Source organism: Spermophilus citellus (genome assembly GCF_964194105.1).
Source record: "Spermophilus citellus genome assembly, chromosome: 16".
Lineage (NCBI taxonomy): Eukaryota > Metazoa > Chordata > Mammalia > Rodentia > Sciuridae > Spermophilus > Spermophilus citellus.
The window spans coordinates 43,166,748-43,238,836 of record NC_138196.1 but is presented as its reverse complement, the minus strand read 5'-3'; positions in this window follow the sequence as shown (position 1 = coordinate 43,238,836).

Genomic DNA, 72,089 nt, shown 5'->3' with positions numbered 1-72,089 from the left:
AGGTAAGCCAAACAAATATTATATTAATTACACTGATTCAGACAATCCCACTTTTTTCCACTATACTTTTCAAAAAATTCCATGATTTTATCAGATTTTATTAATATTTCCAGACATATTTGTTCTATTTATGACAGAACTCTAACGTGTCACCACAATGCCTAATGGCTCTATTCACTAATTGTTTCCACCTTCCATTCTCTGGCAAATGGCTCCAGAAGCAGAACAAATTCAGTTGTTCTCTCTCTACATCGTTTATTGTCACTGCTAAGAGTTACATACAAAAGAACAAAGGAAGCATTGCAGGTCCAAGGACATAAAGGCAGGAAAAGGAAGGAACTGCCTGACAGCTGTTGCCAAGGAGAACACCCTGCCCATTACTCTCTGCATAAACAGAAAATGCAGGAATCCTAGAGTGAGTAAAGTGGCATCCCAGGATTCTCCACCCCATATCTGCATCAAGTCTCACTCAAAGCCTCTGTCCCTCTCCTCTCCCCTCCTTTTTTGTTCCTTTGCCTATTTATTAGAAAACCTTGTAGTTTAATTCTGTTAATAAAATTTCAAATTCTGATTAGAATTTTAGCACAAACTACTACTAGGTACACTGCAATGATATAAGAAAGTAAAGACAACCACTCCTATGTAGGCTAAAGAGCCTAGATTTTTCCCTGGTTGTTACTGGCTGGAGACAGATCGAAGACAACTGTATTCACTGTATTCACTCTTTAGTTAACTGTAATCTGTATAATCTGAATGCACATAATCCTTTTTTTTAAATCAAGGGCACATCTGATATAGGTTCCAATGGTTAAGCATTAAAAAAACATAAAATAATTATATCATTATGAGAAAGTTCAAACACTATGGTGAACTTTGGAGGGGAGGGCTAAAGTGCTATATGTTTGTTTGGTTAAACACAAATTGAAATTTGACTAAAGAGGTATCTCCACATGAGGAACATCTTCACTTGATGTGTATTGGGAAAGGTTGGGAAAGCTTATAGAATTGGGAAATGCATGCAATGAAAGACAGTTCTTTTCCCCAAAATGATGACACTTTGCTTTATTTTGCAAAGGATACATTGTGACTGCACAGCTCTCTTCTTTGAAAAGCTGTGTGCCCAACCATCTCAGTGGTCTTGGTTTTTTTTAGATTTAAGAGTAATTTTAATTTTTTTCTCTTTCTAAATAAATATTTGCCCAACAATGTTTTTACCCAGCTCTTTAGAGAACCCAATTCCAAGAATAGAAAATGTAAATTGTACTGAACTAAAGGTGATGTTGTGGGAAGTGTTTTATTAGCCAATCATTCATGGCTCACCTTCTGCTAAGAAATACTTCCTAGCTTAGTGGCAGTCAGTCTTTTAAACCTTTCTGTGTTTTTGAAACTGAATTTTTCTTTCTATGCTTAGAGTCTGTCTTCTTCTTTCATAACAATTTAGAACACATTACCTCATAAGCCCTGTTTCCTTTTTTTGTTGTATAACTTCATATATTTAAACATATGACATACCCTGTATAAGTCCTAATTAGGCCTCTCCCCCATTCGAACATCTTTTTTTACCTGAAATGCGGAGGGTTAATCATGTCTGCATCTTACCTTTTTAAAAATACTGTATGATACTCTAAAACCTGATTTTCATTTATTTGTATTCTTCTTTCAGTATTCATGCTGGAAGGAATGAGAGGGAAGGAGAAGAATAATTCATGAACATAGACATATTCTCCTTTTATCCGCTTCACATCCCAGGAATTTTTCCTTGCTTGAGCCCATTAAAAGAGAATTCTCACCTCCTAAAGCTTCTCTCTCATAAGTTTCCCCTTTTGAATATTGGTTGCTTCCATCGTGTGTGTGTGTGTGTGTGTGTGTGTGTGTGTGTGTGTGTGTTTCAGAGAAAGAGGAGGGGGAGGGAGAGAAAAGGGAGAAACAGAGAGCAACAAGAGGAAGAAGAGTAAAAAAAAAATTGTCTATCAGTAAATTTGCTATGGGTTAAATGTAGCCCCAAAGGTGATCTGTCCCCTAAAGTTTAAGTGTTGGAAACAATCTCCTCTGGAACAGCAGGAAGAAATAAGACCTTTATGAAGTGATTAGGTGATAAGGGTTCTGTCCTCGTAAATGGATTATTGTTGCTTTTGTGGAGTGGCTTATGTGGAGTGAGTTTCCCAATAAAAGGATGAATTTAGCCGCCTTGCTTTCTCTCTCTCACTCACTTGCAACTGTTTTCTTGCTCCTCCACCTTTCTCCATGGGATGGACACAGTAAAAAAGACCCTCACTATATATGGACCCTTTGACCTTGAACTTTCAAGCCTCCAAAACTGTAAGTAACAAATCTCTGTTCTTTAGAAATTATCCAATCTCAAATGTTCTTTTATGGCAGCTTAAAATGGATTATACACCAACCAATCAGGAAGTTTTCCATTATCACCAATAGATGAAGCAAAACAACAAGAGGATAAGCTATAGGGAAGAATACCTTCATGTTTGGCCTGGTTCCTTGGAGTTTGGGGCCCAAAACACTGATTTTGTAACACATAATAGCAAGGAGAAATGTCCCCAGTGGTTGATTTCATGATGGGATTTGCACACCCCCTATTGTCAGAGAGGGATTATGACACCCCAAACAAGAAATGAGGATTTGCTAGTGAAGGATTTCATATCTTTTCTACCTGCAAACTTAATAATTTCTTGGTAGCCAAATTCCTGCTTCTTTAGAATCAAAAGGTACAGGAAGAACAAAAGCACATAAAAAAGTCTTTTTCCTTTCTCATCCATCATAGTTTCTAACAAGCTCCATTTGTAAACTAGTGGGCCATACCCTGGTAGAAGTCATGTGCATCTCCACAGCTCTTTTGTGGCTTTTTTGTTGCCCTAAAAGATGACTTAGGAGAAAATGAGTCATATTTCTTGCTGCACAATTTAAATTCTTGGTATTCAATTATATTAAGCTACAACACTGATTGACTGACTTCTGTTTTACCTCTATTATTTGTGACAGGAATTACACTAAATCTATAACAAAATATTTTGTTCTTTAAAAAGGTCACAATTATTTCCATCAGTCAGAAGGCAATGGATGCTAGTGAATGGACAGTTCTACAATCAGAAAGTTAAGTATTGCTGGGATGCAGAAATTTCCCTTTAAAAACCATTTGATTGGCTGATACTTTGTGCCACCAGCATATTTCAGAACTACTCAGATATGTGTGTATATGCATGCACACACATATTTCTGTATTTCTTTTTCTAATCTTTCTTTCTGTTTATTTAAATAAGAATGGGTCATGGTACTATTTTCTCTGCTTTTTCCTGTGACCTTTGGAATTATCCTTGGGAAGCTAACTAAGCCTTAACTAAGATGCCAGCAGAGGGAGGTGAACTTAGCTCTTGTGTGTCCTTCCTTTCTTCCGGCAGTCAAGTATAGTTCTTTCTGAAATTGCAGGAGCCTCTCAAGCATATAATTTGTGGCTTCCAATGAGTTTGAACTTCATGCTTGAAGTCACAAATAAGTGATTTAATTCATGCACCTGTATCTGGATTTTTTTTCCCCAGACATAATGAAATGGATAAGTACTTCAGAATTTCTCTAATATGTATTGCAGCAAGACATCAGAAAGGCACTGATTGGCGAATCTGAGCAGGAAAGGAACTGTGCACCACCAGGAGTGCCGTGGTGGACATCTGGATTCTGCCCTTGAGACAAAACTGAGCCTCTCTCAGCTTCCAAGGCCAAGCCCTTTGACTTCGATGATGTACAATTTTCTCATTACAAACACTATTGCCCCCAGAGGAATTCCTGTCAGCTTTCTAATTATTTTCTCCATTTGAAATAAGACCTTGTCTTTAATAGGAAAGAGATTCTGTCATGTGATTGTTTTCAGCATCAACACAACAGCACAGAGAGGATTGAGTGCACAGGGGAACAATCACAAGGACTCAAGAAAGGAGGAAGGTGTTTTTGAAAATACATGCAAATCATGCTCCCGAGTGATTATCAAAATATAAGTAATTGTGCTGCAGTCAAGTACTGTAGTATTTGGCTAGAAAGTTTTAAAAAGTAAAAGTAAAGCGAAATATTGATTTTTGTCTTCTGTCTTTGATTGATATTATGTTCATAATTACTATTGGTGAGACCACACAATCCCTAATTAAGATGCTTTCAGTTTATTGGGGTTTTGTTTTTGTTTGGTTGGTTGGATTTTTGGATTTTGTGTGCTGTTTTAATTTTTAATTTATTTTTAACTAATACATGAAAACATAAAATTTGCACCTCTATTAAGATAAAAATGCTTTGGGTTTTGAGACCATAGTCAAAGTATCCACATAACTCAGTTTCCATACAACATACAGTGTCTATATACTAAAGTCCCCATGGACACTGAGCAAAGGAATAACAGACAATTGCTCCATCTTTAAATGTTCTGCTCCCTAGAACTTTCTGAGCTAGCAGAAATATTTTATATGTGCACTGTCCATTATGATAGTTGCATGAGATATTAATGCCATTAAGCACTTAAAATGTAGCTAGTAAAGCTGAAGAACTAAATTTTTCTCTTTATTTAAATTTTTTTAAAAAATCAACATAAATAGCAACATGTGACTATACAGTTGCACAACATGTGCCACTAGTGGCTACATATTGGACAATAATGGCCAAATATGGCCGCAATATCAGATTTTAAGAGCTTGAAGGTAAAACAGGTCACCGTAGATAAGTTATTCATAAAGCTTGCCTCCAAGGTAGAAAAGTGGAAAACAGCAGAACCCGGAAGGGAGAATGAGGTTGATAAAGGGTTAAGTTAGATCAACTTTAGGATGTTCAGATGACAAGGATCCAGGGAGAGGAAGAAGTAGGAAGTACAGCATCATGGAGAAATTGAAGGGTTGATTTGAGATGACATGAGGGATCTCTCTTCTATAACACTCAATGGCAAAAGCAAAATCTGTGTGTGAATAAAAGTTAGCTTGTAGATTCCACAATAGAAAAGTTACTAATAGGGCATTATGTAAAATTGTGGATGTGTAACCGACATGATTCTGCAATCTGCATTTGGGGTAAAATTGGGAGTTCCTAACCCACTTGAATCTAATGTATGAAATATGATATGTCAAGAGCTTTGTAATATTGTGAACAACCAATTAAAAAAATATATACGCACACTGAAGACCGCAGGAGGTTTTGAAGGTGATGAATATTTTTAGAACCTTGGTTTTGATGATGGTATCATGAGTACATATATATCTGTACTTATCTAGATGGATATATTAAATGTGTACAGCTTTTAGGTATCAATTATAAATCAATAAACCTTTAAAAAATCAAAAAAAAAAAGAAAAGTTAGACTCTTTGAAGTCCTCTGTTTTCTCTTCATATTTGGAGGAAAGGTCACCTACAGAGAGTGGAAGGAAGTGAGAGGGCTGAGGGATTCTATTACTCATTTCCTGATAATGTTTTCTCTTCCTAACTTTTTCACCTGAGTTCCCCCAGGTTTGTTCACCCAATTGTTCCACAGGGATTTAACTTCCTGGTATAATGTGAGGAGCAGCGATAGACCCTTCTTCCTACAAAGATCTCCCTGAAGGAATTTCAACTTTCCTGTGTTTCCTTCCATTTGAGTCTATCCCTATGGTCCTTTTGGGAAAATGTAGATTTCAATCAGGACAAAGAAAACATGAAATAAAGGACAAGCATTTATTTGTCTCACGTTAAGACCAATCAGTTTATCTTATTAACCCTTTAAAAAATATTGTTAGAAATTCAATAAAGAAAGAAGGAACTTAAAGTCATAGGAAGAAATGAAGAAATCCAAAAATGGCAAAGAAGATTAATGTAATAAATTCTATAAATATATTTTTTTAAAAAAAGAAAGAAGGAAAACTTCTGGTCATGGAAGCTCCTGGAAGCCACTCAATCTTAGGCATCTGGGTAGCTAGGAATAGTCTTGTTCTTGAAAGGAGACAAGCACAATGCTAAAAAGGAGAGATAGGAAAAGCACTGAAGCTAAAAGTTGGCTCATCATTATTCTTAAAGATAATCTTAAACACTGTGTCACACATTCTTTATACCCCATGTTTAATCCTCATAAAGCACCTTCCCTGGTGAACAGTTGGTGTGGAACGAAATTCACAGAGAATAGATGTGGCAGTCATAAAAAGAAATGTATAGATCTTCCTAACATCGCTTGTAAGTGCTGCTAGGGAAGAATATCAAACCCATGCGATGAACTTCTAGTAAGGATAAATGCACAGGTTAAGACCATTTGCTGCAGTCAGAGGAGCATGACATTTGATATAACTCACAAAATCTTGATGAGAAAGCAAGGGCTTGAAGGTCCGATTCCGAAAACTTTGTAAATACAAGGAATAAGTGGAAATGTAACAAAGCAGGTGATCACAGAGCCCCAACAGGCTACTTACTACCCCATAATTCAAGTCAGTTCCAGCTGCCATTCTTTAGGACTCAATATAAACATGGCAGAATCCTCAGCTTCTTGAAGGATCTGTGGCAGCTAAGGACACCAAGTGAAAAGGAGAAGTCAATATCCACGCTATCAAGGGCAGAAAGCATGTGCTACTTTCCCTCGGAACTAAAAGAATCTTAACAATTGTAAATCTGAATGTGAACTTGACCCCAATCTCAAGAAACAAAATATAATGTTGTTAAAACATTAAATTCTGTTTAGTTAATATTTTGTGATTAGATAGAGTTCGGATTCTACCTGCAAGATTATCCTAGTTTACAAAAATACAGTGTAAAATTATGCAACCAAGTTAACCAAGATTTAGCTAAATTTAATTTATTTTACAGGTCTCAGGTCCTTAATTAAGGTTTTTCTCCCATAACTTTTTATATGATAAAAAGTTTTTAATCACAGTAATTAAAGACAATTATATCTCAAAGCTTTATTAAACCAACATATCACTAAAGATTAACAAATCTATTAAATATTCTAGAAGTTGAAAAGAAAAGAATATTTTTCTCTTATATTCACTGAGAAAAAAAAATTTGTGACCAAAACCAATAGCAGAAAAGAATGTTCTCAAGTACCCTACTATATGAGGAAGACATGAAACTACTACTACGCACTTTTAAGTTCTTGCCCATTTTTAATCAGAATACTGATGATGAATATGAGTACCTTAATAAAATCATTAGCCTGAAACAATATAGAAATAATTTTGTAAGCTGCAGTGTCATCATGGGTGTAATTTAATGGACTCAGCATGACTTCTATGAGTCACAATTCCATTGACCCCTGAAAAAATATTTTCTCTTCTCTATGACTTTGCTAAATATGACATCGTGAGTTCAGCCTGAAACTTGACCATAAGTACCACATTAATCCACCTCTTTCCTATACCAACTTCATATTCTGTCTGAAGCCTTCACTGGGAAAAAAATACCATGAGTGTTTAAGGAACCATGCCCACATGTAATTTTTCTTACCCATTATAAACTGATTATTACCATTTGTAAATGACTTTATAATTGCCACATCCACAGTGTCCATGTTCCATAATTTCTCAATGGGCTTATTTGGCCAGTTATCTCAAAGGCTTCCCATGAAAATCATTGCTTTATCAGGTCCTTGATATTTAATTTGCAAATATTTCTGTTTTATTTTTTGAGGGGAATCCCCCCCTTCCATAATAGTTTGCCTCTAAAATAAAATGACCTATAAATGTGCTAATAACTTACTTCTCAGATTGAAAGACCGGGGTGGGGGGGGGGATACTGCATAGAAACTACTTGAACTAAAATGTTGTTAATTATTAATCTGAAATTTAAGTTTAAATAGACATTCTGTGTTTTATCTGTCAAACCTAATAGTTCATGGACTTCCAACTTTTGAGCTCTTAGTGATTTCTAATCAAAGAATTGCCATATTATATACCTTGAGCCTTTAAATTCTTGGGGCCATGCCTACAAGAGTTATGCCAGAGAAATATCTCATGTAGAAACCAAAGTAGAAAGTTTTCTTCCCTCTTCAAAGTGGTCTGAGTCATGTTATCCTCTCTAACTTGCCTGATACAGAGAGTTTTCTTTCTCAAAAGAGATTTGGTTGGCTACTTTTCTCCCATCTTAACTACAGGGAATCCACATATTCCACATATTTCCCTCATTTGTGTCTATGAGGGTCCTTGAAGATTCCTTGTCAAACTCACTCTCACGTATCTCAAGGAAATCAGTTTTTATATAATTCTGTCACATATCCCTTTTTTTTGCAAACTTTTTTTTAGGTCATTTCTAATTCTCCCAAGGTAGGTGGATAAAAGGGAATTAACTATGAATGGCTTTATCACAAGAAGAAAAATAGAGAGAGAGGAAATGACATAAATTCTAATGACTTTTTAGAAGCACATTTGAAAATTCACTTACAAGAGAGCAAAAGAAAGGCATTGTAATAAGTGTGACTGACCAGCATGAATGTATTTAACTGTGCCTACGCAGTGAATCATACTGAACACACAGACACATATATAAATCTATGTAAAATAGAGATTATATAATTTATATATAAAACGTACCTGATATCATCTATATCCATAGCTATGTGTTTACATGGATGCACTTATATATCTGTGTGTGTTCACTAATTGTGCCTGAGGTTTATAAATGCTGCCTAAAATTAGCATATAAGAAGAAATTTATACACAGATCCACATATGCATACATACATAACTTCTGTAACATCCCTACAATTGTTATTTGCACCATAAAATTTAAAACTATTTATATATTATTTATACTTTTAAAATTGGTCAGTGTAGGTTGATTTGAATGCTGAATTCCTTAGTAGCTTGACATTATCATAGTCAATGGTAGTGATACCGCTGGTTAGTGGTGACGAGTTTTGCTTCCTCACATGTTGAAGTCTGAATGTTAGAGAAGAGTGCAAAGCAAGCATATAAAGTAGGGTTTATTTAAAGAAGGGGAGCAGAGCGGGAGTGATAGCTCAGGGGCAGAGCGCTTGCCTTGCATATGTGAGGCACTGGGTTCGATCCTCAGCATCACATAAAAATAAAGAAAATAAATAAAGGTATATAAATAAATAAATAAATAATAAAGATGGGTAACATAGACTTCTCCCAGGAAGGAGAAGGGGGCCATACCTGGTATCCTGGTATCCCAAGAAGCAGGGTGTTCTGCCTTTTTCTATGTCTTAGGCTTCCTTTGTTCTCTTGCCCTCTTCCTTTATCTTTCTCCTGCCTGCTTACATGACTAGACCCAAGAGATGCTTGGTGGGATCGCCAGGTAGGCTGGATGGAGCAGTCCAGAAGGCATTAATTAACAACTTTATACCTCTCTGTAGGGAACAGCAATTCCTGGGACAGGTTACCTTAGCAACAGGTTGGAGCAGGGAAAGGTTATCTTGATAGGGTGGAGGAAGGGCTCTTAAGGCATTTCAGTCCCTCAGGGGCCAGTCTCCAACTTCCTTGATCTGACCTGATTCAATTTGCCTATCTATACTGTCAGCCTGTCTAATTCTGGCTTCACTAGAATGAGACCATCAAGACTGTCAAGGTACGGATGCAAGCAACAAAATCAGGGCAAGCTAGAGACTTGGTAAAGTAAGAAAAACAATTTCATGTAGCAGGTTTTGAACTGGGTATTCAAGTTCTGTATACAGGAATAATGGAAAAAAATAGATGTCAAATACAAATAAAAGCAAAAAGCAAATTAAAAGTTCATGAACAAATGTAACATCAACAGAAGACAGAACTACAAAAGGAGAAGACAGAAACTAGTGTAAGAATGTAACTGATGGACACTGACTTCGTGAATGGTCCCTAGTTATCATGGAAAACTTGCAAGTTCTAGTGTCCTGCTTCTGGACACATTTCCATTAAACTCATTTCCACTAAAGACACTATGCAAAGCACTTTACTTCTGTAGGTTCCAGTGTACCCACACAAGGTCAGTGCATTAAGTAATATTGGCTCTAGATAGATTATGTTAATGTTTGGATTCTCACTACATGCTACATCTGTTTTTGTGATCTGCAATTTATATTGAAACAATAATTCACATGAAATAGTTTAATGTTGTAACCCTGGGCTTTGTCTTCAATTCAAAGTCTAGATGCAAAATAAAGAGGTATAAAAAAAATCATTTCAAGCTCAACAAATCAAATATCATATAAACCAAAATAATAATAAATTCCAAATAACATGTTTTCTAATCTATGTGGCTTCTATCTACATATTAACTTGAAAATTAATGATATCCATGGAAAAAAATATGTTAAGGGGTTCAATAAAAACATTTTCTCTGTTTTTCCTAGAGAAAATACAATATGCAATTGACTTGTTCATCTATTTCATAAACCTGAAGAAAAAAAAAATAGATAATATGCATGACTATTCAATAAAGCTCAAATAAACATTTATGTGATACTGCTCAACCTTGAATGCATTTCAGCTCATCAATAACATCCTTGCTGTTTCTAATTTGATTCTGGTTTTAATTATTTCATTTCAAAACATAAAATCGTGAAATTAGAAGAACTCCGAGGTACTAAGAATTGGTGACTTGACATCCACATGAAACCTGGCTTCACTTGGCAACAGTAAGCCATCAACTGCCCAATAAATGCTGATAGCTCTCATAAGTCCCGTTCAACGCTCTCCATTCTAAGAGGAAGCATCTGCTCACTTTAGCAGGCAGAAATGTGTTGGAGCTTTTCCATATGCCAATTTATATTTATTTAGGTATGATTGTAAATATGTTTGTATTCTCTAGTAGGGTAAGTTTGGTTCTATGAAGACAAAGTTTGGACTAATAATAAACGTCAAATTTCCCTTCTAGCTAAGAAACTTAGCACAGTTTAAAAGAGAAACAGGTTGAATAATTTTAGATTCCAATTGATAATGATCAAGTCACAACTTCATTTAACATTTAAAAACAGTTCTGTTGAATAACATTTTGGTAAAATCAGAGTTTAAGGTCTGCCTGGGAAGGGTACAACAAACACCAATCATTGGATGATTGATAAAAATAATGGTACCAAACAATGTGTAGGGTTCACCACATATCAGATATTGAGCTGGACGCTTTGTAGGGATGAATTTATTTAAGCCTCAAAACACCTCTGTGAAATGAGTATTAATACTTTCATTGTGAACACAGGAAGAGCAAGGTTAAGAGAAATGAACTGCTGCCAGGTGCCACAGTGCATGCCTGTAATCCCAGCAGCTCAGGAGGCTGAAGCAGGAGGATCATGACTTCAAAGCCAGACTCAGCAACAGCAAGACACTAAGCAACTCAGTGTGACCCTGTCTCTAAATAAAATACCAAATAGGGCTGGGGATGTGGCTCAGTGGTAGATGTGCCCCTCAGTTCAATTCCCAGTATCCCCAAAAATAAAAATAAAAATAAAATAAACAGGGATAGAGAGAATGGTGAGAGATATGAGCTGCTTTGATTTCCATCACATTCTGTGGAGCATCTCAAAGCACAGACCAAATCCAGGTCACAGACTCAGTAAACCCAGTTTTCTTGAACATCTAATGGTTGTCCAATTGTCATGTTGGCCACAGATCATGCTCATGCATTATTCCTTCATTTCGTTTTTCCTTTTGGCGTACCCAGTGTGCCCATCTACATAAGCCCACTAAAAGCTGTTTGAAGACTGAGTCATTTCACCCTCTGGATGAGCTGAGGAAGCTAGCAGGGCCCATTTGTCATTCATACAATTTTTCTGTGAAACCACTTGTGAGGCCGGGTAATAATCCCCAGATGGAAGTCATTAAAGTTTAATTTGTATGCATATGTGACATCTTGCTTTTCAAAATCTTTTTGACTTCACTCTTTCCATTACTGAAACTAATTGATATATATGAGAAATAACTAATTAAAATGAGTGTAAAGCAGTTTCATCAAATAAAAAAACATGCCATAAAATGCTAATAAAACTATAAAAATATATAGAAAAATCTGTCAATTACAAAATTAACTTCAGATGGGGAAGCAAATATCATTTATCCTTTACAATGCCAAAATAAGTGACTGGTTTGGCATCTAAATGCCTTTCTGCTTAATATTAATACCATCTCAAGAATAATAGTTGTCTTTGCTTCATAATGTTAATCACAATGAGATTCTGAACATGATCATCTAGTTATAAAGTAAATTAAAAAAAAACCACAACTCCAAATAGGTAGTTAAGTAGAAACACATCTTGGCTGTGGTTAAATAAGTCACTGCTTAGCAAATCATATAAGAATGGAGGTTTCTTATCCTCAAAAGTGACTGATGGCTGGGTGGTAGGGATGGGAGGAGGACTCAGGGAGAAGGAGAAAAACTTTTATAATGAATAATTCTAGGCAGGATGGAGGCTGTCAGATGGTCCTGGCCATAAAGAATCAGAGAGAGGCTCGGGGAGGTATGGTCACAACCAGGAAGGCTGGGAGGTAACATTTATGTACAGACACCAAAGAACAAAGAAATTAGTAGCTATGTTTCTGCACATCCCTTGAAAGGAAAGATTGGAAAAGGCACACCTCAGTTGTGAAAGCATACTTTAAATAGAATCCACCTGAACTCTTTGCTTGAACTCTCAGCTTTTTCATTTTTATTATGTTTTTCTTGATTTGAAATTCATCTAGGCATATTTACATTCATTACTCCTTCTATCCATTGCTCTAACGAATATCGATTGAATGTCTATTCCACATCAAATGATATTTTTACTATCTGTTAAAGATAAGCCTTCCTCTCTTGCACCTGCTCTCAGGGAGCTCGCTGTCAAATGCAGAATGTGGATATTTTACATTTAATTATTAAGTAATGATTTGAATATAATCTTGATGGGTTCTAAACTAGAAACCCTGATTCAGGCTTCCAATAACATTTCAGTAGCAGTAAATGCAAGACTCAGACGTCGGGAAGGTGTTTGCTTCCTGTATAATGGGGCACCCATGGGAGCGTCTGGATCACAGAAAATGTAATTTAGAAGAGATTTTCCAAGTGACCCTAAGGACACATGAGAATTAAGTGTGACAACAAGTTCTTCTAGCTTTGTTGTTCTGTAAGATTCCTAGCTGGAAGAAAATAAAATTTGATTACACAGGTTTAACTGTACTCTTTTATATTATCAAAACAGGATACACCTGACATGGTTGGTGAAAACAAATTGCTTGTATTATCTTAGGAAAAGTCCCTGACTTTTTTTTTCAAAAAGGGAACTGTATAGCTTAGCAACACAGTCTAAGCATATCACCACTTCTTTTTCTTTGACTGTTCAGTGTCCAAGTGTTTTTGTTCATTCCTTTTTTTGACACTTTTATGAGTTTATGTTAGTTATACATAATATTAGGGTTCATTTTGACATAATTATAAAACCCTGGAGTATGATTTGCTCTAATTCAGTGACCACTATTTCCCTTTTCCTTCTATTCCTCTCTCTCCCTGTTCCCTTTCACTCATTTGCTCTTTCTCCAATTTATTTACAGGTTTTCTTTTGAAAATTAGTGCACTGTGGATATACATAAAAGTGAGGTTTACTCTGATATATTAACATATGTACATAGGAAAGTTTGGTCAGATTTATTTCACAGTTCTTTTCTTTTTCTCATGTCTTCCTCTTTCCTCTCAACAATCTCTTTCCTCTATTCCACTGATATCTCTTCTATTTTCATGAAGTTCATCCCCAAACTTTTTGGAAGTTGTGCCTTATTCTGGTCAAACTTTTGTATATTAGAGAAAACATTTGACCCTTGGCTTTCTGAGACCAGTTTGTTTCACTTAGCATGATCATTTTCAGTCTCATCCATTAATGAACAAATGCCATAATATTTTTCTTCTTTATGGCTAAGTAATACTTCACTTTGTATATATACCACATTTTTCTTTATCCATTCACCTGTTGATAGGTATTTATGTTGGTTCCATAGCTTGGCAATTGTGAAATGTGTTTCTCTAAACATTAACAAACCTGCATCCCTATAGCATGATATGCTGATTTTAAATCTTTTGACTATATACTAAGGAGTGGGATAGCTGAGTCATATGGTGACTCCATTTCTGGTTTTGTGAGGAATTTCCATATTGCTTTCCAAAGAAGTTGTACTACTTTTAATTCCCATTAACAATGTGTGAGTGTACCTTTTTTTCTCCTGTCCTTGCCAACATTTATTATTATTTGTATTCTTGATAATTTCCATTCTGACTGGAGTGAGGTGGAATTTTAATGTAGAAAAACTTACTTCAGCTTTATAAAAGCCATATATGACAAATCAAAGGCCAAAAACACACTAAACATAAAACCTGAGATCATTTTCTCTAAAAATGGAAATAAAACATGGACATCCACTCTTGCCACTCCTGTTCAACATATCCATTTTGAAACTTGAAACAGAGCAATCAGGCAAGAGAAAGACATTAAAGGGATACAAATAGAAAAAAAATAAGTCAAATTTTCTGTTTGCTGATAACATGATCCTATATTTAAAATATCCAAAACTTCCCTTAAGACTTCTATAGTTAATAAATTAATTTAGTAAAGTAGCAGAATACAAGGCCAACATACATAAATCAATCACATACCTGTATTCCAGTAGTAAATCTGCTAAAAAAAAATAAGTTAAAATAACTATCCCATTCACAATAACCTCCAAAAAAATACTTAGGAATTAATCTAATAAAGGAGGTGAAAGAGCTCCATAATGGAGACTATAGAACACTAAAAGAAGATATTGAAGAAGACTTTAGAAGATGGAAAGACCTTCCATGTTCTTGGACAGGCAAAATTAACCTTGTCAAATGTCCACACTACCAAAAGCACTTTACAGATTCAGTGCACTCCCCATCCAAAATACCAATGACATTCTTCACAGAACTAGAAAAACCAGTTCTAAAATTCATTTGAAATGATAAGAGATGCAGAACAGCCAAAGCAATTCTGAACAGAAGAATACGGAAAGCATCACAATACCAGGTCTCAAATTATACTCCACAAAAACAGCATGTTATTGGCACCACGGAGACCAGCAGAATAGGATGGAAGACACATAGACAAATCCAGGTAGATACAGCCATCTGATACCCGACAAAGATGATAAGACAACTGCATATCCATATGTAATACCTGCACAAAAGTAAACTCAAAGTGGATCACAGTTCTGAGAATTAGACCAGAAACTCAGCAAGTGGTACAAGAAAATGTAAGCTCAACCCTGCAACATGTTGGCACAGGTATTGACTTCCTTGATGAAACCCCTAAAATGCAAGAAATAAAATCAAGAATCAATAAGTGGGGTGACATCTCATTTAAAAATCTTCTGCATGGCAAAGAACACAATTCATAGCATGAAGAGAGAGTATACAGAATGGGAGAACACCTCTGCCCCCCCTCCTCAAGTAAGGAATTAATTAATATCCAGAGTACGTAAAGAACTCAAAAATCAACACCCAAAAATAGACCCAATTAATAACTTGGCAAAAGAACTAAAGAGATACTTTTCAAAATGAGAAATACAAATTGCTAATAAATATATGAAAAACATTCAACGTTTCTAGAAATTAAGGAAATGTGTATCACCAGTTTAATGAATGTATTTTGGGGTTTGCTGATAGCAAAAGACAATGGAATAGAAAAGGACACAGGAAAAAAAAAAGTAGCACTTCTGAGTAGAATTTGATCAGAAATATTAGTGTCAGTAGGTCCCCTTCCTCACAGAGAGGGCTGGGAAGTCAGCAGAGAAGTGTAGCTGAATAGAAGCATCCTGTAGAAACTATCACAGAGTTTTAAAACACAGTGTCAACATCTGCAAGCTACCAGCACCTTCTCTCTTGAATGAATTCAAGTCAGTAGACAACTTTCTTAAAAAGATGAAAGGGTGTTTTGTATTGCTTCGTAAAATTATTATTAGACCCATTTATTTTCCAATTCCAGATGAAGTCTGGAATTAGACTGTAAATTCATCTCCTGAAGCTGCTTTACCAAAATGCCTGTTTTTCAATACTCTGGTTTCTCTTCAGATCATATCAATCTTTCACTTTTTATCAAAATGATTGTTTTCCTATTCTATTTTTAAATAGACATTATAAATTTAAGGTGAGTCCCAATAGTAATTGATAATTTTATCAAACTTTTTTGCATGAACCAAAATAACTCAGGATAGATGGAGGACCTGGGATGAAGGAATATATCATATACTTCAAAATAAAAGTTTAGTAACATCTAGCTCTCATTGTATTGTTTTAGCATAATGATTGTTATCATTTGATTTTGTCACTGTGTTAACACTATTCACTTCAGATTGACAATAAAGAAGAAACTTTCAATGAGTAGACCCCATTACAAGTCTGTTATAATTGAAGCTTAGTTTTTCATTAAATTTTAAGGTAATAAAAACAAAAAAAAGAAATTTTCAAGACAGAAGAAAATATTGAAAATATTTTTTTAAAATCCTATCAGTTTACTCATCAGTAGCATTAAAAGTCCACATTGTTTTTTCTGAGCTTCAGAAAAAAAAAAAAAAAAACAGAGAGGATGTTGCCAAGACTTTCTTAATTATTTATATATGAAGTAAATATTTTCCTCAAATACTGCACCAGTGTAACACTATCTTCTACTGCATGACCCTGCAGGTGGGCCTGCAGACCAAGAGCCCCTATGTCTCTTGTCTGCCCCCAACTATTTTCTGACCCATTGGACAGGGAGCTTTCAGGATTCAAAGGTACAAAAACTCCCTAGCTTCAAAGACTTCCATGATTACTTTACTCACATCCCATGGTTTCCATCTTAAAAAAAAAAGAAAATAAAAAAAGTTCCATGCCCTTCCTAGCTCTATAAGCTCTCCAAAACTGAATTCAGAATAATTGGTGAGATACTTTTTGTAAACTCAACTCCATTTCAGTTTCTTTTCTCCAAGAACAAAAATATATTCTGAAGGAAATTAAGCACTAAAAGGCTGACCTAGAATTAATGTCATATTGCCCTCCTTTTCTACATCAAATGGACTGCAAATTCTTATCATGAAGCAGAGATAAATAGGTACCCAGGCTTCTTTTTTAAGCATATAATCAAAAGTAGGGATTCATCCTCATCTCCATCTCTCTAGATAACATACAACATATGATGGTTATTTTGGGGTCAATCTTTCTGAGCTAAAGGATGCTGAGATAGTTGATAAAACATTATTTTGTGGTATGACTCTGAGGGTGTTAGCATGAGAATTAACAAAAGTGGGTCGAGATTCCTCTCAGGACTTAACACCACCAGCTTTCCTTCCAGGTGGCAGACAGTAATTTCTGAGTTTTTCTTTGTTTATTTGTTTTGTTTTTGTTTTTTACTTCTACAAATAGCATGAGGCATTTCCTACAATACACTTTGGGTCAAGGAAAATGGATTTTTGTAAACAAAACTTAACTCTGTTTTTACAGATTGCCATCATTGAAGGAAGTGTCATAAACAACAGCTCCTTCCTCAAATTCTCTTCAATAAAACAAATATTTGCTGTCCGTTTTATTTGTGAGAGGTTTGTACAAAGACAAAAGAATAATTACTAATAAACTATATATAATATGATAAAGATAGTAAACATATTTCTTGGCTGTCTGCCAATTAGAAGTCTACTTTTCTTTCCCTTTCTGAAAAGGGAGTCAGAAAAGTAAGGAGACATATCATATTTCAAAAAAAAATTAAAATGCTCTAACTCTTAAGTTGCATAATTAATTTTGTACACCAATAAGGGAGGGAAAGGACCACAATTAGACTATGAAATACCATTTATTATTTCAAACAGTCTAATTAAAAGTGTGGAAATTTTTGTTTTATAATTAATGAAACAAAGTAACTCGTTGAAGGTAAAATATGTAAGGGCACTAAAACTGTAGTAGTCTCAAAGAGAAGGTTATACAGTATGAAATGCCTCAAAGGCAGGTAGCTGGAGATGGTGGTCGGCCTTCCAAAAGAGGTCTCCAAGAAAGTCACCGATCTTCCACAATTTACCATAGTTCCAAGTCTACCACCTGCCTTAACAATTCTAAACTTTTATTTTATTGATGTCCCAGAGTTGATTGGCAAGGAAATGATAATTTGTGTACCCTAATCTCACAAGAGACTTTCTAGGTCAATTTGTTAATTTGTCATGAGAACTATATCTGCCAAGACTTTCTAACTGAGTGAGCCTGACTAATTTATTTTTCCTCATTAGGCAAATTTTCTGGAAGTTACTTGGTGAGCAAGTATTGTGGGCAGATTTGTCTCCCTTCAAAATTTGTATGTTGAAGTTTTAACCCCCAGTTCCTCAAAATGTGACTGTATATGAAAATAAAGCTTTTTTGTTGGTGGTCTTTTTAGTGACATATGACAATAGAATATATTTTGACATATCATACATACATGGAGTATAATTTCCCATGCTTGTGGTTATACATGATGTGGAGTTACACTGGTCATGTATTCATATATGAACATAAGTAAGTTATGTCCAATACATACTACTATATTTTTTCATTGCTGTCCCCCTTTCCTTCCTCCCATTTCCCCAGTCCAACCCAGTGAACCTCTATTACCCCCTCTCCACCATTGTGAGTCAGTATCCACATATCAGAAAGAATATTCAGCCTATAGGTTTTGGAGATTGGCTTAATTTGCTTAGCAAATAGTCTTTGTCTCCATTTAATAGCAAGTGCCATAATTTCATTCTTCTTTATGGCTGAGTAATATTCCATTCTGGATATGTACCATATTTTCTTTATCCATTAATCTGTTGAAGAGCTCATAGTTGGTTCCATAACTTCACTATTGTGCATTGAGCTGCTATAAACATTGGTGTGGATGCATTACTATAAGTATGTGGATTTTAGGTCCTTGGGGACTATGCCAAGGAGTCAGATAGCTGGGTGGTTCCATTGCAAGTTTTCTGAGGAATCTCCATACTGCTTTCCAGAGTGGTTGCACCAATTTTCAGTCCCACCAGCAATATACAAGTCTACCTTCTTCCCCAAATCCTCACCAACATTTATTGTTACTTATATTCTTGATAATTGTCATGCTGACTGGAGTGAGATAAAATCTCGGTGTAGTTGTAATTTGAATTTCTCTAATTGTCAGAGTTGTTGAACATTTGTTCATATATTTGTTGACCATTCATATTTCTTTTTCTGTGAAGTGACTATTCCATTCCTTTGACCATTTATTGACTGGGTTATTTGTTTTTTTGGTGTTAAATTTTTTTGAGTTCTTTATATATCCTGGAAATTAATGCTCTATCTGAGGAACAGGTAGAAAAGATTTTTCTCCCATTCTGTCAGCTCTCTCTCTATGTTCTTGATTGTTTCCTTTGCTGTTAAGAAGCTTTTTAGTTTCATACAATCACATTTATTGATTCTTGATTTCATTTCTTGCACTTTAGGAGTTTTGTTGAGGAATTCATCTCCTAAGCCAACATGATGAAGATTTGGGCTACATTATCTTCTAGTAGGCACAGGTTCTTTGGTCTAATGCCTAGGTCCTTGATCCACATTGAGTTGAGTTTTGTACAGGATGAGAGATACGATATAATTCAATTTTATTACCTATGTGTTTACATTTTTCCCAGACCCATTTGTTGAAGAGGATATCTTTTCTCCAATGTATGTTTATGGCACCTTTGTCTAAAATGAGATCGATGTATTTATCTCTGTGTAGGTTTATCTCTGTGTTGTTTATCCTGTGCAATTGGTCTTTTGTGTCTGTTTTGTGCCTATACCATGCCATTTTCTGTTTCTACAGCTCTGAAGTATAATTTAAGGTCTGGTATTGTGATGTAACTTTCCTCACTAAGGATTGCTTTGGCAATTCTGAGCCTCTTATTTTTCCAAATAAATTTCACATCTGCCTTTTCTATTTCTATGAAGAATGTCATTGGAAACCTAATAGGAGTTACATTAAATCTGTATAGCATTTTTAGTAGTATGCCCATTTTGACAATATTAATTCTGCCTATCCAAGAACATAGGAGATCTTTCCATCTTCTAAGGTCTTTTTCAATTTCTTTCTTCTGTGTTCTATATTTTTTCATTATAGAGGCCTTTCACCTCTTGTTACAATGATTGCCAAATATTTCACTACCTTTGAAGCTATTCTGAATGGGACAGTTTTCCTGATTTCTCTTTCATTTGATTCACCGCTGATATATAAGAATGGAATTGATTTATGGGTACTAATTTTATATCCTGCTCCTTTGCTGAATTCATTTATTGGTTCTAGACGTTTTCTGGTGGAGTTTTTTTGTGTCTTCTAAATATAGAATCATATCATCATGGAATAAGTATAATTTGAGATTTTCTTCTCCTATTTGTATCCCTTTAATTTTATTCTTCTATTTGTTCTGGCTAGATTTTCTAAGACTCTGTTGAATAGAAATGGTGAAACATGGCATTCCTGTCTTGTTCCACTTTTTAGAGGGAATACTTCCAAATTTTCTCCATTTATAATGACATTGGCCTTGGTTTTAGCATAGATAGTTTTTATAATATTGAGGTATGTTCCTACTATCCCTAGTTTTTCTAATGTTTTGTACATGAAAAAGTGCTGTATTTTGACAAATGCTTTTTCTGAATCTATTAAGATAATCATTTGATTCTTGTCTTTAAGTCTATTGATGTGATGAATTATGTTTATTGATTTCCATATGTTGAACCAATCTTGCATCTCTGGGGTAAATCCCACTTGATCATGGTGCAATATATTTTAAATGTTTTTGTATGCAATTTGCCAAAATTTTATTAAGAATTTTTGCATCTATGTTCATCAGGGATCTTGGTCTAAAATTTTCTTTCCTTGATGTGTCTTTGTCTGGTTTTTATATCAGGGTGGCACTAGCTTTTATATTTCATGGAATAATTTGAAGAGGATTGCTGTTAGTTCTTCTTTAAAGGTCTTGTAACACTTGTCTGAGAATCTGTCTGGTCCTGGGCTTTTCTTTCTTTCTTTGTTGTTGTTGTTGTTGTAGTAACTACATTCATTCACATTTGTGAAACCCTTAGAAAACTTTTATTAAGAGGATTTTCCCATATTTCTAATGATCTACTAAATCTTGATTTCCAATATTAACTCTAAGACATCACTTTTACTTTTACGATTCATCTCTTACATGAAATCTTATATACAGTCTATAAAATAAGCTACAAATCAACATTAAAAATATCATGAAGTCAGAATGCCAAATAAAATATTTGGAAAACAAGGAAAACAAATACTATTTCAAAGAATCATAAAAAATTTCCTAGGAAATCTTGACAAATGGGTAGGATTTTAACAGGTAGAGATTGAGGCAAGTTATTTTAAACTGGAGGAAATCTCATAAAACAAACAAAAGAAGAAAATAAAGAAAGTATTGAGTATAATAATATAACTGAACATAGTATCCCTGACTGTTATTGTTTAGATCTTTAATGTCCCCCAAAAGACGAGTTAGGCCATGCAGGAATATTCAGATTTGAAATAATTTGATTATAAGAGCTATAACCTCATCAACAGGTTAATCAATTTGATAGATTGATGATCTGAATGGATTACTGGGTCATAACTCTAGGCATGCCCTGCAGTGGCCAAAGGCATGCCCTTGGGAATTATACCTTGTTCCTAGTTCTTCAGAGTCTTCTCTCTCTTTTGTGTGTTCTTGTTCTCTCTCTCTCTCTCTCCTTCCCCCCTCTCTCTCTCTCTCTCTCTCTCTCTCTCTCTCTCTCTCTCTCTCTCTCTCTCTCTCTCTCCTCTCTCTCTCTTTCTCTCCCTCCCTCCCTCCCTCCTTTGCTTCCTCATTGCCGTGAGCTGAGCAGTTCTCCTCCACCACACCCTTCTGTCTGTCAGGACTATCTGCTTCACCTAAGGCCCAGAACAATGGAATCAGCTGAGCATGGATTGAACCTCTGAAACCATGAGCTCAGAATAAACTTTTCTTCTTGAAGTTCTTTCTGTCAGGTATTTTTGGACACAGTGACGAACAGCTGAATAATACACTGACCTAAATATTACAAGTGAGTATAGAGAATCAGGCCTGAGATGAGGGAAATATTATAAAGTCCTTGAAAAGCAGAGGCAAATAATAATAACTATTATTATTATTATTATTATTATTATTATTATTTTGTTATTAAAATAATAATGAATTTTGGAAGACAATAAAGGAAACAGTTGTCTAGCTACACATTGAAATACTAAAAAGAAGTACTAATAGAGAGAATAATTGGGTGAATCTCTGAATGAAGAAGCCAGACTCAAATGATGGCATATTGTATGAATCTGTTCATCTGGCATTCTGAAGAAGGACAATCTATAAGGATAGAGAATAGATCAGTGGTCCTTATGGGTTAGAAATATATGAAGGGTGTGATTATGAAAAGTCATTTTTTGAGGTGCTCTGAGTCTTGGTTATAATGATGTTTATCTAAATCTATTCAGTCATTCCCCCTATCAAAAGTCTTGATTTCCACATTTTGAGTTACCTAATGTCAGACATACTCTTAAAATATCAAATGAAAAATTCTAGAAATAAACCATTCATAAGTAACTATTTTACAGTATATTATTATAATTGTTTATTTTTGCTGTTAATCTTTTAACGTGTCAACTTTACCATAGATATGTATGTACAGAATAAACGAGTACATAATGAGTTTGCAGAAAGAAATCACGAACAAGTCAGAAGCTTAACCTTCAGCAGGCAGGTAAGTATGCCTTGTGAGGATAATACAAAAAAAATAGTGAGCTCAGAGAGAACTTCTCTGGATACAAGAAAAGGGATTATTTGACTTTAACATTTTTGCTACCAGAAAATGCCCTTGGAGATATTCACCAGTCAGTTGGAAATATGGATCTGGAATCTAAAAGAAAATTTTCAAAAGAAAAATCAAGTTAAAGACAAGATTCTTTAATCCACTTGCTTAGAAGCATTAAATGCAGCTGTAGTCTTGGAAACAGTCACTTGGAGGGGAGCATATATGAACTCGAGGATGAACCTAGGAGGTGAATTGTATAGGGAGCAGGGCTGCTAGTGAGTAGCCAAGCCCAGGCGCCTCTCAAGTATCTTACCATATGCATTTGGCATTAAGCATTAGCTTGATATCCTGATCTTTTTAAAAACCAGCATGTACTCATCTCAAATTGTATATGCATTCTAATATTTGCCCAATATGTGAACATAGCACACCACAATGGCCAGGAAAAGGCTAGATGATATAATGTTACTATTTATTCCTGGGAGACAATCCTGGATTTCTATCAAACTCCAGATGTCAGAATGGAACAAATTATCCAGGTTTTTGAGCTACTTGTTCATTCTTGCAGTGAATAGAAGTGATAAATTGAAGTACTGTGTGTGGGTGTGAAGGATCCAGAGTGTAATGTCTGGTAGATTGGATTTTAGGCAGATGAAACTGTAGACTCCTTTATTATAGCACAATATTTTTCTCCAAAAATGTGCCCTAAACTTCACTAATGTTTCATTACTCTTGTTATAAATAATCTCTAAAAGTTCCCCTCTTCTCATAATATGCAGAAGCCTGCATCTTATTTTTCCTATTTCTCCATGACTGTAGAGCATAATGAGTCACATTGGCTTATGGAGTCCTGTTAATGACCAACCAGACCCCTGCAGCTTGCAAAAATAGGTGGGTGTCATAAACCATTCAAATATTTTTAAAAGGGATCTGATTTTCATATGGATGTCTTTCTGTGTAGAAATCCTAAGAGACAGAAAATTCTTTCTCATTGGGTTATGAATTATAATTAAAGCCTCAGAAATTTTATGACAAAGATCTCTTTAAGATAGAGTAATCTAAAGGAACAATTTTAGTTATACCTTTGTGTTGCTATTTGCAAAAACACAATAGACGTTATGGTACAGAGCCTTGGTTAACAACAAGCATTCCAAAGTAGAAAGAGAATAAACTGATTGAGCTTTTTTTATAAGTTATATACACTAAAGTATTTGTGGAATAACAGAAATGAGATGTAAAGATTGTCTAGCAATTGTCCTTTCCCATTTTGAAAACAAACTGCTGGATTTTGTAGATTGGTTTACTGAACCTGCATTTCTAACTTCTAACTGCAGAATATGGAAATCAAAACAAAAAAGAACACATTTTTGAAATTCTTTTGAAGCAAGGGTTCTGGAGGCAAATTAGACCTGCCAATCATATGCATGGGCATGAAATTTGGAAAGCAAAAGTGAGGCAGAAGCCACTTTCCTGTCACATTGTGTCTGCTTCTGCTTGCAAGCCCATGGGAAAACAAAATTTTTCTTTGCAACAATTGAACAGCAGCATCCCTTTCTAGTTCTGCTTTGCCCGATATATCGTCACTAGCTTCTTGTGACCATTAAGCACATGAAAAGTGGCTAGGGCACATGGAAATGTTTTGTAAGCATAAATTACACAACAGATTTTGAAATCTTAGCACCCCATAGCCCCCAAACATAAGCAAATAAAGTATTCCATTAACTTTTCTATGGATTATACATTGAAGTGCTTCTATTTTTGTCGGATAAAACATGTCATTAAAGTAATTTTGCCCATTTCATTTTACTTTTTTTTTAATTAAGCCATGAGAAAATTTGAAATTAGAAACATGCCTCACATTTGTGTTGCTATGAGACAGCACGGGTCCTGCTTTCCTGTGATGAAGAGAACAGGTGAAACAGTTGTGTGACTTCTCTATCCACCTTCTGAGTCCCTGGATGACAGCTGTGGATATCAGTACTCCAGCTCCTCTGCTGTTAGGAGGCTGTGGGATTGGGCTCCTGATTCTAGGTTTCCATGGTCACCTCAGAGGTAGTAGTTTTCCTAATGGATTGGTACAAGCTATGGGTCACTGCAGGTCCTACTTGTGCCCTTCCTTCAGTATCTCTCTTTATTTTGTAAACATCTACGAATCCATGCTATATTTATTCTTTCTAATTTATAATTCTTTATGTGTTTTCTGTTCCTTGCATTGAATCTCAGCTGATAAAAAGAGAAACCTCTAAAATAGTAGGAGCAATTTCTAGAATGAGATACTGCTAGTGTTTGGCTTTAAAAAAATAAAAAAAAGATTCTACCATGGGAAAATCAGCTATTGCAATGACAAATCCTCTGGAGCTCTGGAAAGATCTTCAGTATGTGACATGGGATGTGTGTGTCCATCTTTTTGCCTGAATATAGCAATTATAACACCAATATTTGCTTATTTCAAACAAGGAGCCAATATTGAAAACCCTACAAGCGATTTCTCTTAAAAGATACCTGTACAAGGGCTGGGGATGTGGCTCAAGCGGTAGCGCGCTCGCCTGGCATGCGTGCGGCCCGGGTTCGATCCTCAGCACCACATACCAACAAAGATGTTGTGTCCGCCGAGAACTAAAAAAAATAAATATGAAAATTCTCTCTCTCTCTCTCTCTCTCTCTCTCTCTCTCTCTCTTAAAAAAAAAAAAAAGATACCTGTACAAGTAACACTATTTTTAACCACAGAAGTTTAAAGAGAAGACTGCAGGGCTGGGGATGTGGCTCAAGCGGTAGCGCGCTCGCCTGGCATGCGTGCGACCCGGGTTCGATCCTCAGCACCACATACCAACAAAGATGTTGTGTCTGCCGAAAACTAAAAAATAAATATTAAAAACTCTCTCTCTCTCTCTCTCTCTCTCTCTCTCTCTCTCCTCTCTCACTCTCTCTTTAAAAAAAAAAAAAAAGAGAAGACTGCAATAAAAGGAGAAGAAATGAGATGGCCTCAATCTGAGATGAACCATTCTCTGGTCAAACCTGATTTCCATGATAAGGGCCTACAAAATTACTTGCCGTTTTTCTCATTTTGGGCATCGCGTAAGGGCATGAAAATGATGACCTCCCTTCCTGTGTTTCCCATGTAAAAACGAATCATGAATCTGCCTGGTTATCATTGGCATCGTTCTATTTTATATAGAGGTTGTTGCCTATTTCCCATCTGGGTTTCTTCATGCACACTCCTGGTCAGGCAGCGATGATATCGCAACAACATCAGAAAATTGCTGCTTTCGCTGGTATAGTAAGTAGCTCTCTGGGTTGCTTTGCAGTTGTAGGAAATGAACGTGTCATCCACAGCCAGGCAAGGTTTTAGATGTAAATGGATAAAGTGCCAACCTCTAGCTGTCACTGTGAGAAGGTACATTGCTTAAAGCCAAAGTCAGCACAATAACTACTTGTGTGTGCGCACACACAGTGTGTTACTTTAAGGTGGCTTTGTTTAACACCAATCATATCCTGTGTTTGACAGTACAAAAAAAGACTTTTATTAGCAGTGTTTAGGAGAAAGGATAAGAAATTATCAAAAATAATATTAATAATAATAATACTGGTTTTGTGCTTCTTTTTAACCTTTGTACTTATATTTTTTGATGTAGAATTAAGTGCAGTAATTTTAGGATAACAGCTAACAGACAAAAAGTAGGAAGCTAGGATTCACTTGAAGGTAATGGGGTTACAGGCTGCTCTGTGATTTTGGGGGCCAGGTCCTGAAACTCTCAAGTCATCTAATAGATGATAAATTTTTGCATTTGATATATTAAAGAAACCCAATTACACACCTGAAATAAAGTCATAGATTTGCTTACAGTATGGAAAGAAGGAAGAGAGAAAACAGAAGATGGATGAAGTTAGAAATGAGAAAATGTAGAAAAATGGTGGGGAGAAAAGAAGGAAGACCTAATAGAGAAAGCCGGGAAGGGAGAAGGAAAAGGAACACAAGGGAGAATGAAGAGAGAATGACAGGAAATCTATGAAGAATTCATATTTATCCAACTTAGAATTCAAGGAGTATGTTCTTTTTCTCTGTGGACTTGAACTGACCTGTTAGAAACAAAACACTCAACTTTGGAAGTCTACCACACCTCTAGGAGGCACAGACTCTTCTCAAGGAAGCTTATGGAGTGCAATTCACTTCCACCCACCTGCTCCACACACCTCCACCATGCTAGAAAGAAAACATGGAGTGGAAGAAGAAATCTCGAGAAAGTTACAAGTAAGAGATGTACTCTACTTCCTGTCTCCAAGGAGGGACTAACCCTGGGAGGAGAAAGGTGCACAATAAAAATCTTACACATATATAAGTCAAGTAAAAATACCCACTTCCAATACTTCACTCAAATACCTTGAGGTCACAGTGACTGATTAGTGAGCCATTATCTACAAACTCACCATCTTCTCACTGGTGTTTCTGCCTTTACCAGTTTCAGTTATATGGCACATTATCATTCCTTCCTGGAAAACAATAGCTTCTATTTCTTTGTTCTTTTCTCATTCATCACATTTGCCTGTAAAGAAAGAAAAAAAATACCTAGAATAAATACACCAGTGTTGGGGGGGGAGCCAAGATGGCAAAATAGAGGAGGTACTGTTTCTGGCTGCTTTGTGGAATTAAACCAAGAAAGCAGTCAGGCAGCGTCACAAGGGGAGGGGAGGGGGGATAGTAGAGGATAGGAAAGGTAGCAGAATACAACAGTCACTAATATGGCAATATGTAAAAATGTGGATGTGTAACCGATGCGATTCTGCAATCTGTATTTGGGGTAAAAATGGGAGTTCATAACCCACTTGATTCTAATGTATGAAATATGATATGTCAAGAGCTTTGTAATGTTGTCAACAACCAATAAAAAATAAAATAAAATAAAATAAAAAACAAGGTCTCACCTAGACGGAATACAACAACTCACAGTGTGTGACAGGACCGCTATACAGCGGATTTTCACAGAAAACATCAGAGCTGAGACCACCTGCGCAGAAATCAGGGCCTCTGGGTTCCAGTAAGACTCCAGACTCCAGACCCAAAGCCCGCAGTTCTAGCACACACAGGGCTCTCAAGCGTTGGAGCAGAATCACCTAATCAGCTGTGCCGGCTCCCACGCAGGTCACTTAGCTGCAATCTAGCTACAGAGTAAAGCCATCCCAGCTCCCCCACCTCACCAGACACCCCGGCACTGGAAGCAGACGGACTCCGTCTTGGAAAACCTCTCTTGCTATTTTTTGGTGGGCATGGCTATCAGCTCGGACCTCCGTTTGAACAGATACCTGGTTTCCAACTTCCTCCTCCTCCCCCATCCCCAGCTGTGATTATTTGGCACCACCACAACCCAGCACAAAAACTGCTCTCAGCTGAAAGGGAGTGGGAGCACAATGGGACCATGGCACCGCCCACCTGGCACGAGCCTGAGGGTGAGAAGTCCCACAGTTGGGACCTAATAAGCAAAAGAGGGGAGGGTTCTAAAAACCAGGAGCAAAACAGAGAGACCAGGATTGGGAAGCTAAAAGCAGGAGAGGGAGACAATACTGGGGGTGGGGGGGGGGGGCTCAGGTCTTCTCACCCTGGTTACCTACACCACCTTGAGGACAGAGACTCAAGCTTAAAATAGACAACTCCACCGACTGGAAGAGAAGAGAGGCAGAAAGGAAACAGAATTCTAAGAGTATTTTTTTCCCTTCTTATCCTTCTTCTTTCTCCTCTACCCTTCTAACCTCTGATCCTCACAACCCCAACATATGTGAAACCAAGAACTTTACATAAAATAGAACTTTGAGAACTGAATCACCTGAATAATATAATATAGAGGAATTTCATAACCCCCCCCGTTGTTATTCTTTTTTTCTTCTCTCTCTGTTTTCTTTATCTCTTTCTTTCCTTTTTTCTTCTTTCTTCTTCTTTCACCCTCCAAATTTTACTATTTTAACATCCTGTAATTTTCAAAATAGATATGTGTTCATTTTTATGTGCTCTACTGTCCTCCCACATACTTGTCTACCCTAAATTACCTCCTGTCTATTCCCCTGCTACTAAGCCTCTTCATTAGAGTTATCCTTCAAATTTCCTAAGTTATATTAACCCCATTCTCTCACATCTTTCCCCTTAGCATATCATCCTATGCCTGACCCCCAGTTCACTGTCCTCCACCAGAAACTGTACACCTTTTATGAAACTACTGATTATATTTTAAATAATAATTAAATCCAAAATTTTTGGACATTGAGACTAACTATAAATGTCTTAATAACAATAATTTGTTCCTAGGTGATGTACATCATAGGTGATGTACTGTTGATATTAGGATCTGTAATAAATTGTCCTTCCACACAAAGAAGGGATCTTGGAACCATTCAAGAGCACTGCAAATCTATAGGGTAAAAAAAAAAAAAAAATAACACACCAGTCCCACAGAGCTGGAAAGAAAGAAACACAACCAACATGAAAAGACAAGGGAAAATACCACAAACAATTCAAGACAAAACATCATTAGAATTGACAGCAACAGCAGAAAAAATTACAGAGAAAGATTTCAGGATATGCATGAATAAAATGTTTGGGGATCTCAAAGAAGACATTAGGGAACAAATACAGGCAGTAAAAATCACCAAATTTAATTTATTGGGATAGAGGAAGGCATGAGAGATCCAAACCAAAGAAATAAGCAATCTGTTCAATGAAATAATATCAGAAAACTTTCCATACATGAAGAATGAAATGGAAATCCAAATCCAAGAAGCCTACAGGACGCCAAATATGCAAAATCACAACAGATCTACACCAAGACACATTATAATGAAAATGCCTACATACAGAATAAGGAGAGAATTTTAAAAGCCACAAGAGAATGGAATCAGATTACATATAGGGGTAAACCAATTAGGATAATGATAGATTTTTCAACAAAGACCCTGAAAGCTAGAAGATCCTGGAACAACATATTTCAGGTTCTGAAACATAATGTATGCCAACCAAGAATCTTGTCTTGAGCAAAATTAAGCTTCAGATTTGAAGATTAAATAAAAACCTTCCACAATAAGCAAAAGTTAAAAAAAAATTAGAAATTGTAGAAAACTGCCACTACAAAATATCCTTGGCAAAATATTTTATAAAGAGGAAATGAAAAACAAAAATGAAAACCAGCAGAGGGAGGTAGTATGCTAAAGAAAAAACTAATCAAATAGGAAAATCAAGTCAAGTTCAATAACAAAAATAAACAAATATGGCTAGAAACACAAGCCATGTCTCAATAGTAACTCTAAATGTTAATGGCTTAAACTCAGCAATTAAAAGACATAGACTAGCAGATTGGATTTAAAAAAAAAAAAGATCCAACAATATGCTGCCTACAGGAGACTCATCTGTAAGGAAAAGACTGAAGGTGAAAGGTTTGGAAAAATCATACCAAGCACATGGATTACGGAAGCAAGCAGGGGTTTCCATACTCGTACCAAATAAAGTAGTCTTCAAGCCAAAGTTAATCAAAAGGGACAAAGATGGACATTACATACTGCTCAAGGAAAACATACACCAGCAAGACATAACAATCATAAATACATATGCCCCAAACAGTGGTGCAACTATGTTTATCAAACAAACTCTTCCCAAGTTCAAGAATCAAATTGACCACAACACAATAATCATTGGTGATTTTAACATACCTCTCTCATCACTGGATAGATCTTCCAAACAAAAATTGAATAAAGACACTATAGAGCTCAATAACACAATTAATAACTTAGACTTAACTGACATATATAGAATATTTCAACCGGCATCAAGCAGATACACTTTCTTCTCAGCAACACATGGATCCTTCTCTAAAATAGACCATATACTATGCTGCTAGGAGCCACAAGCAAAATATATGATGTATGGCACCTTTGGTTGTAAAGCCAGCTAGCCACTGAGGTATTATTATGCTAAGATTTACATTCATATGCAAATTGGGCTCCTGCTGTTCACCTTGGCCTACTACTGGACTCATGTTACGGGGACTCATGGAGAGTTCCCATTGGTTGGGGAAGGATAGTAGGAGGAAATTCCGGGGGAGGTCCGGGGACCCCGGTTTTCCGGGAGACGGCGGTTCCGGTTAGACGCCCGCGTGGGAGGACCGGTTTTTTTGCTTGCTGGCGCTGAGAGTGTTGGCGGCTTTTTCAAAATAAAGTTTTGTTCCTGCTTGAGTGGCTCGTGATTGTGTGCCCAGCCAAGACTGCGGCATTTGGTGGCCCGTACGGGGAACGCCTGAAACTTAGAGGTGAGTAAAACTGCTCGCCCCTGAGGGAAGGCGACAGAATGGGTGAACATTTAGAAAAACAATGTGTTCTTGTTTTGATTTATTTTGTTTTTATTTCAAGCTCCCTAGCCCTAGAATTTTCTCAGGCGAACTGGGAAAAATGGTTGGCTCAAGGTTTGAAGTTATTCGGCCCTGAGAAAGAGAAAATTGATACAACCATTGTCTGTTCCGTTTTTGTTTCATTCTGCTTCGGCTTTGTTTTATCCTATCTTATTGGGTTACGTTACCTTTATAGTAGATTAGAATCCAGTAAAAAACAAACCGAAAAACTGCTAAGTAAATTGTTAGAGGTCCAAACTATGGTAGAAAAAACGCTAGGTCAAGCAAAAGAGAAGGTCTCTCAAGCTAGTCAGACAGAGGAGAATTTAAAGAAAGCAAGCTTAGAGGAAAAGCAGCCATCAGGTGGAGAATTACAACAGGAGGTTGCTACTAACTCCGTTCTATCACCAGAGGGCGTAACTCAACCAACAGCTCCATCTACAGCTGAGCGGCCCTCAACTCCCGTAGTTGATGGACGGAATTCTGAGACAGGACCCCAAAGATTAGCATGCCCTGTACTTGAGCAGGCAGGAGGGCAACGAATTCACCGTGCTTTAGATTTCAAAACAATAAAGCAATTAAAGGAGGCTGTAACGACCTATGGGCCGCAAGCTCCCTTCACAATAAGCATGGTCGAATCTGTTACCAACTTGGACATGACACCAGCAGATTGGGCTAACATGTGTCGATCTGTGCTAAACGGAGGACAATATTTGTTATGGAAGGTTGCCAATGAGGAATTTTGCATGGAGACAGCTAGGCGAAATGCAGAAGCTGGTTATCCTCAAAGAAATATGGACATGCTATTGGGAAAGGGACCATATGAGGGTCAAAGACAACAAATTGAATATGACCCTGGCGTATACGCACAAATTGCTGTAGATGCAGTTAGGGCATGGAAAACTTTACAGGGGCATGGAGACTTACAAGGTCAATTATCTAAGGTAATACAAGGAACTAATGAACCTTACGCTGAATTTGTAGATAGACTTATTCAGTCAGCCTCTAGGATATTTGGTAATACAGAACAGGTAATGTCATTTATAAAACAACTGGCTTATGACCAAGCAAATCGTTGCTGCAGAGAGGTCATTAGACCATGGAAACATGAAGATTTAAACACATATATTAAATTATGTAGAGACATTAATAAACAAGGGCAAGTCTTAGCAGCAGTACAACAGGCTTTAGATGCCAGGCCAAAAACATGCTATAATTGTAATCAAACAGGACATTTTAAAAGGAGTTGCCCCGTAAGAGGAGGGTTTAACAAAGCTGGATATCAAAGGAATAGAATACCGGGTATTTGCCCACGATGCCATAGAGGGAAACATTGGGCTAATGAATGCCGTTCTCAAACCACCATAGAGGGTATTCCGTTATCAAAAAACGGGCAAGGACCAAGTGTTTACCCACGATATCGTGGAGAAAGGTATCAGGCTCCAATGCCAAAAAACGGACTAGAGGGCCCAATGCCCCGGGGCCCAAAACCACAAATATATGGGGCAATGGAGGAACCCAACAGCACCATCAAGGTAGTGCCCAGGACGCATTATCCATTAAATCCCTCATCAGACAAACTAGAGGGAGCGCAGGGCTGGACATCTGCGCCTCTGCCAGAGCAGTACTAACCCCAGAGATGGGAATTCAAATCATTCCCACAGGAGTAAAAGGACCTCTTCCCCAGGGAACAGTAGGCTTATTATTGGGACGCAGTTCTTCTACACTAAAAGGACTTATGATAAGTCCTGGGGTAATTGATCCCGATTATGAGGGTGAAATAAAAATTATAGCTAGTTCTCCAAGAGGTATATCAGTAATTTCACCAGGAGATAGAATAGCACAGTTATTAATAATACCCAGCCTGCATGATAAATTTTCCAGTTGTAATGTAGAAAGAGGTTCCAAGGGATTAGGCTCCACAGGTGTAGATTGGGCTATGCTGTCTTTGAATTTAGATTCTCGCCCAATGCTAAAATTAAATATTCAAGGACATGACTTTAATGGGCTGCTGGACACAGGAGCTGACCTTAGTGTCATCTCTCGTCAAGAATGGCCAAAACAACAAGCCACTCAAACGCTTCGAGGCCTAGGAGTGGCAACAAATCCCCATAGAAGTGCTATGGTATTAGATTGGAGGGATCCTGAAGGATGTGAAGGAACTATACAGCCCTATGTATTAGATCATCTTCCCGTAAATTTATGGGGACGAGATGTCCTAGATCAATTAGGATTGACATTAACAAATAACATCAATCCTAACGTGCCCACTACTAGGGCTAAACAAGGCTTTAGGAAAGAAAAAAGATTAAGAGAACAAGAACAAGGTATGACAGCACCTATTCAAATAGATCAAGAAATAAATAGACATGAATTGGGTTTTCAGAAAGGGCCACTGAGACAATCAAAATTACTTGGAAATCAGAAAGACCAGTGTGGGTTCCTCAGTGGCCCCTGACTAAAGAAAAGATACAAGTAGCCCATGACTTGGTCAGACAACAATTAGCGGAAGGACATATACAACCTTCCGTATCCCCCCATAATACTCCCATTTTTGTCATTAAAAAGAAATCTGGTAAATGGAGATTATTACAAGATTTAAGAGCCATTAATAATGAGATGGTTATTATGGGACCTGCTCAATCAGGGATTCCTCAATTGTCTGCTTTACCAAAAACCTGGCATGTTTTAGCTATAGATATTAAAGATTGTTTCTTTTCAATTCCAATTCATCCCGAGGATAGTCCACATTTTGCATTTACTATCCCTGCACTGAATCATGAAGGTCCTGATCAGAGATATGAATGGAAAGTACTCCCTCAAGGGATGGCTAACAGCCCAACTATGTGTCAAATTTATGTTAATAAAGCAATCCAGCCACTTAGAAACCAAAATCCTGAACTACAAATATTTCACTATATGGATGATGTGTTATTGGCACATAAAGATAAAAACACATTGCTAGAATGTTATGCCACACTTACAAACTTATTGAAAAATTATAATCTAGAGATAGCAATAGATAAAGTACAATTAAATCTTCCAATTAATTATTTAGGAGTTCTATTATCCTCAACCATGGTCCGTCCACCAAAAATTCAAATACGAGTAGATCAACTCAAATCACTTAATGACTTTCAAAAATTATTGGGAGACATAAATTGGATAAGGCCTTATCTAGGCATACCAACAGGAGAGTTAGGACCTTTATTTGATATTCTAAAAGGTCCATCAGATCCAAATTCACCCCGCATGTTAACGCCTGAAGCAAGAAAAACATTAAAAATCATTGAAACGTATATGGAAAATATGCATTTGGATAGAATTGATATAAGTTTGCCTTTATTATTTATTGTACTACCAACAAAAAATATTCCTACAGGAGTATTTTGGCAGGAAGGTCCATTATTGTGGATACATTTATCTTATTCTCCTAACACTATTCTTACTAGATATCCTGAGGCTGTAGGACAATTAATACTCAAAGGAATAAAAGCAGCTAAGGGAGTATTTGGGATTTCTCCCAATAAAATTATCACTCCATATACTATGGATCAAATTGATGAGTTAGCTAATGAGTTAAATACTTGGGCAATAATCATGTGTAAAACTAGTGTTTCATTTGATAATCACTTACCATCTAATCCTTTGTTGTCTTTTTGGTCTAAGCATCCTATAGTTTTTCCAAAAATGACAAGAAAAACCCCTATCATAAATGCTCCAAATATATTCACTGATGGGTCAAACAATGGTACAGCAGCAGTAGTTACTCCTGATCAAACTTTTACATTTTTAGTTCCCAAACAATCAGCTCAAAAGGTAGAGCTTAATGCAGTATTACAAGCTTTTATGATGTTTAAAGATTCTGTATTTAATTTATTTTCTGATAGTCAGTATGTAGTTAATGCTATAATATCCCTTGAAGATGCTGGTAGGATTTCACCTTCTTCTACTGTTTTCTCTTTGTTTTCTGCTATACAAAGTCTAATCTGGGACCGAAAAGATCCATTCTTTATAGGTCATATCAGGGCACATACAGGATTGCCTGGAGCCCTTAGTATGGGCAATGAACTAACAGATAAATCTACACATGACATACATATTTTCTCCACAATAGAAGAAGCTATAAATTTTCATAAAAGGTTCCATGTCAATGCTAATACTTTACAAAAACGTTTTAAAATAACTAAAGAACAAGCCAGACATATAATAAAACAATGTCAAAATTGTGTGACATTTTTACCACAAGTTAATCTTGGAGTCAATCCTAGAGGACTGATACCTAACCATATTTGGCAGATGGACGTCACACACTTGCCAGAATTTGGAAAATTAAAATATTTACATGTTACAGTTGATACCTCTTCTGGATTTTTGATGGGCTCCCTTCATGCCGGAGAAAAAACTAAAGATGTTATAGCTCATTGCTTACAAAATTTTGCCACTGTGGGTGTTCCAAAACAGTTAAAAACGGACAACGGTCCTGGTTATACTTCCTCCTCTTTTAAACAATTTTGCTCATCATTTGGTATTACTCACATAACAGGAATTCCATACAATCCACAAGGACAAGGCATAGTTGAAAGAGCTCATCAAACTATTAAAATGTACTTATTAAAACAAAAGGAGGGAATTGGAAAGGGGTATATATCCCCCAAAGATAAACTTAAAATAACCCTTTTTACTCTAAACTTTTTAAATTTAGATTCATCGGGACTTAGTGCTGCGGAAAGACACTTGTACCCCAAAAATGTACATAAGCCTAAGGTACTTTGGAAAGATATTCTAACAGGACAATGGAAAGGCCCGGATCCAGTGATAGTCTGGAATCGGGGCGCTGTCTGTGTTTTCCCACAGGATGAACAGCAACCGATTTGGATTCCAGAGAGATTAACTAAAACAATTTCTACAGAAAAAGAAGATGATTTGACTCAAATCCATAACAGCTGACATCCAGAGCTCCAGCTTGGCTATTCTTACATCTGCGACAGTGATTAACCAAGGTGTTTTTTTCAATATCTATTTTATTATTGCATTTTTCCACATCATAAAGTTCTATTTTATTTTTGAGCTCATACAAACCTAGGTTAATGTTTTTCTGATCAGTTTTATTTTTTGACTGTGTTTTATTTTTTGACTGTGGAGTTTTTAAACATTGCAATGGAGATTTCACCTAGGTATAGTTACAAGGCCTTTATTTACTATTGTCTTATGTGTTGTATGTTGTGTGCACACTTCTGTTTTGTGTTGTATGTCTGTATGTGTGTATGTCCATATTTCTTATATGAGGAGCGCTCATGAAAAAATGGATCCGAATTTTTTCTTTATTCACGTGATTTATATAGTTTAATTTAAATTAGGTAAACAGCTGTTAATGATTGTTTTTAAAGATGGTTAACAGATCTGTTTGTTTGCTAATTTAAATTTGGTAAACAGCTGTTAAGGATTGTTTTTAAAGGAGTTTAACAGATCTGTTTGTTTACTTTCACCTTTCCTTTTTATTATATTTAATAATTCTGTTCAGGATAATGTCTCTTTAACATCATTGCCAGAATTTCCATCTCCATCCCAATTCCAGTGAAGACTGAGATAAAACCAAACTACAGCTTCTATGATAGCAATCACAGTAAACTGTATAAACTGATGCATCAATGAATATAACTCAACAAGTAATGCTATCAAGGACTTGATTTACTTTGGGAGGAAATGGACATATTGATAGACTCCTCCAATTTGAACTGCTTGCAGAACTTGCCTGGACTATATATCAGTTACATACACTGTAAAATATCATCTGGTGCACCGAATTGTGGTACTGCTGGCATATCTTTGCTGATGGTGTCACCAGTGATGCAATTTCCTTGCCAGCTCACCCCATGTTTATTGCGGTAATACTGGCATATCTTTGCTGATGGTGTCACCAGTGACGCAATTTTTCCAAGGAGCCATCAATTGGCTTGGTGTCGTGACATTTCTGTATCCTCCTCCCTTCTACTAGTGATGGTCTAAAATTTGGGGGCCAACAGAGGTGAGGCAAAGAACCTTACCCCCCCACTGGCACCAAGGCAAAATTTGGGGGCCAACAGAGGTGAGGCAAGAACCTCACCCCCCCACTGGTGCATAGGCCTATCCACAAGCATGGCTGAATGCTGGACCGGTAGTCAACGACGGGTTGCTCTGATTACAGTGGATTCAACCTAAGACAGGAAGCTGACGCCTAAAGGTCAGTTCTCCCATGACGGGTAAGAACCATATGTTAAATTGGACAACCTACCAGGCACGGTCCCTAGCCACATTGCTTGTTACTTAATTAAACAGAAGGGGGCAGATGCTAGGAGCCACAAGCAAAATATATGATGTATGGCACCTTTGGTTGTAAAGCCAGCTAGCCACTGAGGTATTATTATGCTAAGATTTACATTCATATGCAAATTGGGCTCCTGCTGTTCACCTTGGCCTACTACTGGACTCATGTTACGGGGACTCATGGAGAGTTCCCATTGGTTGGGGAAGGATAGTAGGAGGAAATTCCGGGGGAGGTCCGGGGACCCCGGTTTTCCGGGAGACGGCGGTTCCGGTTAGACGCCCGCGTGGGAGGACCGGTTTTTTTGCTTGCTGGCGCTGAGAGTGTTGGCGGCTTTTTCAAAATAAAGTTTTGTTCCTGCTTGAGTGGCTCGTGATTGTGTGCCCAGCCAAGACTGCGGCACTATGCCACAAAGGAACTCTTAGCAAATACAAAAAAGTAGAGATACTACCATGTATTTTATCAGATCATAAAGGAGTGAAATTGGAAATCAATGACAAAATAAAAATAAAAACTTACACATCACATGGAGACTGAACAATATGCTACTGAATGAACAATGGGTTACAGAAGACATCAAGGAGGAGATTAAAAAATTCTTAGAGGTAAATGAGAACACAGACACTACATATTGAAATCTCTGGGACACTATGAAAGCAGAACTTAGAGAAAGATTCATTGGATGGAGTTCATTCCTTAAAAGAAGAAAAAGTCAACAAATAAATGACCTCACACTACATCTCAAAGCCATAGAAAAAGAAGTACAAACCAGCAGCAAAAGCAGTATAATGCAAGAAATAATTAAAATTAGAGCTGAAATCAATGATATAGAAACAAAAGAAACAATTGAAAAAATTGACAAAACTATAAGTTGATTTTTGAAAAAATAAATAAAATTGACAGACCCTTAGCCATGCTAACGAAGAAAAGGAGAGAGAGTACTCAAATTACCAGCATATGTGATGAAAAGCCAATATCACAACAGACACTACAGAAATACAGAGGATAATTAGAACTTATTTTTAAAAATTATGTTCAAATAAAATAGAAGACATTGAAGGCATCGACAAATTTCTTAAGTCATACAATTTGCCCAGATTGAGTCAGGAAGATATGCACAATTTAAACAGACCAATATCAAGTGAAGAAATAGAAGAAGCCATCAAAAGCTTACCAACCAAGAAAAGCCCAGGACCAGATGAATACACAGCCAAGTTCTAAAAGGCCTTTAAAGAAGAACTAATACCAATACTCTTCAATTTATTTCAGGAAATAGAAAAAGAGGCAGTAATTCCAAACTCATTCTATGGGGCCAATATTACCCTGATCCAAAAAACCAGGCAAAGACACATCAAGGAAAGAAAACCTCAGACCAATATCTCTAATGAACATAGATAGAAAAATTCTCAATAAAATTGTGGCAAATTGAATACAAAAACATACCAAAAAGATTGTGTAATTCATCCCAGGGATGCAAGTTTAGTTCAACATATGGAAATCAATAAATGTAATTCATCACATCAATAGACTTAGGCACCAAAATAGGCACCAAAACAGGCAGGTAGACCAAAGGTACAGAATATAGGTCACAGAGACTAACCCACAAAATTACAATTATCTTATATTAGACAAAGGTGCCAAAAACATGCACTGGAGAAAAGATAACATCTTCAACAAATGGTGCTAGAAAACTGGAAATCCATATGCAACTGCCACAGTCTGGCTGGGCACAAAATCACAAGCCACTCACAGCTTTGTAGATTCAAACAGCAATTCTTTATTCCCGAACTCACACCGGCACTCTACAATCACGTTCTGGGGAAAAAATTCACGTTCTGGGCCAAATCCACGTACTCCACCAGGCTCTAATCAGCAGGATACGCCCTATTCCCGGCAGGGTACACCTGAAACTGCCCTAAACCCAAGGAGCGGGATATTCCCTAAAACCTGATCTGCCCTAAACCCGGATCCACCCTGGTCCTTGAGCAAGGTCACCTTACTCAAGCATACATGCAATGTCACTGCAAATGACCTGAGTCTAAGACAAGCCCATTTCCACAATGGAGAGTCCTTCCTCTAAGCAACATGGGATATGCTGACAAGGAAATTTTGATGCGTCATTCCTACTTGGCAATGGCTCTCAGCATCTCCCCCCTTCTGATTAATTAAACAACAAGCAATGTGGCTTAAGGACCATGCCTGGTAGGTTGTCCAATTCAACATATGGTTCTTACCCATCATGGGAAAAACTGACCTCTAGGCATCAGCCTCCTGTCTTAGGTTGATACCACTGCAATTGGATCATACCCGTCACTGACTACCGGTCCAGCATACAGCCATACTTGTGGATAGGCCTATGCACCAGTGGGGGGGTGAGGTTCTTGCCTCACCTCTGTTGGCCCCCAAATTTAGCCTTGGTGCCAGTGGGGGGGGTGAGGTTCTTTGCCTCACCTCTGTTGGCCCCCAAATTTTAGACCATCACTAGCAGAAGGGAGGAGGATACAGAAATGTGACGACACCAAGCCAGTTGACGGCTCCTTTGGAAAAATTGCATCACTGATGACACCATCAGCAAAGATATGCCCGCACTACCACAATTAACATGGGGTGCACTGGCAAGGAAATAAAAATTGCATCACTGGTGACACCATCAGCAAAGATATGCCAGCACTACCACAATTCGCTGCACCAGACGATATTTCACAATGCATGCAACTGATATATAGTCCAGGCAAGTTCTGCAGGCAGTTCAAAGCGGAGGAGTCTATCAATATGTCCATTTCCTCCCAAAGTAAATCGAGTCCTTGATTGAGAATTACTTGTTGAGTTATATTCCTTGATGCATCAGTTTATACAGTTTACTGTGATAGCTATCATAGAAGCTATAGTTTGTTTTTATCTTAGTCTTCACCAGCACTGGGATGGAGATGGAAATTCTGGCAATGATGCTAAAGAGACATTATCCTGAACAGAATTATTAAATATAATGAAAAGGAAAGGTGAAAGTAAACAAACAGATCTGTTAACCTCCTTTAAATACAATTGTTACCTAATTTAAATTAGTAAACAAACAGATCTGTTAACCATCTTTAAAAACAATCCCTAACAGCTGTTTACCTAATTTAAATTAAACCATTTAAATCACGTGAATAAAAAAAAAAATAATTCGGATCCATTTTTTCATGAGCGCTCCTCATATATGAAATATGGACATACACACATACAGACATACAACACAAAACAGAAGTGTGCACACATAACATACAACACATAAGACAATAGTAAAGGCCTTGTAGCTTTACCTAGGTGAAATCTCCATTGCAATGTTTAAAAACTCCATAGTCAAAAAATAAAACTGATCAGAAAAACATTAACCTAGGTCTGTACGAGCTCAAAAAATAAAATAGAACTTTATGATGTGGGAAAAATGCAATAATAAAATAGATATTGAAAAAAGCACCATGGTTAATCACTGTCGCAGATGTAAGAATAGCCAAGCTGGAGCTCTGGATATCAGCTGTTATGGATTTGAGTCAAATCATCTTCTTTTTGGTCTGTAGAAATTGCTTTGGTTAATCTCTCTGGAATCCAAATAGGCTGCTGTTCTCCCTGTGGAAACACAAACAGAACCCTGAATCCAGACAATCATTGGGTCAGGACCTTTCCATTGTCCTGTTAGAATATCTTTCCAAAGTACCTTAGGCTTATGTACATTTTTTGGATACATATGTCTTTCCACAGCACTAAGCCCTGATGAATCCAAATTTAAAAAGTTTAGAGTAAAAAGCATTATTTTAAGTTTATCTTTGGAGGATATATACCCCTTTAAGATCCATTTAAATTTAAGTTTTTCAAAAGCATTCTGCCTTAGTTTTTAGAATTACTTTAGTCCTTTTAATTTTTTTGATGTGGTTTTAAACCAATTTCCTTCTAGTTTAAACCTGAAACTGCCCTAAACCCAAGGAGCGGGATACTCCCTAAAACCTGATCTGCCCTAAACCCGGATCCACCCTGGTCCTTGAGCAAGGTCACCTTACTCAAGCATACATGCAATGTCACTGCAAATGACCTGAGTCTAAAATAAGCCCATTTCCACAATGGAGAGTCCTTCCTCTAAGCAACATGGGATATGCTGACAAGGAAATTTCGATGCATCATTCCTACTTGGCAATGGCTCTCAGCATGCAACAAAATGAAATTAAACCCCTATCTCTCACCATGCACAAAACTCAACTCAAAATGGATCAAGAACCTAGGAATTAAACCAGAGACTCTGTGTCTAATAGAAGAAAAAGTAGGCCCTAATCTTCATCATGTGGGATTAGGCCCCAACTTCCTTAATAAAACTCCTATAGTGCAAGAATTAAAACAAAGAATCAATAAATGAAATGTACTCAAACTAAAAAGTTTCTTCTCAGCAAAAGAAACAATCTGTGAGGTGAATAGAGAGCCTACATCCTGGGGACAAATTTTTACCCCTCACACATCAGATAGAGCACTAATCTCTAGGGTATATAAAGAACTCAAAAAGCTAAACACCGAAAACACAAATAACCCAATCAACAAATGGGCCAAGGACCTGAACAGACACTTCTCAGAAGAGGATGTTCAATCAATCAACAAATATATAAAAAAATGCTCATCATCTCTAGCAATCAGAAAAATGCCATTCAAAACCAATCTAAGATATCATCTCACTCCAGACAGAATGGCAGCTATTATGAAGACAAACAATAATAAGTGTTGGCGAGGATGTTGCTGTGGGACTGCAAATTGGTGCAGCCAATCTGGAAAGCAGTATGGAGATTCCTTGGAAAACTGGAAATAAAACCACCATTTGACCAGCTATCTCTCTCCTCCGTCTATACTCAAAGGACTTAAAAAGGCATATTACAGGGACACAGCCACATCAATGTTTATAGCAGCACAATTCACAATTGCCACGCGCGGCGAAATGGACCGAGTCCGGCGGGAGACGTCGGGGTTAAAAGAATTCACAGGACACCAAGGTTCTTCATCCAGGGGGAGTCTCTGTTTATTATCTCAGCTCATACATATATATTTCTTTCAGACAGAATGGAAAGTTACTGGTAGGCGGAAGCAAGGACGGAGGGGGACAGGTGGTCCTTGTCGACTCATACTAAGCCTTCAACCAGGAACCTTATCAGACCCAAGCAGGTCAGGACGTTCCCACATAACCGTTATAGGCTGAATAATATGGAAACAGACACCACAAATCTTTCAAGGCCTTGGGAGCTGGCCTCTTTGGCGTGCACACAAGAAACCAGGGCTGGGCCCAAGCCCCAGGGGCCAGGGGGAATCTGAGCCAGCACACAATAGCTAAACTGTGAAGCCAACCTAGATGTCCTTCAGTGGATGAGTGGATAAAAAAAAAATGTGGCATATATGCACAATGGAATTTTACTCAGTATTAAAAAAGAACAAAACAATGGCATTTCCATGTAAATGGGTGGCATTGGAAAAGATAATGCTAAGTGAAGTCAGCCAATCCCAGAAAAACAAATGCCAAATGTTTTCTCTGATATAAGGAGGTTGACTCATAGTGGTGTAGGGAGGGAGAACATGGGAGGAATAGATGAATTCTAGATAGGAAAGAGGGGTGGAAGGGGTAGAGGGGGTAGGGGATTAGCAAGGATGGTGGAATGTGATGGACATCATTATACAAAGTACATGTATGAAGAATTGAGTTGGGTGTCAACAACTTTATATACAAAAAAACAAAGTACATATATAAAGGCAAAAAAAAAGAATAGCATTACCTTAGATTAGGTAGAGGGAAGTGAAAGTAGGGGAAGGCAGCAGATGTGGGGATAAGAAATTCAAATGAAACACATTATTACTTTATGTATGTCTGTGACTGTATGATCAATATGATCCTACAATATGTATACTTAGAAAAATGAGAAATTATATCCCATCATTGCATGATATAGCAAAGTATATAAGTGCATTATACTGTCATGTATAACTAACGTAAACAAATAAAAAAATTAATTTGAAAATAAATACACCAGTGTTTTCTCTAGAATCACTGTGGATTACCAAACCAAAAAAAAAAAAAAAGCTATTTTTTCTGTGAATTCTCAGACTTCAAGAGCACAATACCATTTCATCATAGATGTAAATATCCCTTAAATACCTATTTTCATATTTGTGGGGGCTGGGGTTATGACTCAGAGTCACCTAGCACGTGCAAAGCCCTGGGTTCGATACTCAGTACCACATAAAAATAAATAAATAAAGGTATTGTGTCCAACTACAACTGAAAATAAATAAATATTTAAACAAAAAAGATTATGCTCTTTCTTAAAATATCTCATAACCCTGCCACAAGCCTCATGCAGGTGATAATGGTACCTCATGTTCAAGAATATAACAGAACTACCTCATAGGAATTCTTTACCTTTTCTCTGTAGCAAAAATCAGCTGGGACACAAACTTCCTTTTATCCCTGTGCCTATGAAAGACTAGTCTCTCAAGAGATGACCTCTCCACTCTGTCCACTCTCACTTCTCCTGCATCCTTAATCTCTATAACTCTGGAGACCCCCCTCAGCATAGAAACATGTTCCAGTAACCTCTCTTTTTTTCACAAAATAAATTAAAACTCTCACCTAACTCAATATGTCCTTCTCTATAAGAACCTGCTTTCCTTCTGGGAAAACTCCTGAAAAAGTTTAATGCCTAGCCAATAGCACTTTCAAGTCTCCATCTTATAGTTGTTATGTGTGAACTCTGCTCTATTTTGCTTGCCCTCTCAATCACATTTATTAATTATTCTAAAAACAATAGCCCCTCCCTTTTTTAGTTTCCATAACATCTTAAGAGTATTCAATTTCAGATTTTTATTTTTTTCTTTCAGTTTTCTGCTGTGTTCCTGACCTAATCTCTAAATGCTGGTGTTCTTCGAGATCTTACTTGGTTCTTTGTGTTGTGTAAAAATAATTTCTCCCTTGGTGATAGCTTTCATTGCGATGGTTTAAATACAATGGATAGAAGTTGTTCTGAATACAGCTACACATGAAAAGTACCTCAGACTTAAGGAAATATCAACAATAAGTTTCTCCATCCCGTAGTAATTACATGAAAACATTGAGGATGTATTCTTGCTGTGGAAATGTGGAAATGTCAACTCATTGACCTTGAAAAAGTTTAGAAATGATAAACCTCAAATACATAAGAAAGAATTGGAGCTGGGTAAGAGAGAACTACTCCTGGAACATAAGGATTTTTAAAAGATACATGTAGCTATGGTTGGTTGGGTTGCTATTGCAGTTACAAAAATAATGACATCTACTTACTTTTTTAGTGTCATAAGATCATTGAGTGAGATGAAGAGGGGAGTAGAGAGTCTTTGAGATGAGAAGAAAGTGCCCAGTAATTATTTTTAAATAATCATTGTTAATATGAATAATTGAGGGAACTAGAAAAATACATTAGCCATGACTGGCAGTGTTACATACCAGGTTAAAATTGATAATTATGATTTATAATGAAACCAACCACCCATGTGTCACGATTTTCTATAGCTATGGTTAGCTTCTCAGGGACAAGTATTAAGAATTCATATAATAAGGTTCATCAAGGTCTTTATTAGCCATGAAGGGGATCTATAGTATTTTCTGAGCACATTCTGACTCTCTTCAAGGAAGTTCTGTCTTGACCCAGGAGGTCTGAGTCCTCTCTTGTCCGGTGCCTTAACTATTACAGGAAAGCAGAAAGATGCAGAACAGATATCTGCCCAATTAATTTTAACTCTGAAACTTCCACTTTATTCTCTGTACAGTGAATTCCTTTTGGCAGGTAAAATAACTGCTGTCCACAGTATCTAAAGTATGGTTCAGAGCCTTCCCTGCACACTGGGATCTGGTGGGATTTTTTAAAATAATAATGCCTGGTTTCACACAATGTTTTAATGCTATTGGTCTTCTGTGGGAATTGGTCACAGGAAGTTTTAAAAGTACTACAAGAGAGTCTAATGTGTAACCAATATTGAGGATCATTGATCAAAAGAATATATGCCCAACAGAGAGTACCTGCTATGGTTTTGATATGCGGTGTCCTCCCAAAACTTCCTGTGTTAAATTTAAGAGATAGAATTATTGGAATATGTAAGCTATAACCTAATAAGTGGATCAATCCATTTGACATATTAGGAAGTAGGTCACTGGGCACAGGCTTTTACCATTTATATTTGGTAGCTTCACTCTGCTTCAGGACCTTCTCAAGGTAAGATTCTTTCCTCCACTGCATCTTTCTACCATGATATTCTCCCTCACCATAGTCCCAGAGTGATGGAGTTGGTTGACCATGGACTGAACCTCTGAAAATTTGAACTCAATATAAACTTTTCCTCTTAAGTTGTTCTGGTCAGGTTATTGATCACAGAAACAGTAAGTTGATTATCACATTACCTACCTTCAACTCTCATGAGAAATAGTTTGAGATTTGCACTATTCTGCCTCTGAAGTTTACCATCTTGAGAGGAAAAAGCAGATTCACAGAAAGTTTAAGAAAACTAATTCAAATCAAGCTCTACAGCATGTAAACGAATTGTAGTGATTCCAAATATATAGCACACTTATACTGAGTCCCTAACTTAATGAAAAAGTAACTCTATGTCTCAAAACTAATCATATATATATATATATATATATATATATATATATATATATATATATATATATCTCACAATTAAATATGAAGACCTTTTTGGGGAGATGGAGGAAAAGGTGAAATAGACAACATAGAACAACAGCATTCTTCCAGCATTCCCAGGCTCCTTCTATGAAAAATCAACAAATCCCCCAATGAAGACAGCAGTCAGCAGAATTCAGTGTTATTATTCTATGATTCCTTCTCTCCAGGTTGTCCCTCATACTTGGCTGACTCTATAGGACTTTGATCCTTTAAAACAGATGGATTTGGAATTTTAATTTTCATTTCTTCTTTATGGAACCCCATCAGAGCTAGAAGAGGACATCCTCTATAAAACTCAAATTTATAACTTGAGAGAAAGCCAGAATCAGATATGTTATTGATTCTGAACATCCAGGAACAGATTCCATAAAATTCTCAGATATGTGTTCAGTTTTATGCTTCTCTCTCTTTCTTGAGTAAATTTCCCAAGCTAAACACAATGAAGATGCATGTAAATGTGAGAAACATGATAATAAATAAAACACGAAAATGTATATTTCTTAAATATCAAGAAATAGAATAAAATGTTTTCGATATCTTAATCTCAAAATAATAAAATATTCTGCTTTAGTTTTTATCATAGTTAAATATTTGAACCATGTAACTCTCTTTTGACCCTTTATGTTCTGCAAGTCTAAGAACTGTTGCTACATTAATTAAGTTTGACAATAACAGTCCACATTTTCCCTTTATTTTTAAAATAAATCTAGTTAAAAATTTAAAATTGTTTTAAGGGATTGTTCCTAGTAATTTAAGACAGGAAAAATATGAAACAACATATTTACAACATATTAACATCACATTTAAATGTTAGAGGAAAAATATATTCTTATTTTTAATTATGTACCTATTGATTTTTATTCTACGATTTACTAAGGTCACTGTCACTTAACCTTTTGTCGATTTATTTAACTAGTTTTTGTAAATAAACTATCCACAGATTTGTTTTACTAAAATCCTTTTTTTCAAAGCCATTTCAGAAAACTAACACAAGAAATTATTGAATTTTGCCCTTATAAGTTTATGATGATGATTATATGGTCTGTTCCTTGCTAGGTTCAGTTCATTTGTTTGGGGGGAAAAGGACAATGAAACCAGTTGTTAACTTTTTATTTCATATTCATATAATAATTTTGGTTTTATGTGGACATAACTTCAAATGGAGCACTGAGAGAGATTAAATTGAAAAAGTCGGCTTCACTAATGGCATTACATCTGCACAAGATACATCATGATAATGGCATGTGCTATTATATATGGCTGTGGCAATGCACTGTGAAAGTCTACATATATTTTATTTGAATTAAGAACACTGATTATAAAAAGACTATCATATATATTCGTCTTCTTTAAACAAGGAAATTTCACATACCATCTGCCTTTCAATCCATGCTTGCTACATTTGTCACTTTGTGGGTTCATTGCTCACTAGTGCTATTTTATCCAGTTTTTGAACCCAGGTGTCCTTTCCTGGTATCTCTGCCTGTATGGAGACTCAATTCCTCCCATCTTTTCTCCCTGCCCTGGACTCCAGTACTCATGTCAGTCCAAAGGATGTCATCAACCACTTGAAAACTCTTTTACGTTCACATTCCTAAATCTCTTTTTCATGATGTTTATTTCTACCTTATTTAGCTATCCATCAATATGGTAATTACTTTGCCCCTTGTGATTACAAAGAATATCCACATGATGTAACTGATCAAAAATGTTTAAGTAAAGGTCTAGTTTTCGTTCTCCTTATCTGCTATAATTGAGCTTTAAGAATGTCATGAAGTTGTGTCATTTGATGCCAAAATGAACCCCGTCTAACTGCAAGATCCTTTCTGTCATTCAGTGATTGTTTTTGTTGATTTGTAGTTGTGTTCCACAAAATAATTTTTCAAAAACCTATTTCGAACATTTGCAACTGGCTTGCATCAGTCTCTCCCTCTGACCTGAAAATGGTAGGTAGTTGTAAAAGAAAAGAACATTCATTTTAATTACAGAATTAAGGTGATAAAGCTAAACTGTTGTTAGCAAATCCAGAGAGAAAAGTCTTTCCCTGCTTCTAAGTAATTATCCCTTGTCCTAGCCTCAGGAGCAGAACTGTAACAGTCTTTTGAAAATATGTTTGTCAAGCTTGACCTAGTCGTCAGACACATTTGAGAATTTAACATTTTAATATATTTGTAATGTTTTATGTAACTGGAGGTATTTTTGTTTCCTAAATTCTTGATTCCCTTCAAAGACTTCAGTTTTATACTCTTTCTACCTAAAATCAACCACGCTTGTGCTAGAACACATGCCCTAGTTGTTTGATGTTTCTTAGGTAATTGAAAATTATGCACAGAAAGTAAAGCTTGATGTCATGCTGAGCAAGAGACTGGAGGAAGTGTATACAGTATAAACTGAAAACTTTCTTACCCAAAGAGAGATCCAGGCTTCCCCAGTCATCAAGGACTTAGGAAACTTAACCTTGGTGCCCACATTCTTATTGATATAATCAACCCACTAAATATAAGCTGCCTAACATTTTTTTTTAATCTATACATTGTCGGTGTGTAGAAGAAAACAAAAACTATAATCATATGAGGAAGGTTTCCACATGAAGAGTAAGTTGATAATAAAGGAAGCGGTCAATATACAACCACACTTTTGAACATTCTTGTTAAAAGCTGGGGGATAAGTTTTGTGTAGTTTCCAGCCTAGTGATGGCACTATAACAAATTAGTTGCAAAATCCCAGAGGTTTATAACCACAAAGGTTTATTCACATCTATTAAATATCCCAATGGAAGTAGAAGGTAAGGAGGTGAGGGAGCTCTGTTTCACCTACCCTTCAAAGTTCTAGGCTTACAGAAGTGCATCAGTTGTGATGTTAACAAAACACATGGTCTCTATGGCTACCAGAATGTGAAAAAAGGGGGGAGGGGACTTTATCAAGCCCACATACACTTTCATTATTTTCTTTATTTCTTATTTATTTATCTGTAATACTGGGGATTGAACCCAGGGACACTTTTCTACTTATCTTCGTATTTTCAATCCTCAGACTTTTTGTTTTGTTTTGTAATTTTGAGACAGGTTCTTGTTAAATTGCCCAGGCTGGCCTTCAACTTGTGATCCTTCTGCCCCAGCCTCCTGAGCAACTGGAATCATTGGTTGTACCACCCCACCCAACAACTCTCATATACTTCTAACTAACCCAACTGTAAAGAGCACATTTGTTGATCATAGTCCAAGACCTAGAATTTATAGCCACAGTTCAACTCTATGCAAATTTTGGAAACATGAGCTAATATATTCAAATATGTTTCCTTGTAAAATATTACTAATTGATATGCTAAGCACTTAAGAAAATGGGTCAGGGGTGTGCCATGGCAAACACTTGTAATCCCAGATACCAGAGAGGCTGAGGCAGGGAGACTGCAAATTCGAGGACGCCTCTGCAATTTGCAAGACTCTCAAAATAAAACATAAGAAAAGGCTTTTGGTGTATGTATCTCAGCAGCAGAGTACACTTGGTTCAATTCGTAGTACTACAAAAAGAAAAAATAAAATAAGGAGAATAAACAACAAATCAATACTATCCCTCCAAAAAAAAAAAAAGAATAAAGAAAATATAAGGAATTAATAAAATTTACAAATGAATTGAGATTATAACAAAATAAGTGCTGACTTTCTGAAGAAGGTAAACAAATTGATTTAACTTTACAAGTTTAATCAAGAAGAGGATAACATTTGGAATGAAAACTAAACCATACCTAAAGACAGAGAAGAAATTTTGAAAAGTTATAAGCTGTCCTAAAATAGCCCTTCAAATAGTAATTTAAATTTTTTGGTTGTTTCAAAGAAAAATGCTTTATAATCTTTGCAAATCGGAAACAAAATAGAGCACTCTTATCCTAAAAATGTGATATACATAGTTCACTGTATCTAGAGTGGTAACTTGGAGAAAAAATGGTCGATATGAATGGTACCAGAAATGACAGAGATGATAGAATGATTTTTTTAAGGGGAACCTAAAATAGCTGTCATAAATATTCTGAAAGAATCATGAATATGACAGGATAAAAGGAAGATTTTTAAGACTTAAATGGAATTCCTACAAGATCAAAAATATATCTAAAGTGAAAATTTTATTGAACAGAATTACCTACAGAAAGGATAACACACAAGATCACTGTACTTGAAAACAAAATGGTGAAGACTTATCTGAAAGGAAAAAAAAAGAATGAAAACAAAACTAACAGTGACCTGTGAGATGAAAATACTAAAAATTAAGTGAAAATAAGGAGTCCACAGACCAAAGAAGCTAAATAACCCAAAGATAGACAAACACATACCAAGGAATAATGATGATGATGATGATAATAATAATAATCTATTATTAGAGGAAAGGCATATTCTTTGTTCAGAAACAAGGTACAATAATAGAATTAGAAATTAGAAATTTTGTGAGCTTGAATTATATCTCTAAAAGCTAAAAAAAATAGAGGGAGGGAGGGAGGGAGGGAGGGAGGGAGGGAGGGAGAGAGAGAGAGAGAGAGAGAGAGAGAGAGAGAGACCAAACTGTCAATCTTAAACACGGTAACTGATTTAGAGTATTTTTCAAAAATTAAGACAAAATATATTCTTTAAGGTGAAGAAAAGTTGGAGGCAATTTTAATGTGCAAATCTCATGGAAATTTTAAAGGAAAAAGATAAAACTAAAAGAAAACTTGGATAGACTTAAAGGAACCAGAGTGCAGAAAGAATAAATACATTGACCAGTTAAAGCAAGGTTCAATTTTTTTATATTTTTAATTTACTTAAAAATTAATAATTGGGCTGGGGTTGTGGCTCAGTGGTAGAGCGCTTGCGTAGCACATGTGAGGCTCTGGGTTCAATCCTCAGCACCACATAAAAAAACAAACGAATAAAATAATATGTTGTATATGTGTGATAAGAATTGTAATGCATTCTGCTAAAAAATCAATAAAATAAAATAAAGCTATAAAAAGTTACCTCATTTAAAAAAAATAATAATTGACTTTTGAAACCAGAAACAATAATAATGAATTATAAGATTTTAAACATTCTAAATTAAAAGGCAGGACAGCAATAGCAGGGGAAATTTAATTACAGGATAGTCCTTCAGATTATGTCAAGGTGTTTGAACCTCTGCATCTACCACTCATTGTATGTGGACTATCCCAGGAAAAGGGCATGAGATTGGTTGAAACAGTTTTCTCTGGCTCTCTGGCTGAGGGTAACTGTTAATGGAAGAAAGCATCTGTCAGACATTAGACAGTAAGGCAATAAGTGCCTATGGCAAAGCACCCACTTAATGAATTAGCATAGAAATTAAATCAGTATGTTTTTCCTTTGAATTTGGGTATGAACAACCAAAAGATATTAATAGTAACTCGATTAAGGTTCATCATACTCCCTGAGATCAATCTTAGTTAATGTTGACAAATTATTGCTTTCTGTGGGAGTCATTGGATAGCACATGGGAGCAAAGGAGAAAAGATAGAAATAATGAAATTTGATTGGCATGTTTCTTCATTCCAGAGTCAAAGCCAAATGGCTATGTCAATGAGTTCGGCCACCAATACTAGTCACTTATTTTCAAAAACTAACAGCTTCAGTTTTAATAGATGGTATATTTTTATCTGACAAAGCTGATTCCTAGCATGCTTATTCTGACTTTATATTACAAAACCTTATTAATATGATGAGAATTGGTGGAAAATTCTTTTCTCACATAGCTACTATCAGCACAATCGAAAACTATTCAAGAAGATCAGAGTACCTAGAACAGAAAGGGTAAAAAGGGATAATAGTGGGAAATACTGAGGTAAGCAATAAGTGGGCCTACACATCATAAAAGAAGATTGAAACTTCAAATTTGCCAGCATCAGCAGATGTACTTTGGCAAAAGTGGCTTCATTACTCACCTACAACTCAGTTTTTTGTTCTCCCTTCAATTTCATGAGATGATTCCATTCAACCTTTTCATTAAAACAAGCATTGAAAACTATTTCCCTTTTCAGCAAGATATTTGGTCTGTTAACTTACTTGTCCACTCTCGAAAACAGTAGTCATAACAGTTCATTTTTCAAAATCACAATTTGTCATTCACTGTCCCAGATGATTCAGGCAGATGTATTGTGTGTTGTCTGTCAAAGTTCTGACAAATTTCTTCTGTAAGTTGACCCAAGTGCTCAGTGCACTTTAAAAACCCAAATATTCCCTGACTGTGGCCGTTTTAGCCTTTGCTTTAGTAAAGACTTTCATGTAATTGTGAAAAAAAAAAGATTAATATGTATAGCCTATCTTTCTCTGGATGAAATCACAGTGTGTATTTACAAAATGCAAGCCCAGCAGAGACTAATGTAAAAGTAAAATTAAAACCCTAAAAATTCAAGGATATCAATCAGTAATATATATGCTTGCCTGAACAAAAGGCATCACTATTTTGAGAAATAAAACAATGTCTAAAACTTAAATACTAACATTGAAAAACCTATAAAAACTAAATTTAAGAAAACAAAAAAGACAAGCAATAGAAATAGATCCTGGGATGACAGAGATGTTAGAAATGGCAGATCCAAATCTTACAGCAGCCATTGCAAATATATTCAAGGACTTAGAAGGAAGTGTGATCATATGAATGATGGGGAATCTCAGCAGAGAAACAGAAAAAATTTAAAAGTAAACTTTTAGCAATGAAATTCTGAAATTAGAATGAAACTTTTAAAGTTTAAAGTCAATAGAAGAAAGGGAAAGTGAACTGAAGATAATCCAGCACTACATCTAAAGACTGGAGAGAAAAGATTAGAAACTTAAAAATGAAACTGTCTCATGGACATGTGAGAAAAGGTTGTATAGTCTAATTATGAATAATTTTGGTTTCAAAATGAAAAGAGAAAAAATATGAAGTGGAAATACATATAAAAAGACAATGGCCAAATGTCTCCAAGTAGTTGAATAGTAACAATTCACATATTAAAGAAGCTAAAAAAAAAAAAAAAAAAAAAAAAACAAGGGAGAGAATTAAACAACAGCAGATGGGGTAGAGAGGGAAGATGAGAGGGAAGGGGAGAGGGGATAGTAGGGGATAGGAAAGGTAGCAGAATACAACAGTCATTAATATGGTATTATGTAAAAATGTGGATGTGTAACCGATGTGATTCTGCAACTTGTATTTGGGGTAAAAAATGGGAGTTCATAACCCACTTGAATCAAATGTATGGAAGATGATATGTCATGAGCTTTGTAATGTTTTGAACAACCAATTAAAAAGAATAGCAAACAAGTTAGACAAAAAGAAAATCACACCGAGGCACCATGCTTACGCACACTTAGGTAGAAGTAGCAATGAGAAGACTGGTGGCTGACCTCTCTTCTGTCAAGGATGCAGGCAGACGTGGATCATCTTTAAAACTGCTGAAAGGAAAGGAAATGCTGCTCAAACAAGATACTACATTTTTAGGGGGAAAATCACGTACATTTTTATGTCAATGATACAAACAAATTTGTCAAGAATGTGAAGAAATCAGAAATCTTATACACTGCTGGTGAGGCTGTACAATGGAACTACTAGTTAAAAGAGAAATTACAATATCTAGTATATTTAAATTTGTGCACATCTTATGACCCAGTGATTCCACTTTCAATTATCTGCTCTTGGAAGTCTTTCACTCAGGTATAGAAAAGTCATAATTATAAACCCCCACTGAAGCATTACGTATACAAATAACTGCATTTATCTGTCATTCAGTGGTAAAATGGCTAAGATGTGGTATTTTAGTTCAAAAGAATAACACAGAGCAATTAAAATGAGCAAATTATATCTTTCTAAATGAATAAATCTTGGGAACATAATACTGAACATTTGAAAGCATAGCATAAAATGCTAGGCAAAATTGGGACCATGGGGAGTCAGGGGTCAAATGGAATAAAGGAAATTTCATTTAAAATACATTGCAATTTCTTTATATCAGGGTGATGTTGATCAAAAAAATGCCAAAAACTAATGATGCAAGAACGAAAGAGAGGAGAAGGACCATTGCAGAAGCTAAGTATTTTGGTGGTTTTCTTTTGTTAGGGGGTGGGGGCGGTGGCAGGGTACTGGGGATTGAACTCAGGGACACTCGACCTCTGAGCCACATCCCCAGCCCTATTTTTTTTTTATTTTAAAAACAGTATACTCAGTTTATTTGGGGCAGAGTTTAAATTCTATCCCTTACCAGAATCAGAACCCAAGGCTCCATTCCATGTAACTTGCTGCAATCCACCTGGCAACATACCAGCCCCAAGAGCTAATAAGCAACTGCCAGGCTGCATGTGTTTTATCAAAAACAGATAAGAACTAGGTGGCTCAGTGGTAGAGTGCTTGTCAAGTGTGTAACACTCTGGGAAAGGCAAAACTCTGGAAAGAGTGGAAAGGTTGTCAGGGGTTGGGGGCTGGAGAGCTGAGCAGGCAGAGCACAGAGGCCAGTGAAACTGTTCTGCATGATACTATAATAGCAGATTTATGTCCTTACACATTCCCAGCCCTATTTTGTATTTTATTTAGAGCGGGTCTCACTGAGTTGCTTAGCACCTGCCATTGCTGAGGCTGGCTTTGAACTCCTGATCTTTCTGTCTCAGCCTCCCAAGTTGCTGGGATTATAGGTGTGTGCCATTGAGGCTGGGACATGATTTTGTAAACACAATCAAGTAAATCCAAGGTTTAAATTCCTTCCCTCATCAGTCTAAATGTACCAGCTTTGAAGTACAAAAAAAGAAACCAAGATACTGGCTAGTAGTTTTAGTTCTAATGGATATGCATGGTTAAATTAGAATAATCAGTTTAGAGTACATTTAGATTCTTAATCAATCAGTATGTGATTAATTAAGAAATCTTCACCCTCAATTAACACTTGAATGCAACCTGATATAGAGGCAAAAACATTACTGATGTAATTAAAAATCAAGTTGTACTTCTATTTCCGTATTATTAAAAAAGTTTGTAAACCGAAATTTGGGCATATACAGAAAGAACTAGCTACATTCATCCGAGATGATAAAAATGAAATAGTTATTAGGCTCTTAACAGGTCTGTGATCCTCATATCTTAATGTATCTTTTTGCATAAAATAAAGCCTATTTAAAAATGCTTTTTTAAAATTATATTTCTATAATAATTTACATAATAAATCTTAGTGATTTAGAGGAGGCATATAGTAACTAAACAAATTTTAATTTCTTTTAAAAACATAATGAAATATGTATTTATATGGCAAAATGAATAGTGCTTTTCTCAAGAGCTTTCAAAATGATCATTTGTGAGGAGGAAATACCTTTACAGTCTGTAATACTCAGACCCCTTTGGGCAGTGAAGATTTGCATTATGACATACAAGCACCAAATATTGTCCCCAAACTGATGAATTGTGTGTTGTGCACCTTTCTATACTACTGCTGTTTTCTAACTTTATAACAATATGAAATTAGTAAAGTTGGGCTGGGGATGTGGCTCAAGTGGTAGCGCGCTCGCCTGGCATGCGTGCGGCCTGGGTTCGATCCTCAGCACCACATACCAACAAAGATGTTGTGTCCGCCGAGAACTAAAAAATAAATATTAAAAATTCTCTCTCTCACTCTCTCTCCTCTCTCACTCTCTCTTTAAAAAAAAAAATTAAAAAAAAAATTAAAAAAAAAAAAAGAAATTAGTAAAGTTATATTGTCTTTAAAATATTACTAAATACAAAGTAAGTTTTGATCAAATATTAAAATTAACACTTTCTTAAATCGCAGTTACATCAAGTGGAAGGTTAACAATGATTTTTTTTCCATAAATGAATTGCAACCTCCCTAATAAACATACAATCTCAAATAAGTATGCGTCATAAAGATAAGCTGTAGCATTGTCTTTCCCATAAATGTGTGAACGGGTTTGTAAACATATTAGTAAACTACTTTCCCTCTTTGATAACAAAAACAGAATCCAGTCCCGAATGTTTCTGAAATCCACATCCCTCATTTCATTTTCACTAGATCTGCCTTCAAGGACACCCTCTGTAAACTGGCTTATAGATTCTACTTCCTTTGTTTTTCTCTCATAACACTCCTATCCATATAATTGGTTTGTCCTGACAGTGTCCAAGATTCCAAATGCATCTGACATAGTAATTCTTTGGTCAGTAAAAATTAAAATGCATTGGTATTTAATATTTGGTTTGATCATCTTTAACCTTATTAGTTGTGAATGATCATATTCTATGTTTGTATATAGATAAGCTTTATTTTCTTTTTAAATATCTGTTGAACAAAACAATGGCATCTCTCTTGGTGGACTAGTAGCAGTCTGTGTTAGCAGTACAACCTCAATTGATTCTCTCTTTTTTTTTTTAACAGTTAATGTATTTCAAGTGGTACGTACGGGTACTCGAAAATTAAATAATATCATTACTGTTCTCATAGACAATGGGACACATAATTTTAATCTACTGTGATAAACTTTTAGGAAAGAAAACATACTGAGACTACTTAGTCAAGAGCATAAAGGAAAAAAGATACTAAAGGATGAAGAAATGTTAGCCTTGTAGCAGAGAAAGGGCGGGGGAACCTCCAGGTAGAAAGGAATAGTTATGCAAAAGCATGGAGGGTTAGCAAATTATAAATATTTTGATATGCTGAAATGGTTCAGGAGTGACTGTAAGGTAAGATGGAAAAATTGATGAGGACCATAACAGGAATCCTTGTAGTAGACTATAAAAATTGGTGTGACTGATGGCAAAGGGGAAACCATTAAATAATTTCAAGTTGACTACAATTAGATTTCGTTTTGTTTTGCTTTTAAAAATATTCTGGTTTTATTTCCTGCTACCACTGTTACAGTACAAGTCTTTTGATAATGTTTTTGAACACATTCTGATCTTCAAATGAAGAAACATGTTCATGTTCAGTAACTTGTTCAGAAAGGATGAAAAATAAATCAGAGTGAGGGCACTGGATTTTAATAGTCTGAAATGTCTGATGCTCTTGTAAGAGATTGAGCTAAAATTCTTATTGGTGATGCTTTAGGAAAGTGATAACCATTTTGATATAGCCAGAAGATGATTTAATGCATTGCTAATGTGTTTAACTGGAGTGAAGTGAAACCAATCCTACTTAATATAACTCCACCATTCCCAGTATCCTGCATTAGGACAACCTTAGAAAAGATGAAACATTTGTCTCGGAAGAGCTTTGATATTATTACAAGTTAATCTGATGAGGACTGAGTTGATAATTTTAGTGGAGACCACTTATCCATAGCACATATCTTTGACTCACATTTCTCTGAATTTCTAAACTACCTCATCATACTAATGTCTCTTGCCTTTATAGACTATATCAAATCCAGCTTTCTCTGATGAGTTTTTGAATATTTCCATAATCTTGCCTCACTCAGGGGCAGACTTGCCATGAAGGTAATAAAGTTTAATGTTCAATCTCTCACAGGGATCTTCGAAGGCCCAGAGAAGAGCCCTAACACTGTGCCTATATTATATGTAAAATTGACATATGGGGGTGACAGCCAGGGTCTCGTCGGGGGGGTTCTTCTTCCTGCAGAGGAGGGTGTAAGCCACCTGAGAAATCAAAGTCGAGAATAATTAGTGAAGAACAAAAGACAAAGAGTCAGAAAGATATTTTAAAAAGCAGAGCACTGATAGGTTTAGTCCAAAAGGGAGCTCGACAAACAAAATGTTTCCAGCAGTTTATTTAAGGGGGTACATCACAGGCAGGGATAAGGTTTCAAGGTGGAGTCTGGTTTCATGATGTCTTGCAGTCAGCAGGTTGATTGGCATCTTGGCAGGTCACACCATCTCAGGTGCTGTGTGGGACATGGCAGAGTGGGATAGAAATTCACAATGTCTCTGGGCAGTCTTACTCAGAGGAAATGTCCACTGGAAGTTCCCAGACACCAGATGTTCCTATTCACTAGGCTTCAATGCCGACAAAGTCCGCACGCAGCCCAATACGGACAGCTTGCCACAATTGACCAATGGAGGTTATGGTTTTACCATAGTTAGGATCACCACTTTTTCAACCCCTATCTCCTATTTGTCACTCTTACTCTGTGTCAGGTGTTGTTAAAATGATTGCAGGGATTTAAAGGACCCAGTTTAAGGGAAGATAAGGGACATTTGTTTGCACTTTGTGCCATGTATTTCTGTAGCTCATAGTCAGGCACCATGCATTCCTGTTATCTCCAGCCACCTGTATAGGAATGACTCCCAGGAAAACTTCTACCACCCACCATACTGAATCACCTGGTGTCATAACAAGAAGTTCAGCCAGGCAATATGTAGAGGTCTCACAGTGAGTGCAATCAAAATGTGAATGTAGTGGAGAAGAAACAAGGTTATTATACTGAGGAACGTTTTTTGAAGGACTTTATAGTCCTCAGAAGAGTAAAACTATAAGCAGAATATTTATTTCTCATGAAGCCTTCATCTAATTGGCCAATTTTTTTTTTAAATTTTGCTAGAGAAAAGGCAAATTTATCTTTCTGCTCTTCCTATACAAAATGATACTTTAGTAATGTCCCCTGTCTGTGGTGTGCCCTGAACCTCCCCTTTAGTATAGTTTTTAATATACCATTTCCATTTCATTGGAATTTTGCCGGCTTCTCCATTCCTATCCAAATTGCTTTGACATCACCTAAATGGATGATGTGTCTCATCTGAGACTTCTCTGGAGTGGGTAGTTTTCATCACTAGCTATTACTAAGTTAACAATTGCTTTCTAATGATTAATAATGAACACTTATTTCATTTTTTATTTATTTTTATTTCTTATATCTATTTTCCAGTTGTAGTTGGATACAATACCTTTATTTCGTGTATTTATTATTATGTGGTGCTGAGGACTGAACTCAGGGCCTTGCATGTGCTAATCGAGCACTCTACTGCTGAGCCACAAACCCAGCCCTGAACACTTTACATAGACTTACCAAGAGGTCTGGGCCTTGAATTCTGCCAAAGGCTGAATAGACCCCATTACTGCTCTACAGGTTCAGTTATGGATCATAAAGACCAAGTGGGTCTGCTGGCACCACCCTCCTCTATAAACTTTATAGTGTTTATTTCTTCTCAAGGCACTCTATGCCTTCAATTTTTTCTGGTAACATTGTGACTGAGGCCATCAGAATTCCTAGAATCAAAATTTTTACCAAAATCTGAGTAGATCTTCTAGCCTTCTATATTCTGTTTTTCTTGGCAGAGTCTATGAGAATTTATTTCTCAGCTAGAGGAGATGTCCTTGGTTAATCAAGCCCACATAGTTTCTTGGAGTTTTTCATTATGAGATGGGCCTTTGCTTTTATTTTATTTCTTTATTTATCTATTCATTCAATATCAGAGATTGAACCCAGGGTACTCTACCACTGAGTAACATCCCCATCGCTTTTTATTTTACTTTTTTATTATTTTGAGACAAGGTGTCACTTATTTTCTGAGACTAGCCTCAAACTTGTGATACTCCTGGCCCAGCCTCCTGAGTCTGGAATTACAAGAGCACATCACTACACCTAGCAGCATCTTCAATTTTAGCTGGGCATATCAACCAGTGATAGTCGTGTGTCATTGATGCCATGCACCAACTTTCTCGTGTTTATCAAGCTGCAGCAACCCATGCAGCATCAACAAAGAATTTTAATTTGGGTGACTGAAGATAGAGAAAAACACATAGAAAAAAGAAAACAGACATTTTCAAGTGCATCTGGGGCCAGGTGGAACACTGCATTCTGATGGAGGAACAGTGACCCAAAAGTAGCTCTGCAAGTTTATCATATAGGGTCTCATATTCAGGAAGTTTAACTACAGGGCATTGTAAATTGTTCCAAGTCTTGTTAGTTATCAAGAGGCTTCTTTGTGCATTAAAAAGTTACAGAGCTAGAAACATTTTTTGCAGCTATCCTACTGTTGCAGTGCTAGGAACATCTTGCTATTATCCTGCTGCACCCAGGAAGCCCACTGACCTGGAATGTCTGATAACCGTTAGCATCAGAGCCAAGAGTTAAGGCAATAACATCCTCACCTTTTTGGCAAGGAATGTTTCCCAGGATTGGCTTTTGCCAATGCCACAAATCAGCTGAGGGGCTCATCTGCTCTCCACACCAAGCTCAAGTCCTACCTCATTGTGCTGTGGGCCCTATGCCTGGGAATTCAAAGTTCTTTCTTTGGAAACAGCGAATATATGCTGATGTCCCTTTCACAAGTTTGCACATTTCACTGGCCAGACTCCACAAATCACTATGGAAAGAATGTTTCAGCCATGTAGGTCATATTGTACCAGTGTCCCTTAGCTTGTTGCACTTCCTGTGTAGTCTGTTGTATCAGTGTGGTAGCACCCCCTTGGCACCCACCCTCCACCAAAGAGTCATAATTAAGTTTCTCCTGAGACCCTCACCATCATTGTTCTTATCAACAAGATAGCAGCAAAAATTTCTGCAAGGAAAACAATGTTGTTGGAAACTTCCTATTTTCTAAGAGCTAAGTTGCTTTTTCTTGCAAAAGCTAAATCTGCCTGCAAACTTGATGATGGACAAAAAAAAAGTTAGTACTTCTGCTTTCTGTGGTAAAAACTTGTGACAACTCTGTCTAGCCTAAAAATATGGGGCAAAGAGTAACTGTTATGTGCTCACCCACTGACATGTAACCACCCCACTGAGTATAAAGTTGAAAGAATTTCCAGACTCAAGGTCCAGAGATTTTTAGGCATAGCCACTCTGAACCACTGCAGCTAATTAACCTGCTTCCTGCTAATTCCTTGGGTGTCCAGCCTCATTTGTCCTATATCATCAGGTACAGCTGAAATAAGCAGAAGGATTTCCTTATCTAACCCCCAGTAGTCTGCTATTAACCTATAAAAACTCTTTTATTAGTACTGACCAGAGAGGGCTATTAAAGGGAAAATAGAGAAAAACTCTCACCATAACCATTTGTTAAGGAGAGCAACAATTCTTTGCTTCTCCCCTGAATCCTCTGTTGCCTAATGTTTATTAGTGAGGAAGGCTTAGTCTTAGACAGTCCCATTCATCACTGCTAGTTAAAATTGCCTGAAATTTAGGTATGTCAAATATCCTCCCTGGAAAGGATAGAATGCCCTATGGAAAAAAGTACCCACTCTGAGCTTATATTCATAAAAATAGGTGGGAGACCTACCTTTTCTAGCCACATTTTGTTTTTGTTTTTGTTTTCTTGGTGCTGGGGATTGAACCCAGGGCTTTGCACATGCAAGGCAAGCATTCTACTAACTGAGCTATGTCCCCAGCACTAGCCACATTTTAGAAATCAAAACTCCATCCCTGCTTGGTTGCCTCAAGTAGTACCTCTAAACCTACCAGGTTTAATTCTATGCCATCCAGACTAAATCTATTATTCCAATGACTTTACACTGGATACACAAATCTAACATTTCTAATAAAGTTTTTGTTTGCCAACTCCAGGCAACTTAACCTAATTGTTGCATTGCAAGATCTCTTATCAGAGCTTACACAAGTGGATCTTGACCTCTCTGTCTTCTTCAGATTTTATGGGTTGCCTTTAATTGAAGGAATAAACACCTGCAGACCAGAGAGCAGAATAAGTACACCAGGGCCCTTTTTAAGAGACAGGTGGGGAACTGGAGTCACCCCCCTCTTCACCCACTGCCACTTGTTAGTTGATAGAACATCCAGATGCTTTTGCTCATTAAAGATTGCAGCCGCTTGGGGATAAGTCATCAACCCAAATAATCACTTCTGTTCAATAACATATAATATCATGAAGCTGCCTTGATTGCCATTCCTACAAAAGCATTTTGGTAATTATTCTCCTGGCTTTCCTAACATTTTACTTTTAAGTGTACTAATGCTTGAACAGAAAGAATCCCCCTGAGTTCCATAGTTACCTGAAACTGGTCTCTAGGTACTTAGGCAGATTCTTGAGTAATCAGTGGCTAGAGCTGAGTTACTTTGTAAGAGAAGGTAACTTTTTCTCTGGTTGTCCGGAAGCCATAAAAAGCTTTACAGAACTGGAAAATCCAATCTTACTGTTTTTCTTTCTTCCAACTGTCACCTTCTCTTCTCTTAGAAATCTAGGATTTTTTGTTTTGTTTTGTTTTGTTTTTTGATGCTTCAATTTTTCTCTTCCCATTTTCTTTTTTATTTATTTATTTTTTAATTTGCTTTAATTAGTTACCCATGACAGTAGAATGCACTTAATACTTTGATGTATCATACATAGATGGGATGTAATTTGTCATTTTTCTGAGTGTACATATTGTAGAATCACATTGGTCATACAGTCACAGACATACATACAGTAATAATGTCTGTTGCATTCTACTAAATCTAGATTTTTATCAGAGCTGTTGAAAATGCCCAGAGAATAGAGTTTTTAATTAATTTGCCCTTTTTCCTGCCATTCTCTAACACCTTGGCCATTTTCCTCAGCTCTCTATGGATTTCCTACAAGTTCCATAGGTAAGATTTATCCCAGTCATTTTCCTGTTTTACCATTTCATACAGAGCAGCCAACATATTTTTTCTCATATTTTACCCATCTTCTTTTTTCCTACCACAATAATTATAATAAATATAATAAAGGTCTGAGCTATTGTGATTTATGGATCTGAAATACAATGCTGTTCGACTCAGTGACCTGAAAGAACATAAAAGACCTCAATGTAAAATCAGACTCAGACAAATCATGTATCTTACTCAGCATCAAATGTTACTAATAGTTTAAAGAATTCAAGTAATTATGAGACTTGGGGAAAGCTGGGGAGCTCCAGGTCCCTGAGTGCAGCTTTCCAGATGTGTTGTAGATCTCTAGCAATAACTGAGCTCTCTGAGTGATGGGCACAATCACAGTCGTTACCCACAAGAAAACAACTGGTCTTTACATTTCCATTTTATATGACACAGCTAAAGTTAATGGGACATTTTCCCCAGAGTCAGGTCCCATAAAGGTATAATTGCCACGTCTGTTGACCATAAGATATCCTAGAAAACCAAGTTTATCCTTAGGAAAAACATTGCAGAGAAACTAACTCTTCTGCTAGCAAATACCATGGGTTTGTTTGCCAAGACGTCTATCAATAGTAGGTTTACAATGAAATTTGATGAGGACACCTGCTCTCTCTTTTAGGAGTATCTCCAACCCTGGAAAAGGAATAGAATGGAAAATAGACCTCCTGCTAACCATTAATTTCTCAGTGCCTACAATGGTATTTGTATCCTTCAAGTCTTCCCCCCCCCAAAAAAAAAGCACTCCAAAATTACATCTTTCAAGTCCTCCTCAAATGAGATCAACCCTTGCCTTTGCTATATGCAAACAGTGAGAAAAGACTTAAGATGCATTTCCATCATTCTCTACCATCTTTTATGCTGTCTTTCATCTGATCTCTTCCATGCTCCATTTATCCTGTATACATTCCATCCTGGCTCCTACATACCTGTTGAACTAAAGTCCCCTGCTTCCTCACCTGGGGTAAATTCTTTATTGCGTTCAATGTTTTTTCCTATAACATATGTAAACTTTTTAAAAATTTTGCTATTCCTTATAAGCATATCCTTTCTTTGAATTTCATTGCTTATGTAAACTTCTTTGAAATGCCACTAAGAGCTACATCAATTGAATGCCTACCGTTTTGCCATGGACTTCTCTAGGCAATTTACGGGATAGCTATAACTATATCAATTGCACGAAATAGCTGCCATCGTGCATATGATTGTCACTTGCTCAACATCTTATAATTACCAGACAGTAGAGTCTAAAGTCAGATAGCACTTTGTGTTCATCTACCTTCACAGTGGTGGATCTTTTCACCATACCTTGACGAATTTGACTTGAGTCTGCTTCACGGTTTTCTCTAAATGCTTAATTTACATATGTCTTACCTTTCGTACTAAATGATAAGCATATTCATGGGAAGTAACATGCATTATTAATTTTCATATCCCTTTCACAATATCTCTCATTCTTACAACAGCAATTTATTAAGATCTGTTGAATATATACCTGGGTGAATAAATTAAATAATAAAAATAAAGGCCACATTTCCTGTTTATTTTCCAATTCCTGGGGTGAAAAGATAGCATACATGCGTCTATACATACATTCTTCCTGACTAATGATGTGTTTAGGTTGATATACTTGTTAGAGTAAAGGATAAACTATTTCAGTAAAAAAAAAAAAAATGCATCGATTTAAAAAAATACAGAAGTTTCATTTCTCGCTCATGTAAAGCACTGAGCTAATAGACCACCTTTGCTCCATCAAGTTGTCCATGGGCCAAAGATTTGGCTTGTTCTTCACATGAAGCACTCAGGACTTCTACAGACAGTGCTATTTCCAGCCAGCACTGAGAGAGCCAAAGCCTAGGGAAACAGATTTCCTTTCAATCAAACAATATAGAAATTGGAAACATCAATTCTGTTTTCAAAAACACAGTCACATGACCATAAGAGTTCTGGAAAAAGTAGCCCCTGGACCTCTGCATAGTGGTATAATAAGCCAAAACTCAATTATGAGTAGGCTAGAATAGGCTGGGTTATTCTATGAAACAGTCACAGTCAATCTTTATTGTCAGTGGCTTGAAAGAACAAAATGTTATTGCTCACACATTCTCCATGTCCATCATTAATCAACTGGGAGCACTACCCATTGGTTTTCCTTTGACCTAACTCTGAGATATTGCCTTCTACCTAGGTTTATGCCAGAGGCAAAAATTGTATATAACTCCTAAGGGTTTGCACTGTCATGTATATGGTGTGGCCCAATGGCAACATATCCGCTCCATAAAATTTTCACGGGTGAATAAATAAAAATACACTGAGTAGAACTAGTCATGGGAGAGGTATCAACCAGCTCCAAGAGACTTAAAAGCCTTATTTGTAACCAGAATGTAGAAAGCTGCCATTATTCGGAGAGTAGCAATAATGTCTACTGTACTCTTTTTTAAAAATGAAGAATGGATATAGTTTATACCAAACAAGATTGAACACTGGCCCATCAGCCTGAAGATTTTTCAAGAGGGAACCCATCTGCCCTCAACAAACTACATTATTTGAATGGACTTGATTTCATGCTCACATCGAATGGTGAGAATTTATGGACCTAAATTAATCTGCCTGATCATAATAATTATCTTATCCATGTTATCATAGTGATTGATTAAGAAACAGGCACACAACATAAATTAGTGTAATTAGCATGACATCTAGAGTTTTAAATTCAAAGATGAGGAAAAGGCATAATCTGAATGTAGCCTTAGTGGGTGTTTGCACTCATCTTTTTAAAAGAGATCACCCACACATGCAAGTATAACGTTTTGACATTGCTATACTGCTAGATTAAATCATCCTTGAAGTTTTATCATTTGGTAGAATTTATGCTGGATGGTCTATTACTGAAAAATTCAAGTTCTAAATAGTCAAGTTGGCCTGAGGCTTCAAAATGCTGGCACTGGTATAATCACAGGAAAAGGAGGGTTTTCAAGTCAAAAATGGAGAAATGTTACTTACAAAGAGTGACACCAGAATTTTTCTTGCAAACTCCCTTGAAAACAGCTTGATGAAAGGAACCGGTCTCCTACTTTTAACCCATGACTCTGTTGTTGGTTTTTGACAAGTTTTCCCAAAGGAGAACTAAGTGACCCTGATAATTACAGAGGAAAGCTTTTGGAGTTCTTGAGATTGTCTGAAATAGAGACAAAAAAAAACGAATGAAACATAGAAAAAATGGAAACTGGCAAAATTGCAGAGGACTACATGCTGTGCAATCAACCTTATACTATAAATAGTTCCTCTCATAAAAAATAAATAAATATAAAGAACATAAAACAAGACACAAAACAAAACAAAAAGTCCACTAACTTGATGAATGCTAGATATCAGAGATTCATTTCTGAATATAAGTTCTCGATTGGATTGAGGCCATGAGGAAGCAAAGGTTACATGGAGAAGCCAGGAGAACACATTACACCTCAGTTCTAAGAACTTGTGAAAGTTTGGGGGAGGGCTTTGGACATGGAGGCATGATGAATTTGGATTGGGTGCTCCAAGCAATTTTTTAACCAGCTCTCAAAAAATATCAAGATTGCTTGAAAAGGTAAACTTGGATGAAGAGAGCGACTTTACTCTCTATTCTTTTCCAGAATCTATGCAAGGAAGTTAAAACTTCTTCCACTGAGGAGTGTTAAAATTGGCATTAATAAAGCTAAACACATCCACAGTGTATATACCCACAGAGGAGAAGTAGCCCAAAAGTGTGCTGTAAATGAGTAAAGATATGATTCAGGAATTAATTCTACTCAAAACTGGACACTAATTAGCAGAGGGAGCTTTGCTGGGCCTTACATGTGAGGGCATAGGACAAGACTGCTTTGACTCTGAATCTGTGAAGAACAGTAATGACTTGACTATATTCATTCCTTTAATCTTTATCTCCCATCTAATATCTGTGCAAGTTACTTTGACAGTATACTATTATATATTTGCATGTAGCATTCAAAGGTTCAAACCCTTTTCATAAATACCTAGTATTTTCCTTTTTAAAATCCTATGCAATAAGACTAGCAGTTAATATTATGTCTGTTTCATAGAAAAAGCAACTAAGGAAGCATGAAGGCAAGGGAATTGTCCAAAGTTGCTGTACAATCGATAGATGACTGAGCCAAAACTAGAATCCAGGTCTTCATATTGTAACTTAGGTTGTTTGAACCAAATATATTAACAGCATTATATACTAGTATACAATAATACTGGTGGAAACGGTATATAGCATTTGAGGTGCTATATATGGGATATACAAATTGCATTTTGAGGGGGCTGGAGATATAGCTCAGTTGGTAGAGTGTTTGCCTTTCATGCACAAGGCCCTGGGTTCAATCCCCAATACTGCAAAAGAAAAAAAAAATTGCATTTTGAGATGATATACTAGAATAGATATAGATTCTAAATGTGTGTGCATGTGATGCTATTTATTGCCCCAAGAAGAATAATGAGTGAAAAAGAGGATAAATGTCCTGTGATACTATAGACCAAAATGGAGTCATCCTGAAGAAGCAAAAGATGTTTAAGAAGAAAATAATTTTATTCAGACAGACAAGCTTGCAGCACATATATGCTGACATTTTTATGAAAGAATAATATCTCTGATCTGACTGAAGTAAACCACAGTCATAAATTATAGTACCTAAACTTCAGAGAGTTTTAAAAAATGCATCACCAACCCAAGATTGATCCCCAAGGTCAACAAGTGCTATGTGCAACATAGGAGAGTGAATCCAGAGACAAATGACTCAGAGACAGGAGGCACTTGAAGGTGAAGAGCGGTGACAAGTGAAGTGCCATGGGAATCAATATGAAGACCACTTTGATTCTTTTTTATTTTTTTTTCATTTCCAAGGCTGGAGTGGAAGCAACAGTAAAAGCAATGAAGCTTGCAATTGCTAAGGAAAGCAAAGCAAAACAAAACACCTGAAGAAGGGAGATAAATTAGAAGAACATAACTGAATTCAGAATAACTTTGAGAGAATTGGAGTCCAGGGAAATAATTTATTGACTAATGTAACTCAGCATGAGTAAATAAATATGAAATAATAAGACTAGACATAAAAATAGCATAACAAGCAAGACACAGCCATGATGAGCAGAATTCGCATACTCTTGAGGTTTTCAAGTATCCAAGAATGTAACATTATACTACACTTCGGGGGCACTGGATCATGGGTTGAGAATAGCAGCTTTAATGCATCAGTCTCTGATCTCTGGGATGTAGAATGAAAAGGGTTGTGATTTTGTAACTCTGTTGCATAAACCACAAGTTCCTTGTTCTATTTCTGCCTGATTTTATTTTTTGCCTGCTCTCCTGGATCTATGCATTCCTACTTTCCTTTATTATATATCTTCTTTTAGGTTTTCTTACCATCTTTCAGATGTAAAATATTCTTTTATATTTTATAAGAAACTCACAGATACTTGCAACCTACAGAAATTATAAATTGTCAAACCCAACAGCTTTGTCTTTTATAAGTGATGAAAGCGAGACTCAACATCAATTTTCTGTAAGTTTAGGACATCTCCTAAACTTACTTAGTCATGTTAGTCCTATAAAGTTCTGAAGCTTTTGAGAGTCTGTGAATATCATGTCATACGTGTGTGACTGTAACCTAGTCCTGCAGGGCACTAACAAGAGAACACTTTCTACAATCAAGAAGTCTAACTCAACTCACAGGATACTACATTTATCACAAATGTCTATAATATAAGTGCCATATGTCTACATTTCTTGACTGTAATGAATGATATTTTTGTACTTGTATTTGCTAAGTAGAATTAACATTTCAATTTGAGTTAGAAATGTTAGATTCAATAGCTTCTCTAGGATTTTACTACTTGCTATAACTTCAAAATTTCCTTACAATTTATCATGGGACTTGTTATCACTACAACATGTCTAATCCCAGCTCTGTGCCAAAGATACTTCTGCTGGAAAAAGAGTCACATTATGTCTTTTTTAATGAGGTAGGGGACAGCAAGACCTGGAGATAGTTTGTATAGCAGTAGGAAGCCAAAAGCACTCAGAGAAACAGGACTCTATTTTATCCCAGTATCAGCAGCAGCCCAAAAGGAGGCTCACTGGAGGAAAAGGTGATAGGAAGTGGAAGTTATTAGGAGAGCTCATAGAATAATGGACAGGAAGTTGTGTATAGACATTGCTAGAAATCTCAGTAAAGGTCGTGTTATAGTTTAGATATTAGATGTCCCCCAAAAGCTCATGTGTGAGATAAAGCAAGAGGTTTAGAGGAGAAATGATTGGGTTGTTAGACTCTTAACACAATCAGTGAGTTAATCCCCTGTCGGTATTAGCCAAGTGGTAACTGAAGGCAGGAAGGGTGTGGCTAGAGGAGGTGGGTTATTGGGGTTGTGCCTTGGGAGCATATATTTGTATCTGGCAAGTGGAATCTCTCTCTGCTTTCTAATCATCATGCGAGCTGCTTCCCTCGGCTACACTCTTCCACCAAGATGTTCTCCCTCACGTGGAACCTGGAGGAACGGAGCCGGCTGTCTAAGGATTGTTACCTCTGAAACCATGAGCCTCCAAATAAGCTTTTCCTCCTCTAAAATTGTTCTGGTCAGATCTTTTGGTTATAGCAATTAAAAAGCTGATTAAAAAAACAGGGTGGGTTTAACTACTGATGTTGCTTATCCTCCACTCTCTCCTCCTCCTTTCAACTCTATTGAAATTCCATCAAGTCATGCTACATCGGGCCAGATGGGAAACTCCCAAAAGCAATTAGGGACCAATATTAGTAGATTGAGACAGAGAAACATGCCTCTGCTAGGAGAGCAACCATTTGCTCTACTCACATGGCTGTAGGGATCTCACAAAGACAACTTTTAGTTTTTGCTTTGTTCACATAGTCTTGACATTTATTTTTTAAAGAAAAGCTGAAAAATATGAATTTTATGTATAAGAGTAAATTTTTAAAACCTTAACAATCAATTAAATTTTATTTTTTAAATCTTTTATTGACCAAAAGAAATAGACCTACAAACCATCTGTGACCCAAGGCAACTAATTAGCAAATTTCTGTCTTGGTCCAAATTCTAACATCCGATATAAAATTACATCTCTTCTGAGCTAGAATGTGTTGAGAGAACTATTTTCTTTTTAAATAGATCTTATGATGATATTTGAGAAGCCTTATGCTCTGTAGGCTTTTGTAGGATACACAGTTTCTCCAAACATTATGATAATTATGTTGAATTGCTTTTATGATTTATCTTTGGAATTTGTTGAAAGAGTGACATGATGACTATAATCATCTAGACCACCCGCCATTTAATTTCATTTTTATTTCCATGAAAATATTTGGAAAAGTAGATTTTTGAGTAAAATTATCACCCTACTACAAGCAACCATGAGCTATCTTAAATGCATTCAATCTCAAAATTTTGGTCATTCTCAAATAATCAAATAAAATGAAACTACAACATGGTAGACCTATGTTCACAATGATATGATTACTACATTTTTGATATTAATCTTCATAAACTAATTAATGGTCAAGTAGAAGAAAAATATTTAAGTTAACATGGTACTAGCCAAAAAGGATAGACCACGAATGAACAGAACTTCTGCGACTAGATTAAAAGGTTCATTTGTGGACAGAATTTCGGATTTCAGTTTGAGTGACTGACTTCTGGGCCTGAAGCATGGTTCAGTCACTTGATGTGTGAATTAAAACCAACCTGAAGCGGTGAGTATTTTTGTTTATTTTTTTTTGTCCTATATTTTAAGCCTTTTTCATTCATTTCTTTCATGCTCAGTAAATCAAAGAGACAGAATTACACTCACAATGTTTGTTCTTTTGTGTCATTTCTTTAGAAACTAGACCATAAGATTAAACAAATAAAGCTTAATAGTAAAAATATAGAATGACAATGCATCTTTAGGATCTAATCTTAATTATTACCACTGAAATTGGTATCATCATAGTAGGTATTTTGTAATATTATAAGCTTAGAGTCCAAATAAAATGAGTTAGAATTAAGAAAAATCAAGTTTTAGAGGTCAATATTATAATGAAAACTTACAATTTTATTTTCAGGATAAACACAATATTTTTTAGCTACTGTTATTCTTTCAACTATTTTTTTTCATGTCAACAGGTGTGAAAATAGGAAAGAGACTGCTGGGTTTCCACCCATATCTGTCCCTTCCTTTTCATTTAAAAAAAAAAAATGTTTTAACCCCAGTGTGTCATCATTCTGAATAAAGGCTACTTTCTAAAATGTCTTGCAGTTATGTGTGACCATATGGTCAATTTCTGATCAACGGGGTGTAGCCATAAGTGACTGATGCGACTTTTGAGCCATGTCATTAAAAGAAAAAAAGTATATCCCTCTCTATTTCTTTTCATCATCCCAGTGGCTTGAATGCAGGCAAGATTAGAGACCATCTTGAGCTAAGTGGCAAAGGGCAATACCCTAGAGATTCTAAAATAATGATGTAGAATGAATCTTGGTCCCTGACACAATGTTATCTTCATTACCACCCCTGGCCTGGTTATGGCCAGAATACAAATGAAAGAGATGACACATACTTACTTTGCTTAGGACAGTATGAGTTCAAAATATCTATTATAGTACCTGTATCCTAATGAACTTTGGTCATAATGAGACCAAGAATAGCTAGCAATCACTCAAAGTCAGCAGCATCAACACAGAAACTACAATTAGGAAAACCAGCCTCCTTCATTATGCCATAGGAAAGCACACGTGAGGTGATCATCTGAATTCATAGAAGGCAGACCATGCACCTCTGAGCTTGAAATTTTATGGGAAATCATGGGGAAATCACCAATTCTGAAAGTATTGGTTGTTTCTTGACATTCTCAACAAAATTCAACGAGGGTAACTAAGATCAATGCTAGCAAGTGTACATGCTAAAATTGAACAGAACCCATCGTTTTATATTTTTCTCAGCTGGAAATCTAAAATCCAAAGCGACTAAAAACCTGGTAACTTGGGGCCTTGAACTGTTGATAAAGCCAACTGAGGTAATTTTTAAAATGAATTCTAAGAAGGTAGTTTTAGCAAGAGATAAGTCTATGGCCCTAGTTTTTGTCCTGTAAAGACCAGACTACATAAATCAATTGAACCACTAAAAATCAGAGTTATGATCACTGCCTTATTACCTGAATGTTCTTTCCTAGATAGCTGCAAGGAAATCAATGTGGTATCAGAATAAAGGGTAAGAGGCAGAGCAGATAGGCAAGCAAATTCATTTTTTAGGCTTAAAATCCTACTCAGATGATATCACTGCTCTAAATACTATCACATGAAATTAATTGGAAGTTAAACATGAATAAATTTCTCAGAAGTTTCTGAGTAAATTGTACGGTTCAAGAAATCATGAGACTCCTAAAAATTTCCGTTCAGCCAATAAAGCCACAAATGGAACTTCAAATATATGCAAACAAGAAGGAAACAAACAAA